The sequence below is a fragment of the Pleuronectes platessa genome, chromosome 6 (assembly GCF_947347685.1).
Source record: "Pleuronectes platessa chromosome 6, fPlePla1.1, whole genome shotgun sequence".
NCBI classification, from domain to species: domain Eukaryota; kingdom Metazoa; phylum Chordata; class Actinopteri; order Pleuronectiformes; family Pleuronectidae; genus Pleuronectes; species Pleuronectes platessa.
In genome coordinates this window covers 4126431-4187378 of record NC_070631.1, presented here as the reverse complement: position 1 = coordinate 4187378, position 60948 = coordinate 4126431, and the positions used below count along the sequence as shown (strand labels likewise).

The 60948-nt window shown below is 43.1% G+C and overlaps 7 protein-coding genes across 9 annotated transcripts; 5 read left to right on the top strand and 2 right to left on the bottom strand.

Annotated features, from left to right (window-relative positions):
- Positions 1-459: 459 nt before the first annotated feature.
- On the top strand, positions 460-9699 carry racgap1 (Rac GTPase activating protein 1). The gene is made up of 17 exons (XM_053425001.1): positions 460-584; positions 1527-1632; positions 1738-1940; positions 2053-2195; positions 2958-3027; positions 3137-3190; positions 3282-3359; positions 3587-3704; positions 4159-4301; positions 4634-4798; positions 4902-4997; positions 5720-5918; positions 6200-6305; positions 6658-6790; positions 7876-7999; positions 8098-8197; positions 8680-9699. The coding sequence occupies exons 2-17, from the start codon at positions 1548-1550 to the stop codon at positions 8753-8755; spliced, it is 1893 nt and encodes a 630-aa protein (XP_053280976.1). The 5' UTR covers positions 460-584; positions 1527-1547; the 3' UTR covers positions 8756-9699.
- Positions 9700-10669: 970 nt separating this feature from the next.
- Positions 10670-14401, bottom strand: si:ch211-210c8.6 (uncharacterized). The gene is made up of 6 exons (XM_053424799.1): positions 14285-14401; positions 13220-13515; positions 12027-12132; positions 11673-11779; positions 11176-11348; positions 10670-11107 (listed from the first exon to the last, which is right to left on the bottom strand). Exons 2-6 carry the CDS (start codon positions 13374-13376, stop codon positions 10829-10831), a joined length of 822 nt encoding a protein of 273 aa, XP_053280774.1. The 5' UTR covers positions 13377-13515; positions 14285-14401; the 3' UTR covers positions 10670-10828.
- bin2a (bridging integrator 2a) lies at positions 12164-17839 on the top strand. The gene is made up of 13 exons (XM_053424798.1): positions 12164-12387; positions 14419-14526; positions 14608-14688; positions 14851-14905; positions 14986-15080; positions 15219-15314; positions 15558-15665; positions 15772-15857; positions 15948-16023; positions 16121-16203; positions 16462-17116; positions 17224-17296; positions 17385-17839. The coding sequence occupies exons 2-12, from the start codon at positions 14443-14445 to the stop codon at positions 17275-17277; spliced, it is 1473 nt and encodes a 490-aa protein (XP_053280773.1). The 5' UTR covers positions 12164-12387; positions 14419-14442; the 3' UTR covers positions 17278-17296; positions 17385-17839.
- A 6102-nt stretch (positions 17840-23941) lies between these two features.
- dazap2 (DAZ associated protein 2) lies at positions 23942-29349 on the bottom strand. The gene is made up of 4 exons (XM_053424488.1): positions 29180-29349; positions 27624-27742; positions 27291-27539; positions 23942-26724 (listed from the first exon to the last, which is right to left on the bottom strand). Exons 1-4 carry the CDS (start codon positions 29190-29192, stop codon positions 26596-26598), a joined length of 510 nt encoding a protein of 169 aa, XP_053280463.1. The 5' UTR covers positions 29193-29349; the 3' UTR covers positions 23942-26595.
- Positions 29350-30009: 660 nt separating this feature from the next.
- Positions 30010-39852, top strand: pou6f1 (POU class 6 homeobox 1). The gene is made up of 11 exons (XM_053425612.1): positions 30010-30725; positions 32288-32380; positions 33134-33338; positions 33463-33599; positions 34335-34620; positions 34759-35012; positions 35111-35239; positions 35863-36099; positions 36520-36655; positions 36744-36912; positions 37695-39852. Exons 2-11 carry the CDS (start codon positions 32327-32329, stop codon positions 38038-38040), a joined length of 1953 nt encoding a protein of 650 aa, XP_053281587.1. The 5' UTR covers positions 30010-30725; positions 32288-32326; the 3' UTR covers positions 38041-39852.
- A 438-nt stretch (positions 39853-40290) lies between these two features.
- Positions 40291-49697, top strand: tfcp2 (transcription factor CP2). Of its 3 annotated transcripts, XM_053425412.1 has the most exons (16): positions 40291-40645; positions 40936-41145; positions 43244-43395; positions 43790-43866; positions 43997-44102; positions 44369-44475; positions 44761-44913; positions 45005-45115; positions 45776-45867; positions 46030-46099; positions 46741-46834; positions 47264-47354; positions 47466-47566; positions 47708-47850; positions 48311-48362; positions 48466-49697. In XM_053425412.1, the coding sequence occupies exons 2-16, from the start codon at positions 41024-41026 to the stop codon at positions 48501-48503; spliced, it is 1509 nt and encodes a 502-aa protein (XP_053281387.1). In that variant the 5' UTR covers positions 40291-40645; positions 40936-41023; the 3' UTR covers positions 48504-49697. The 3 variants fall into 3 exon arrangements, with proteins under 3 accessions (XP_053281387.1, XP_053281388.1, XP_053281386.1); XM_053425413.1 differs by lacking the exons at positions 40291-40645; positions 40936-41145 and adding an exon at positions 42458-42586; XM_053425411.1 differs by lacking the exons at positions 40291-40645; positions 40936-41145 and adding an exon at positions 42614-43135.
- Positions 49698-51426: 1729 nt separating this feature from the next.
- On the top strand, positions 51427-59347 carry csrnp2 (cysteine-serine-rich nuclear protein 2). The gene is made up of 5 exons (XM_053425586.1): positions 51427-52425; positions 54157-54329; positions 54501-54763; positions 55487-55783; positions 56361-59347. Exons 2-5 carry the CDS (start codon positions 54170-54172, stop codon positions 57306-57308), a joined length of 1668 nt encoding a protein of 555 aa, XP_053281561.1. The 5' UTR covers positions 51427-52425; positions 54157-54169; the 3' UTR covers positions 57309-59347.
- The last annotated feature ends 1601 nt before the right edge of the window (positions 59348-60948 follow it).

The following is a 60948-nucleotide window of genomic DNA, read 5'->3' as shown; positions in this document are numbered from 1 at the left end:
GTAAAGAGATTCCTTCCGTTAAGAGGTTTGGTGCAGAGTTATTTTTCAAATTCTTTATGATCTTTAAGTGTTTTTAACCTTAATTCACTCCAAGAAAAAACTAAACGTTATTTCGCGCGTACTTTCTTTACTTTGAAAGTTTTAGACCGGAAGTTTGTTGTTGCCTCTCTGGATTCTCCACGTTTCTGTTTCTTAAATGTCACAAACACATAATATCCGCGTCCCAGGAACATTATTACATCAGATATTTACCAAACGGACATTTTCCATGATCTCTGTCACTGGTTTCTGTCTGTTATTGATCTCAAAGACCGACCAGACGAAAATAACGGGTTCGGCTTTATTCTGAAACGTCCCAATCGGAAGTCGTCTCTCTTCCCCTTGACGTCGGCGCAACCCTCGTCGCTGATTGGCTGCCGGCTCCATTTGAATTAAAACGCGCTGGAGGAAGCGGCGGCGGCGGAAGGACGAAAGAGACTCAGCGAGTTTGTGTCTTAAAAAAAAAAAAGAAACAGAAAAAGGTGGAAACATCTTCACCGACACAACAGACACGGTTCCTGCGGTCCTGCGTCGCTCCACAGCGGGTAAGGTGGGGACATTAAGGCCGAATATTGTTTGCTAACGCGGGCTAACGGGGACCCGGGTCAGCGGCGGCGGCAGCAGCAGCTAACAACCGCCGCATTGTGTGTTTGTGGTTCTTTGAGTGAACGTGTTACACTGGAGCTTCAGGGCAGAAAGTGAAGAAACTGATGCAAACACATGTGAAGAATCAACGATATGTAAATAATTTGGTTTAACGGAGCTTTTTTATTCGCCATTGAACTTGACGATAATTTCTTAATATTTAATTAAGGGGAAGTCTTCAGTTTGAAAAACAACCACACACACACACACATACATACGTCATCTTCACTGTGCTCCAATACTACTTATACTTTAATAATCTAATTTAATTCAATGAAAGGTCAGTAAACTGAATTAATCAAATCAATACGTGTAAGCACTTGTCTCCAGATGCTGATTTAAACATGTTGGACAACTTAGATGTGGTCTCTGCCCCCATTAAGATCTGAATTACTTTACATTCTTTGGGTTAGGGTTAGGGTTCTTCTAATGGTCATAATCCTTTCTCAGTTATTGTTGATATTGGTTATTTTGTAGGGTTTTAATTAAATGCCTCTTTTTTGTGTGTGTGCGTTTTATAATGAGGAACTCTTCTAGTTTCGATGCCGGTCAGGATTCACAGCTGAAATGTTTTAATGCTGTTGTGTTTTCAGTTAAATCTTTAAATCTGTCTCAGATCTACGGATTTAGATTTTCAGTGTCCCGTGTCTCTTCGTGTAATCCCAGAGACGTCAGGGCTCTGCAGGGGTCAAACCAACTGCTGCACATGACTCCTTGATCCTTTTGACTGCTGAACATGTGTCTTTATAACTCCTGGTTTCTGATGCCTTAGATATGAACCTGTAAACTTGCCCAGGGCTTTGTTTTTCAATGTATTTATCTTCTAATGCGTCTGTTTCAAGGGTCCTGACTTTTTAGACATCATGGAGACTGCTGTGATGAGCCTGCAAAGCTTATACGATAACCTGAGGACGCAAGTGGACCTCCTCAATGACAACATTGAACCCAGTAAGTAGCCCGTGGTTGTTGGTTTTATCTTTTTAAAGTCGATCATTTGACACAACTGCGACAGATCACTGACACTTTACATTGTTCATCCCCCCACCAACCCAGACTTCATTCAGATGGCACAAAACTTTGATGACTGCCGTCGCAAATGGCAGAGGGCCGAGCAGGATCTGGGGTCCTGCAAAGAGGTTCTCACCAAAACCGAGACGGAACGGGGATCCCTGGAGGTCAAACTGAAACACGCCCGCAACCAGGTGGATGTGGAGATCCGGCGCAGACAAAAGGCTGAGGCCGACTGCGAGAAGCTGGTATGTGGAGTCAAAGTGGAACAGCTGTTTTAGTGATGTGTTCATCTGCCTGGTCCGTGTAGTTTCTTATATATATGTGTGTGTGGGCACTGCTTGTATTTCTATAACACAGGACCGTCAAATTCTGTTGATTCGCGACCTGCTGACCAGCGAAGGATCCAGCAACAGCATCCAGCTGAGTGCAGAGCAGCGCTCGGCTCTGGCCTTCCTGAACCCGAACTCTCAGGCATCCACCACTCTGAATACCAGCCGACGGTAAGAACTCACAGTTACCCAACGGCTGAGCTCAGCCACATAGCTGCAGTTGGACACAATGAGAAAGTTTGGGATGTGTTTTGTCGTTTGAGTCAACCCCTGATACTTGCATTTATAAGTGTGAGCATCAGACGCCATTTATCTCGTTGCCTTCAGTTTATCACCAAAGCACAATGCAACCTGGGATAGGTTAGCCTGAGAAGGATCCACATATTGGAGACCTAGTTGCTCTGGGATAGAAGGACACTTTCTTCAGCTGCTTTTCAAAGAGAACTGGGAATGTATAGTGGTTTCACTCTGACCCATTTCGTAGGATGTGGCTCCTGAATGGAGCCAACGCTAAAGTATTAGTTCCCACAGCATTCACTTCCTGTTTCTGGCCATGAAGCGAGTCCTTGTTAGTTTTATCATCACACCGCATTAGTGGTGTTTCGGCAAGTTTAGAAACATATAGGTTCCAGTATTCCCTGTGGTTTAGCCAGCGGGGGGGTTCATTTGCGTGTGAGACCATCTGACACTTAAGAGGCCGAGGCAGGACAGGGTTGTATTCACAAACTTACTTCAAAGTGGGAACGTTACTTCCTTCTATCATTTCCATCCGTCTATCACATGAATGTGGTCGGTCACACTTTAAGATCACTCTCGTCTTTCAGCTGCATTTCTGTTCAAGTAGCATAAGAGGATGTAGTTGTGTGTAATACAATTTGCAATGCATTTTTGTGTGTGAATCACTACTGAACACATTTGTGTTTCTTCTTACAGACTGAAAACGATAGACGAGTCCGCCTCCATCTTGTCAGATATCAGTTATGACAAAACGGATGATTCTCTTGTAAGTACTTTTCTTTTCAGCATCGTTTAGACTTAAAGTAAAATGGTGGACGGTTAATTAAACACCTGTGATTCTGGAGTCTGATTCGGATGTGCTTGATTTGTGACAGGACTGGGACTCGTCCAACGTGAGGACGGTGCGTCTCAAGAAACGAGAAAAAAGGGTAAGTTAGGTTTCAGGGTTTTCAAAGCACGACTTCCTGTTCGCTGCAGGTTTAGATTTAAAGATGTCGTGTCTGCTCCTTTTTATTTCAGCGCTCTTCCAGGAACCGAGTGGATGGTCCTCCACTTGCCTCCAAACGGAGTCGATCAACAGGCAGAACTTCAGAGAGGGTAGGCTTCCTGCTCCAGTCTGGACAGCATTCATTTTTTATAACTCAGAATATATGTGATGCTATTACAGATTAAACAAGCACTTAAAGACTATGGAGTTAACATATGGCAAATGCTCCAAACTTAAAGGTAATTGGATGCTCTTAAAATGCACATGTGGCTTTAATGTATAACATTTTGTATGTGGTTACGTTTGACAGTTTATGTATTTGTTTTATTTGTGACAGGGAAATGAGACTCTGGTTACAATGACCACAGTGACTGTCCCTGCTGATGGAGGACCTGTTGAGGCCATTTCTACCATTGAAACTCTTCCTTACTGGACTCGCAGCAGGGGAAGGACTGGTAAGATATCATTATGATGAAAAATGTTTCCTTGGTCCCTTCTTAATATATACATAACCAAACTAATGTTAGTTTGCTCAAATTATCATTAATCCAACTCTGTTCTTGAGGTGAAATTGAAAAAATCAATTATGGGCCTTTCATGTTGTACGTTTTTGAAGTTTAATTAAATTGTGAAATTCTTGCCCCACATTATATTGTTGATGTTAGATGTACTTCATTGAAAACATGCTTTTATTTTGAAGTAAAGTCAACATGATTTATTTTGGCGCTATTTTGAAAAGAACAGTTTAAGTCAAATTGGGCAAACTGTGCCTATTTGTGTATTATTTCTAAATGAATCTCATTTATTTCTATATATGTCTGAATACACAGCAGCAATGATTCAACTCAACTGCAGACTGGTGCTGGAATGTAACTCCCAGGTATTGTTTTGCCATCTCTTCCCGTTCAGCTGCCATGGAGTGGGCCTCTGAAGCTGTCCCGTCTGTGGATGTCTTCAAACAGCCGAGCGTCCCTGAGGTGGAGCAGAGACAAGCGCCCAGCACTCCTCAGAGCACCGGAGGTGTCCGTCTCCACGAGTTTGTCTCCAAAACTGTAAGAGTGCCAAGTGTGCGAGGAAACTGCAGATTGAATGAATCTGACTTTTAGGGTTTAATGATGGTTCTGCCAACAAGTTTGATCCAACCTGGCACTGGATTTAATGGGTTTGTCAATCATCTGTTTCCAGAATTTTAAACGATAGGTTGTTTGCCATAGTAGATCTATTGTTGTCTGTACAGAGCAGCTTTGGCAGCAGTATTTAACAATTTCTAACTGCTGCTGGTTCCAATGTGTGCAGCTCTGTTTATGCAGGGCTTTAGAAAAAGAGGTGTAATTTTAGGTGTTTGTCGACAATCTTTACCAGCCCCTCCCACCTCCTGTCTTAGGTCATTAAGCCCGAGTCCTGCGTGCCGTGTGGAAAGAGGATCAAGTTCGGCAAGATCTCACTGAAGTGCCGCGACTGCCGGGTCGTCTCTCACCCCGAGTGTCGCCAGCGTTGCCCTCTGCCATGCATCCCCACCATGGCTGGCACCCCGGTCAAGATCGGAGAGGTGTGTGAGAACTTTTGTTTTCCCCACCATGACCTATTTCTCTCTTGATGTGCACACATGTGAAAGTTCACAACACTTGACCCTGTTTCTGCTCCGTTCCCAGGGCGTGCTCGCAGACTACGTCCCCACCACATCACCCAGGATCCCTCCTCTCGTGGTCCACTGCATCAGTGAGATCGAGCAAAGAGGCCTGCATGAGGTTAGTGGTGTTTTCATGTCCCGGTGACACACAGAGGTCAGAAGGACGAGGAGGCTTCTCGTCCCAGTCGTTATTTTTTAACGTGTCCCCCATAAACGGAGACAGAGCTGTGACTGAGCTTTTACAATCTGTTCCAGGGAGATAAAATGTGTAATTGGGCTGTGGGAAGCCTCCTCCTGCTGCTAGTCTCGTCTTTCTGGTGTTTTATCTTCCCCCCCCGCCCACTGATTTCTCACTTTCACCCTGTGAATGGGCAACACTGCACATGTTGACTTACAAATGTTGTTGTTTGCACCATTTAGTGTTGTGGTAAATGGGCTTTAGCTCCACTGACAAGTCACTTAATAGAATGTGGAGACGAGTTGGTCTCAGAAAAATGTGATGCTTCAAAGCTCTTTTGCTAATCAGTGTTATTCTGGTGCCCTGATAGAATAAAACCACCAGATGAACCACGCATCGAAGGTTATGGGGACTTTGAGTTTTTTTTTTTCAGAATCAGAATTATAATAATTAATAATAAGCTATATATCCATAGCTTCTTGAGGGGTGATAGGAGAGAATTACCTTGGACTGTGGAAAACTATCACTGGTGTTTTTGTCAGTATTTCTCTCAGATTTAAGAATAACCAGCAGATTTATCCTGAGTTTTGCATCTCCATTAGTTCGGGGTTAAATTCAGTCAAGAAAATGAACAGTACATAATCATATTTCTTCCCTCTCAGGCTGGACTGTATCGTCTGTCCGGGGCCGATCGTACAGTGAAGGAGCTGAAGGAGAAGTTCCTCCGCAGCAGGACCGTTCCCGTGCTGAGCAAAGTGGACGACATCCACGCCGTCACCTGCCTCCTCAAGGACTTCCTGAGGAACCTGAAGGAGCCTCTCCTCACCTTCCGCTTGAACCGCACCTTCATGGAGGCAGCCGGTACGTGTTTGTGTGTGTGTGTGTGTTAGAAATGATGTTGATCCTCGGGCAAAAGCACTGGTGCACAAAGTAAAAGCTGTTTATAAATAACTGCACCTTTGTGTAACTCGTGAATGGACAACGGAACTGTACCCGACAGACCCTTTCAATTCAGGTTTCATAAGTGTTCCTACCCTGTTCAGAACGAATGGTCAAAAAACCCTTTTTTTTTCAAGTTGTTGAATCCACAACCTCCAGTTTCTTGTCCTCTGCTGACAGAACACTTCTCTTTTCTTCCTCAGAGGTTTCAGATGACGACAACAGCATCGCTCTGATGTACCAAACCATTAGCGACCTGCCAAAGCCCAACAGAGACACGCTGGCTTTCCTAGCCCTTCACCTTCAGAGGTTGGCAGCTACTCTCCTCTGAATAACACAAGAAAACAGTTAACAAGTCTACGAATGTCTCATTGCAGCCGGTTAGAAAACGTTCAGCCTGCTTTGAATTTGTCGCAGGTTTGGATTACCTGATTCATTTGAGGCTCTAGTCTCCCTGTCAACGCACTTTAATGTAGCTGAAACCCTTTAAGTAGATTTGTTTAACTGCTTTTGGCAAAAATTTGAGTTTTATTAACAGCTCACTTGTATCTAAATGGACGGAGCAACTAACATTTTCCTAGAGATTTATGTATCTGTATTAACCTTAAGTCGTTGTGGCCATTTGGTTTCATTTAATAGACATTTTAATAAAACCTTTCAGAGTCGCTGACAGTTTGGACACTAAGATGGACGTCAGCAACCTGGCTCGAGTTTTTGGACCAACTATCGTGGGTCATGCTGTTGCCAATCCAGATCCAATGACAATCCTGCAGGACACGAAGCGCCAGCCCAGGGTAAGTCACAACAACATGTCAAGTCTCGTGTACAGTGTATAATGTATAATGTTTCTTCAGGTGTTACTTGTACAAAATAGTATTTAGAAAATTGTAAAGGTTATAAATAGGATAGTCGCTGCCTTCAGCTCTAGCAGTAGTTTCTCAGACCCAAACAAATGCTTGGTTGGTTTCCCCGACCCTGTTTGTTCATGTTCTCATTATGTTGTTGCAAAGCCCATTTAAAATGGCTCCAAACACACAACCACAAGCACAAATGAATAAAGTCGCACTGTACATTAGAGACGACAATTAAAAGAACAAACCAGCTGCCTGCTGGGCTCGTCGGGTTTCCTGTTCGTGTCGGAGAATTCACTCGAGATTCTTCATTCGGAGAAAGGAAATGGGTTTTTTGAACTTGCAGCATGAAGCTCAGCACACTTAGCTGGACCTCATAGTGGCCAGCGGCTAGTTACCATGGCTGGCATCATTACCATTGCTTTGCCCTGTGTAGCCCATAATGACTGTATTCAAATGAGGATGAGCTTCTGGGTTCCTGATTTATTTCTCTGGCCTGTTTCAACACAGTAAAATCCAGCCAATCTTTTCCCAGCGATGTTTTCTCTTTATTTGAACAAACTAATGTAAACAGAGCGGCTGATATTAGATTTCAAGCAATAACACTTGATTGACTGATTCACTGACCGTTTCCTGAGCAGCTTGTGCTCGTGGAGTCGATCTGCATCCAAGCACAGGAATTAATTCAAACCAAAAGAGACGGATCGTAAACCGACAATCTAAGAAATTATATTTAATTTTCTTTTACTCCACAAGTATATAACTAGGCAAACAGGCCTAAAAAATAGATTTGCAGTTTTAATATTTAAAAAGCAGGTGTCGAGATCACAATAAGTAGCGGAAACATTAAGATTGAGACTGAACTCCCACATACCACCAAAAATCTGTAATCTATATAATTACAACACTTTTTTTCTTTTATGTGTAATTCCTCTTCGTCTTGCTCGAGGCCTCTTCCTCACCAGTGATGCACTTTTGCTAGAGGATGAGGCAACATGCTGAAATAACACCGATCTCTTCCCGTTCAGGTGGTGGAGCGGCTGCTGACTCTGCCGGTGGAATACTGGGCCCCCTTTGTGAACGTGGGAAACGAGCATCCGAACTTGGACCACCTGATCATCGAGAATGCAAACTGCTACACCCCCGAGAGAGGTAAACCTTTTTTGTGTGTTGTCCCTCAGCGTTGGTGCGAGTGTGGACACTGTTATTTGGAAGCTGTCCTCTCAACCTGGTGTATTTTTCGTTTGCAGTGAGCATGCTGGGACCTCTGACCACGCCGGAGCACCAGCTCAACAAAACCCCGTCCACCAGCTCCTTGTCTCAGCGCATGAAGTCCTCTCTGACTCCCAGGTAAACACACCAGCAGAGTCCCCCCCCCCACCCCCCTCTGCTCAGCTTCAACCCTGTTTCTACAATCAATGATCTAATGATTAACTGACTTAAGAATGACTGCCATGTACTACTGAGCAATAAGTAAATTAAGACATGGAGAACTCTGACCTTAGTCACATTGTCGTCATTTATACGTCTGAATCACAGTATGTAGTACTTTTGAGTTTTTCACAGCATTTTGTGACATACGACAGTTATGATGTGGATGAATTCCACCTTTGTAAACACGATGGAAAGATAAGAGGAGCTGTGGTTTATGGTAGCATTGTAAATTTAGCTGTTTCAGGTTGATATGAGGAGTCATATTCAAACTATGCCCTGTCACATGTAGACAGAAATATATTATTCTATTATACGGGTTCATAAAAAGGTTGGAATATTTCTGTCCTTGTAAATATAATCAATCATTAAATGTTGAAATGTTCTCTCCTCGTTTGCAGGTTTGGGAGCAAGAGCAAGTCGGCGGTTGCAATCGGCCGCCAAGGAAAGTTCTTCGCATCACCGCTCCTCAAATAGAGCGGCTACATAAAACTTTTTATTCATACAGCAATACTGAATAACTCGTAGCCAGGTACTGCTTTATTAACAGCTCCCATTGCCTCCATGTTAGTCTTCCTCTTTATACTTATAATCATTTTTAAAGGTTCACAATGTTAAGAGTATTTTCAGGATTTTACATGTATTTTTTTTTTACAAAATAGCAGCTTTTCCCATCTATGCACACTTTTGACTTTAGACAATGCTTTTGCAAAAAAGTTGAACGTGACTCATCTTAACGCATGTGGATGTTCTATCTATATATATATATAAATATTTGCTCTTTTTAAGAGGTGTGCTCATAGATGATGATGTGTACTGTACCTGCAGTTTTGTTTTGTGACGTGCTTCTCAAACCTAAATCATTTCTCTTGAGCTCTTCGGCCCATGTGTCACTCAGAGGTTGAAGAGCTCATTTGTAGGCATTTCATTCTAGGTTTGTCATTTTGATGTTTGTATTTTATTTCTGTTTCTATCAAGTTTTTGGTTGTCTTCACGCCCCCCCCCCCCAGTAATTTGTACTGTAAATAATCAGAATTTGAGTACAAGCACTAAAAGAGCTGAGTGGGAATATCTTGCTCGTCGTTTCCAGCTCTGGGAGAAAGAAAAAGAAGTTGCTGTTATTCAGTTTTACAGTGTATTATGCACTGCTGGTGAACATCAGGATTATTGTTCACTTGTTTATGTCTCGCGCTGTAAACTCTGTCGGGTCCTTTTAGCTCCTCTGATATTTCAAGCTCTGTGTGATGTTTGTACCATGGGAGGTTTCTTTTGAACTATTCAGTGCAAAAAGGCCATTACTTTGTAAGATTAGCCAGTTAAGTTACTGTGGCATTATTTGATTAACTACCAGCACAGATTTTGTACTCAAATAGACTCTTTAGAATTCATGTTTGCTTATAAAAATACATTTATAACATTTACACAAATGTCTACTGGTCTTTCTGTTGGAGTCTCTGTGTTGTTTCTGAACCTTTTTGAGTCTTTCTGCTCTGAGTTGGCAGGAGATTCACATGCTACACACAAACATCAAGGTTCTGTAGAGTGAGGCTCTACTCTGACCTCATCACAGCATGTTGATATAAATACTTCAATTGGCACTGTTGTAGATCGAGAGGTAAGTTGTCGAAGGAAACTAGATTTTTGTAAAAGTTTCAACTCACATCCAAGGCCTGATCAGACCTTATAAACACATGTCCTGATTGATCTGATCTCAAAGGGCATTTAAAGCTCTGTCTGTACTTCATCTGAGTTTAAACAGACCAAACAATCAATGTTTTATCCCAGTCGGTTTACAGATGTAAGAGATTTAACTTGTTTAAAAAATAAATGTGCTGGTCAGTTTTGATATTGTGGCAATGAGCACACAAAATCTCAGTGTATGGTCACTGAGACGTATAAAAATAGAAAGTAGTGGGTCAGAGACGTCAGCTGAGTGGATGGTCCTTCACAAAGTGTATGTTGCCCAGGAGGCATTTGCATTCACTAGGTGAAAAGGACGCGTCCCAGATCGGACGGCTGTTCCCTCCTGCAGCGGTGAGACAAAACAAACAGCACTGCCGCTGGTACTTTCACCAGTTATGGACTGTGCAATATAATATAACAGTTAATGTTCAATGCATTCCCTGAACATATCCTCACTGCATGGATTTCTTCCTGTCCTTACACTTTATACACTAGTTTATTAAATTCATACTTTTCTATATATTTCTTACACTTAAGTATTGCGTGTTTCTTATTACTTCATGTCTTTGAAACTAGCCAAGAAGCCTTCAAACCACATTTTAAGACCCATTCACACCTCGACTCGTAAAGTGTGATTCTAACCACAAAGATACTCAACTTGTAAATTTAGGGATTAAACCCCCGGCAATAAAAGTGACACCACAGAAGTTAATCATGGAATGACTCATTTATTTGACAGAATAACTATAAAGTGACAAATACTTTACAACAAAACTCAATTCAAAAATACTCTTAGTTTAGTTGGGGCACTTTAAGAAGTCGAGTGTGTTTAAGTGTTTGTGTGTGAGGCAGCTGTTGACATCTACATCAAAACTTCGGCCAGGGCCAGAGGACAGGAGTGTTCTGGACGTAGTTTATGAACACTGGGTCGGATCCCCACTTCCTCAGGGCCTGCTTCTCCAGGATGGGGATACCGCTGACGTGACGCAGCAGGAACCAGACGAAGAGAGGCGACACCACGCTCAGGTACTGCGGCCCCTTCATCACCGACGAGGCCGAGAGCCACAGACCCGACCACTGCAGGATCTCTCCAAAGTAGTTGGGGTGTCTGCTGTAGGCCCACAGTCCGCTCTGGATGAACTTCCCCTGGAGGCAGCACACGGGTCAGTGAATGAGACTTTTACAGCCGCACATCATGAGGTCTTTACACTTACTGCATTATCCGGGTCACGCTTGAAAAGCCACTTCTGCTGGTCGGCTATAGCCTCCGCAGCGAAGCCGAGGCCCCAGATCGACCAGCCGATGTAGTCGCGTGTTCCCAGAGGCTGGTCTCGCTTCTCGCTGTTCAGCATGAGGGTGGGCAGCAGGGTCATAAACACCCACAGGGCTGAAACAGGAACAAATCAATCATCTACCAGGAGCAGGCTTGACTCAATACTTTCAATAACGTCATTCATTTAATTCTGGCTACATCCACACGATTCTGGTTAATTTGCTCTGCAGCAGAGTTGATGTGTTTTTAAAATGAAACTACAGTAGAATGGATGAATCCGTACTGTGACCACCAGCTTCCACCTGGAATAAATGCATTTAGAAAGAGAAAGTGGACAGTGATTTATCCGAGGCACGCCGTCCTTCAGGCGGCTGCGGAGATGGTCAAGGACAATGGAAATGAAAGGGAGGATTTTTTTGTTACACCACTTCCAGGTACCTTGAATAGTCCAGTACACAAAGAAGGTCCCTGGGCTGTCTCTGACATTGTTGAATCTGCGATCGTTGCCGTCCTTCAAGATCCGCATGAAGAGGAATGTCCCCAGTCTGCAGGAGGAACACGGTTAACATCCATTCACATTAACCGAGCCATTATTCATTAACCTGACTTTAGACCTTCTCATTCATCGGCCCCTCCTCTGACCTTGCCAAGGACCCTCAGCGACTGAACTCGCACACAAAGCTCTGTGGGTTTTACTGCAGGAGGATACAACCTCGGTATTTCCTCCGTTGCAGTTTTATTGAGGTGTGCATGGGTGTCACTGTGATTAACACTGGGGTGGGTAACACCTACCTGAGTCCCCACGCTGTCACCAGTCCGGTCTGCACATTCTGACGGACGTGAGTGGCTCCGCCCCAGATACGACTCAGGTGGGCAAGGAGTATAAATGTCCCAGAGCCTGCAACAGAGACAAAAAAAGGAAAAAACGCCTCCGGCCTGTTAGGACATGGGCATGGCAGACAGTTCCTCTTGTCACAGAGCAAGGCGTGTTCGATAAATCTTTTACCCAGGATACTGCAGACAATTGGTTCCAAAGTTCAAGGGTAAGAAAAAACCAGGAGCACAGAGCGGAGGAGTGGAGCGCCAGAGGAGGACGAGTGTCAGGGTGATTCATTTGGGAAATTAGAAAGAATTCAGTCATTGGTGTCGACAGGTAAGCTACGCTGTTGGAATGATTTGATGAATGACTGCGTTTGACTCAGGTGGCACCTTGTCCATACTTTGAAAAATCTTTTCCTTCCTCATTGGTTCCTCGTCTAAGTCGCCGTGTGCGTCTGTGACCTGATTAAAACTCACAAGCTTCAAAAGGTTAAACAGTGAGAGCACAAGGGGGGGCTGCACCTCATCATTAGGTTTTCATTATCAATTAATCTGACAAGTATCTGCTCTAATAATTGATTCATCATTTAAATGTGCAAGAAATGGAGGGAAAAGTAATATGAAAGTAATTCAAATAAAAAGCTGAAAAATGACATTTAAGATAATGAAATAAACGGTAAATGCCTCAAGAATCAAATAAGAACATGCAACTACCAAAATTAGACTATTAGCTTATTAAATCTGGTTAATACAGAGTTTGAAATTGTTCTTCCCAAACGCGCAAATGAGAATTTCATTATGACTGGTGTTCTCCAGTTCTAGAATGGGCCCCCTCAGTGGTTCCCAGGACTGCTGTGCGCGGCCCTGCTGTGGTTAATCTGAAGGAGGAGCTCTGAGGCTGTTTCACAACAAACCCTCTTTAGATAACTCTGCTTTTGTAACGATGATAATTCAACAACCCGAGTGCGTCACAAACTTTCCCCCTTTTAAAACATCTGCTTCAGCCCCTCACATCTGGATCAGGCTTCCCTCCCCTGGGGGGGCTCTGGTTCTTTCAAAGTCCAGTTTAAACCGTTGGTTTCCAGTTAAATCCCAGTCTCAGCTGCACAGTCAGCACATGGCCGCACATCAGAATTAACAGAGGGGAGAAGCTCGTCGGGTTTTACCTGCCAGGTCATAGAACTTCTCGGTTCTGAAAGCTGCAGCCAGAGCCCAGCCGGTCCACTGGATGCCCAGGTCCGTCAGCCCACACTTCACCAGCGTGCTGCCCATGATCAGCTCCTGCAGCTCGGCCAGCAGCACAGGGAACTGTCGCTCTGTCATCAAACCACTCCTCCAGCACCCAGACACATAAAGACGAGGGTCAGGGTAAAGTTCACAGCTGCCATTGCTGCTGCTGGGCGGGGCGTCACCGCAGGGAACTCTGGGAGTTGTAGTTATCAGAGGGATCAGGTCTGGTGGTCTGCAGAGAGAGGAGCAAGTAGGGTCTCCATGAGTACAAATACTTTATCTGTAGTACTCTACCTCAGTATAATACACTGGTACTTTTCTACTGCTTTACATTCCCAAACATTTGCTGAGTAAATATTGATATTTAACTAAGTTGAAGTAAATGTAAAATCCTTGTTTAAAAACTTTATACGTCAGAAGTTAAAAAACATATTAAAGTGTTTCTATCATATTTATATGACCATTACTGTCTATCATGTACACTAATAGGAAGTGTATGTATATTTAAGATTAATTTATTTAGATTTTGCGTGTAAATCAAACTGAATTGTTGTGGATTTTATCTAAATTTGTGGGAAAGTCAGTTCTGTGATTGTGCTCAGAGAGAATACATCACTTTGGAAACATTTTGTTGTAGTTTCTCCTCTAAATGATTCTGAATGCTATGGCAAGTAATGAATGAGGGGACTTCAGTAGTAACACCATCTAATGAAGTTTGTAGTGATATATGTAATAGTAAAGAAAATAATAGTAAAACTTTATCTTTATAGCTCTAATCAAGGTTATAATCTTCTTTTCAAAACACAATAAAGAGCTAAACTAAAAATCCATAAGGGAGATAATATTTCCTTAAGGGTATATTCAATATAATACACACAATATATTGCCATAAATCAATACTATAAAATATCATTTGATTGATATTGAAAGGAATATCATGATACAGCACGGTATATACAAAATATAAGTGGTTATATTTAGTGATGTGAGTAATATTTCACCTTCATTTTGTTACGATAATCAAACCCAACGTTGAAATGTCTCTCAGGGAATTTGTTATCTCGATCTGTAAATTCCGGTGTCACGGGTCCGAGTTGAAATGTTTCCTGATTTCTCTGGTTCCCTTCATCATCAGGAATAAAGACAGTCAAGACAAAACATGGCCGACAGCACGAGTCCCAAAGGAAACTCTGGGGACTTTACAAAGAAAGTCCAGAGACGACTGAGCAGAGGCAAAGAGAAGGTAACGCAATCTGTCAGAGGAACAAGAGAAAGATAATTTTCAACTGTTAACTCATCTGTGACTCGTGGTTCTTTTCTGCAGGTTCTACAAAAGCTTGGAAAAGCTGAGGAGAGCAGAGATGATCAGTTTGAACATTATCACCAGTTGTTTATTGACCAGCAGGTAATCATCCCTCCTGCTTAATAAAATAAGATTTACAGGTTGGGACCAGTGCTGCCTCAACACGTTTGTCTGTAAACACTGGGATGATTTATCCTCCTTTAGTCAACACTGTAAAAGTAAAGCATCTGAAGACAGGCACTCAATCCTCTTGTCTATTTGTAGGCTGATGGGAACCGGATACACAAAGACCTGAGGAGCTACATCAACGCAGTCAGAGGTGAAACCTGCTGTTTGACTTGCAGACCTTTAGATTTGTGTCTCCTCCGGCTCTTACTTAAACTCCTCTGCTTCTCACAGACATGCGTGAAGCATCGAGGCGTCTTTCCCAGTCTCTGTTTGACGCCTATGAAAACGACTGGGCTGGAGAGGAGGACCTGGGCTCTATCGTAGAGGTCAGATAATACAGACTCTCCCCGTGTGCTCAGCAAGAACAAAAAAGATTCATACATGTACACGGGATCAAAACCTCCCATCCAGCCTCTCGCTTCACACATATTTAATGTGATATTTACGAAACATCTTTTAATAAGGGGGAGGATCTCCTGTGGAACGACTACGAGGTGAAGCTGCTGGACCAGGCCGTGCGCACCATGGAGTCCTACGCCGGCCAGTTCCCAGATGTCAAGGTAAGACAAGAGGAACTGAGTGAGCAGAGCAAACATGATTAAACACACAGACAGACTGAAGTGCTGAGAGCAGCCACACAAAAACCAACAGAGTGGTTCACACAGAGGACGTGCACAAAGACACACACACACACACACGCACACACACACACACACACACACACACACACACACACACACACACACACACACACAAACATACACACAATATGTCTGGATCATCTGTGTTTCTCAACCCTGCAGGAGAAAGTTGCCAAGAGGGGAAGAAAACTGGTCGACTACGACTCTTCCCGTCACCACCTGGAGGCGCTGCAGGCTGCAAAGAAGAGGGATGACGTCAAGATAAACAAGGTCAGGCAGAATGAGAAACATATGTGATTTTTTTTTTTTAACAGTGTAATTCAACCTGAGCCTGTTGAAAAACATACGATATGAGATTCAGCTTTTCGTCCTGCAGGCAGAGGAGGAGATGGTTTATGCCAAACGTGTCTATGAGAGCTTCAACAATGAGCTAAAGGAAGAGATGCCTGTGCTCTACGACAGGTCTGAGAGGATGTTCTTTTGTTAACATGTGATTTGTGTGGATCCATAAGTATTATTCATATAATCTGTCAATGTTTTTTTTGCCTTTAGCCGCGTCGGATGCTACGTGGCTGTCTTCTCTGCCGTGTCCAATTTACGAGACATCTTCTATAAGGAAATGAGCACGGTGCGTGGAGCTGGCTGGTGGAGCAGCTACACTCGGTGTGTGCATGTTATTTATTGATGTGAAGCCAGTGCTTGACTTTAAGTGTCTCCTCTTTCAGCTCAATATTGATCTGCAGAATGTGATAAAGGATCTGCAGGCTCAGCATCCAGAGAAAGTGTTTGCTGTGAAGGGGATACAGCGGTAAGTTGACCCTTTTGAATTCAGAAGTGATCAAAGGAAAATCTATTTACTCAAATGTACTTCAAAGATCACGAAACACTGTAAATTATCCCCCGGTGTCTAATCCAGATGTTTTGAGGTCAAACGGTCGAAGCTCCAACATTTCCTGTATTTTCTTTTTCTATGTTCCTCACTGACAATGACCTGATTTCTTTAGAATCCTTAACTTTCATTTGTAGAATATCTTTTATTCTGATATTATACGACTAAATGTTGCAGTTACGGCTCCTTGAGGAGACGAACCCTGATGTCCCCGAAGGCCTGGAAAGCCAGCTTCTCTGAGTTTCACAAGAGCTACACTCCGAAACCTGGGCAGAAGTTTGGTCTCAGGTCCCCAGACAAACCTCGCCGCAGCACTTTGACCAGAGAGGGCAGCACCCTGTCCAGAGAGGGCAGCACCCTGTCCAGAGAGGGCAGCACCCTGTCCAGAGAGAGCAGCACCCTCACTGTCAACCCACAACTACCATCTCTGGAAAGCCCTGACGCTGAGTCCGAGGACCTGGACCTGGAATCAAGCCTCAGTGAGAGCCAGACTTCTCCTGCAAAGGAACAGAAGTCAGGAGAAGACAGCAATCCAGAGGAGAAGGAGAAGGGAGAGAGAGAAGTCAAGTCTGAGCTGGAGCCTCCTGCAGAATCTGATGCTAAAGGAGATGGTGAGGAAGCTCCGGCGAGTGACAGCAGCTCAGAACTGAACAACTCCTGTGATTCTGAGAGCCTGGAGCTGCAGCTGTCGGCGGCTGACACCGGCCCGCTGCACATTGAAGAGAGAGAAGACAGCCCGGTGACCCTCAGCACTCTGAAATCAAATGGACTGGAGAACCGGGAAGTTTCTGGACTCAACTCGGACACCAAGGACCTGGGTTCTCCTCACAAGGTCTGACACATGATTAGCACACAGCTGCCTGGTGCTGCAGGCTTTTGTGAACTTACCATTGTTTTGTGTAATGACTCTCCTGTTTTCCATGTGTGTGTTGTATCCAGGACACTGCTGCAGATACACAGACGTCCCATGATCCCAAAAGCACAGAGGTCTAGAGTTTCCACACTTCATGAGGTTTGTGTGTTTTTCCCTCGAACAGTCTCTCATATTATTTGTTTTTCTGAGGTTTTTTTTCCTCATAAATCTGTGTTTGCCTGGACAGGAAAGCACAAAGGAGCTCAAAGTCAACAGCTGCACGAGAGGGAAAATGTGGAGGCAGCTGCACTGAAACGCCAACGAGCGAAACGACTGATGTTCTGTGCAGAACTTGTTGCTTTTAGTTTTTTTATTTATCTTTTATTGAAATCAGTTGTGAATACATTTGGTTTTACTGTAATTACCCTTAAGAGATTTATTGTATACGCACCCATTGCATTATATCCTGTGCTGACAGGTACAGGTAGTTTGTCTAATATTCCAAAGATAAATGTACTATTAGTTTTACATTGCTAGAATTTTCTGTTTCAGTTTGACTTAGAGGTTTGATTCTTTCTACTCACTCCCAATGGGAACCCATCAATTATCCAGTTTATTTAATTATTTTATGCACATTTTAAGCTAAGATATATGTGAATTAACTTGTTCTCAAAACTGAATAAAAGAACCTTTTGATTAGAACTTTGTCAAATTGTGGTTGCTTCCTTGAACTTGACCGGAAAATGTTAGAGATGAGACTTCCTGATTCAAGTGTCCTTTATTTGAAAGGGTTCAAGGTTTATTTGAATCAGATTATAAAAAATACATTGTTGAATCATTTGGCTTAAATATGTTTGTAATGGATACTGATTTTGCAATTGGAGTGATGAGATATCTGGAAATGTAGATGTGGTATCCATGTCCCGCTGATACATGTGGTCGACCAATCGCAAGTCGGCCTCAGCATCTTTTATTCCATCAAGCAACAATTAATAACTACACTTGAAAATACATCAGTGTGATCAGAACTACCCGAAAATAACAGAAACGATATTTGGAAGAAATTCATCTACTTTTACTTATGGTTTTTTTTCCAGGTCCAATCTGCTAACATGGAGGAGGTTTACAAGGGTGGGAAATTAAAACAGATGCAAGGAAAAGATATTCAAATCTAAATTACCTGATTGAAGTAAACTGCAGCCAGCCACCAGGGGGCGTCTGACATATTTTGGCTCTGCTTTCGGGGAGCTGTCATCTTCACAGTAGGTGGGGTGGAGGGGGGGGGGGGGGGACTGGTACATCATTTGCCCCGGGGCCCTTCTATCAAGTGAATCCGTCCGTGTCAAGCAGACAAGCGTCACAGCTCACAGCTCAGCAGTGACACCTCTCGCCAATAGACGATCTTGGAGGTGGCGATGGGGGAGGAAAGGGAGGGATCGGAAACGGAGAGCGTGGTGAGAAAGGGAGGAGGAGTGCGAGAGAAGCAGCTCTGACTTAATTTCTCAGACCTCCGCAGTTTACTCCCCCCCACCCTCCCCCTTCATCCCACCCAGTGAGCGCCGCTTCTCTCCCCGCCTCAGAGCCGCTCAGCCCGGGCACGAAGCTCCAGAGAGTCCAGGTGAGTCGAGATGAACCAGCGTGTTTGTTCAGCGTCGGACGGAATCATGGCGACTTCCCCTGGAAACTGTCCCCGCTGCTGCTTCGAGTCTCCGCGGCCGCTCGGAGGGAAAGTTCCCCCCGCGACACGAGGGGCAGGAAGTTTACTTTCTTTCTTTTTAAAGGTCAAACTCACCGAGGAGAAGAAGAACGAGAGTTAACACGTCTGTTGTGATGTCGGTTCTTTGCGACTGACGATTAGTTTCCATTGTCAATTAAATCTGCTGATTCGATTCGTGACTCGATTAATCAGAAACAGTCGATGTCACCGGTATCCTGTTTGATTTAAAGGTGTGTTTTATTTTGACGGTTGACAGGGATGTTTAAATCCTCATGTCTTTGTGTGTTATCTATAGATCTGGAGCGATTCTTCTATTAATTGATTTCTAGATTAAGGGAACAAATTGATCTGGAGCTACGTTGATAACCGTTGAAGAGTTTCTGTCGTTTTTCAGGTTCTTGCTCTTTACATTTTTGACTAATTGACGCTTTTCTTTGTCACGTGTGAGAGGAAACTGAACATTTTTAAGTTTTGGACTCTTGCTAGAATAAAACATTACGTGTATGGGACAACACCAGGGAACTTTGTAAGTGACGATTTATTTTATTAGTTATTTAGCTGCTTATTTGAGTCGTTCTCAATGAATCTTAGCAGTTAACTTATCGACCAGTTAGCCCAACGTTTTTTGATTGATATGTTTTATTCTATAAACTTAAAGATGTTCAAGTCACCATCACATGTGCAAAGAGCCAGAATCTGTAAATGTTTCTCCTGAGAGACGAGGCCCCACGAAGGAGACAAAGAAAAGTCAGCTGAGGATTTAAATGTGTCTGTGAACCGTCAAAATAAAACATGACATATATTGTGACATGGTTACTTTGCCAGTAAAGATTATTTTCACTGTCGATCGGAGATGTTTAAACCCTCAGCTGATTGTCTTTGTGTATTAATTTTCGAGGGCTGGAGCGATCGAGTGATTTATTCTGTTGATTGATTTGTCGATTGGGGGAAAAACTTAATTGGGACACACATTGAGAAACGTTGAAGAGTTTGTCATCTTTACAGTTTGACCAAATTTAGAATAAACGAAACATTTTGAAGTTTTGGACTTTTAAATGGACTAAAACATTAAGCTTATGGAACCACGTGACAAAGAAAAGCATCAACTTGTAAAGAGCTAGAATCTGAAATGTGTAATCTGAAATAACAGACTATCAATGTTGGTTTCACAATCGATTTATCAATTACTGAAAAGTGCTAGTTTGTCTTTGTGTTAGTTTTTTACAGTTGTGTGTGTTTCTTACAGGTTGGCCCTCAGTTGAAAAGCAGCCATGAATAGTAAGTTCACATTTATTGTCAGTGCTGATTTAGTGTCTTGTATTATTTATTTTTTTCTGCACATTTTGTACTTTGCAACACGTTTGATTCCCAAAATCTAGTTCATCATGTCCTGGGCCCCAAAGCCCAGAGTGCCCCCCCTTCTTAAGGGCCCCCCTAAAGCCCTGGGTTCATTCACCATGTGGTTCTGTAGTTTTTGAATTAAACGAAGACTGGTCCTTCAATACACAAAGCTCTGTTCCCAGTTTGTAGAGGACAAGTTTGTGGTTTATTTGTTTGTAGTGTGCAAATTAATCAGTTTGTTAAATTAGTCACTGCTCAGAAGGCCTTGGGCTAAGAGTTATTAATCTGCAAGTGTGAGGTGGAATTTCTAAGTATTTCATGAATTCATTCAGTGACTTCCCATGAAAGCAATAAAAAGAAAATGTCCGTCACATTACCCAGAGCCACAGGTGATGTCTGCTCTGAAAGAAACAACCCTGAAATATGAAGTGATTTTCAAAACGGTGAATTGAATCGTCCCTTCAGCTCTAAAGTGTTTGCTCCTGTGAGCCTGGGAATAATATTGAAGCTGCATATTGAGAGTGAAAAGAGGCTCAACAGCAGTTCTGCCTCCCAGGAGGTAAATCTGATTTAGATGCGAGTTCGATTCTGACCTCTATTGGAGTCATGCAGTGTTTTTCAAATGGTGGAAAGAAGGGAAAATCTTCTTTTACTCGAGTAAAACTGTACTTAGTCAGATTCATTCATGATGAACACAACTGTTGGTTGTGGTCCTATTAATCATGTGGTTGGTCAAAAAGCCAAAGATGATGTTTTCAACCAACAGTCAACCATTTTAGTTTTCAGTCATTTGAGCCTCAGAAAGCCGCAAACTGTCACTTTGGCCTTTTTTCATTTGTGCTCTTCTACTTTCCTCATATTTTAACTTCCAGACTTATTCAAAATACTGTTTTTTATCACTTCTGCCTTTACTCACATTAAATATCTCACTAGCTACTTTGTTTTGAGTCATTGCATCACAGAGGTCTCACTCTGTAATAATAGAGGCTGTTTCAGAGCTTATTAATCAGATTTACTGTGTCACAACTCCTGGGATCCGCCCCTCAGCCGGCAGCTCTGCACTCACACCAGCAGCCTCTTGCACATGGAGCTGATGATAGCGTCCTGTGACATTTCTAACATGCCTCTTTATCTCCCAGGCTCCGACATGACGCCTTTAACGACAGCCTCCACATACGTGACCGCAGCTGTGACTCAGAGTAAGTGCACCGTCTGGTGTGAATGCAGTGTCTTGTATTTCACTGTTTACTTCATATTATTTTCTGCTTTTCCATTATTATATTGATTGTTTCTTTATTTTTTTCTCCAACACCAGATCCTGTTGGGTCACTTTCCACACAAGCGGCCACCACAGTGTTCCAGGGTAACTCCCCCGTCTTCTTGTTTTCCTGGTTTCTTCACGAGCGTCCACACCTTGTCTGTCAACAGTGTGATTAAAACGGATCTACCTGTTTTGGTTCTCTTTCCTCAGTGGCAACAACAGCAGTTCCTGAAGGTTCCGACTCGGCAGTTATTGCAGGTAACAGCTCGTTGTTTGTTTTCAACCTCTTTGTTTATATTGCAAAGTTTTAAATCTCTCACCGCATAATTTTTCTTACCTCTGCCAAGGACGTCATGTTTTCACTAATCTATTCCCCCCCCCAAATATTGGCTGTGGCCCCCAGGCGCTAATTCTTAGTCAGATGATTAGATTTTCACCCGCGTTTATTTTGGATTACACAAAAACTACTTTAATGAAGTTTTGTGATGTTTTTCATTGACATCTCTCAGAAGGATTCATGGATCTTGATGTTTAGAGAACTGATATTTGTGAGTCTGTGCCGATGCCAATCAAAAGTCCAGCTCTTGGCCTTGTCAGAGTTACGCACTCTACCGATTCCAGCTTTTAAAATGTGTGTGTTATTCTCCCAGTGGTTGTTGTTCTCATGCTGCTGACGGTCGCTGCTCTGGCGTTCCTGCTCTATCGATACCTCTGCCACAACAAAGGCGACTACCGGACGACGGGGGAGCTGGCTCCAGGAGAGGACCCCGATGAGGAGCGCAGCAACCAGGCCGCCAGTGAAAAGAAGGAATACTTCATCTGAACGTGGAGGAGGAGGAGGAGGAGGAGGAGGAGAACTCGGGGCGTGAGTGGAGCTTAGGAAGGAAAAAAAGTTTATGAAGGCCTGAAGAGAAATAGGAATGTTTTGTTTTTGTTTAGTTTGTCTTCTTGCTGCACACTGGTTCAGAGGAATACCTTGTTCAAATATTTGCCTAAAGAGAAAAAAAAAATGCACAGGTGCACAAACCAAAGATGACATCACTGTAGGAGTGGATGTTGACGGATGTGGAGCAGGTGACAGACAGACAGACAGGCGTGTGCAGATTAGCCGAGCCGGGCTGGAAACAGGTGGTGGGATTCTGAGACGTCTGTGGTCCCAGTTACATGATCAGTAAATACTCAGCAACTGTTGTAGTGTAAGATTAGCTCGTATGTTGCACTATTCAGCAACTGTGTCTCGGTGCCTCTCTTCCATATCTGATATGTGTGGTGAGTGCTGGGGTGACAGAGAGAAAAAAATCTCCTGATAAATGTTTTCATATCGTCAATATTGATCATTATTACATTATATTTCTATATTTAAAAAAAAAAATGTTTTTGCTCCAGAGTGAAGGTTATTTAAAATTCTTCCATGTGCAAATCTGAGGTCAATCAACTCAGTGTTATACCTCCACACTGTGCTTATGTGATGCATACTGTGAGCACTATATCAATTTATATTGGACTTTTATTATACTGTTACCGATGAATTATATTCTCATAACTGTTGGTGTTGTTTTACTGCTCAGTCCTTTTGTGTTGTTTTATTCCGTTACACTGCTTTTTACCACACAAACGTACAGATGGAAATATTCTGGTGCCTTCGAGGGTCGTTACCTTTTACGTTGCTTTGCTTTTAAAATACTTGTTTTTTTTCTATGCAGCTCTTTTATAAGCTAAAGTCGGAAACAATGTCCTTATGTGTGTAAAAGGACGGCAAACTTTGTGTTGCATGTTTTACCCGCCTGTCTTTTTGTTCTTTTGTATAATTCTTTTCCAGACCTGGTGGCTTCCCTGTTTGAGATAAATATTGGAAGGCAATAAAACTTGTCTTCTGACCAGTGTCATCATCCAGCGTGTCGGCTCTGTCATGTTTTTTTTTTTTTTTTAATCTCTTAACTCATCAGCCCGGCTGCAAAAGATTCGACTTCGAATCAATGAACGATTCCCTGAAGAATTCAAATGACAACATCAAGCACATACAATGATTTATATCTGTTGTAATCTCATACAAAAGCCCAACACAAAATCCCACTAGTCTCTGTTGACGCCATGTTTGAGAGCTGATTCGGTGATAAAATAAAAGACAGCTCAGTTTAATGTTTTCAGAAGACAACCACAGCTTGAAAGAAATACAGCACATATGAATCTATATCTGCTGGTGCCCAAAGAAATGAATGATGATCTTAAAAGATGAGATTTATCACGTCAGCGTTCTGTGGATGATTTTACCATAAATACAGATCTGTTTCTGACTTATACCCTTTTTATATAAAAGTGAGAATAAGCTGTGACTGAAACTCAAGGGTTGATAATTATTTCGTCAAATAAATGGATCAAACTAGAAATTACATGAGATGCCGCCAGGCCACAACTATACAACCTAAATCACAAATAACTTCCTTTAAAATACATGAGGATAAAATGAAATGACAAACGTACAACATTTCAAATTTCCAAAATAACCTTTATTCTAAACTTACATTTTAAATTTTAAGTTTAGTATAAAAAAGTTAAGTGCACCTAAGATCTTTTTTTTTCTTTTTTCAAAGTATTCCATCTTTGACGCGTCTCAGCAAACTGTAGTGACACTCATCTCCTTTAGTAATCTTAAAAGATAGAATGTGTACCAAAGTCCATCACATCACTTTAGTACAAAATATTGTCAAGAGAATCCCTGAACTATAAATGTCCATAATCCTTCAACAGGGAGTGATCCATTTGCTGGCTGTGGTTGGCATAGCATCGACTGGTCAGCTGTAGTTTACAGTACTTCATATTGCTGGGACAAAAGCCACCAGTATGCTGCTTAGCAAACAATCAGAGCAGAGATGGAAAACGAGAAAACATTTGTTTGAATCATGTTTTTTTGTGTGTGAAGTTTTGAGAGCTGTGGCCTCGTCCTCAACAAAGCTGTGTGTGAAACGAGAGTTCATACACACGGAGACAGTTTCTGAAACACTTTGAGTGACACGTCGGTCACATGCGAGGCAGCAGCTTCGTGTGTGGGCTGCCCAGACGGGACGGTCAGTGGATGAATTTTTAGACAGCTGGTCGCACTGATCTTCAATAACACTGAAATCGCTAAATGTTGGTCAACAGCGAGTGTTTGTGTTACTGGAGGCCACAGCTGTTAAAACCTGACACGGTATGTCGGATACCCAGTGACACAACCAGACATCGAAATGAATATCTACAAACATCAGTTGATGGTATCCATACAGACTGAGCTAACTCCATATAGTTAAAGTTTTGTATGATAGGGAATTACGTAAACATTCTAAAGAAGGTTTTTAATTAGCAATACACAATTATGTCATGGGAATGATTTTATGCCGACCGTGGCAAAAGCCTTGTCGCGAAAAAGGGTTCGCGTACACTTTCAATTTACTGAACAACACGACACGTCTGGACATTAAGAAAGAAATGGAATAGACTCGATGAAGGAAAATCTCACAGCTTTCTTTAAAAAGGGACATGAAACCAGGAATTCAAAAAAAGACAGAGTAGCCTCATGTCTGCAACCTCTCCGATCTGCTTAGCAGTGCATCTCAGGTAAAAAGTATTTAATCAAATTTGTTCACAGCAAAAGGTGCAAAAGTATGCAACAACTTAAAAGATGCGACTGACTTACACAAAGTGACATTAACACACTAATGATTGCAGTCTTGTGACGACCGACGGTTCTAGGTGCCAACAATCTGCTCACTGCTTAGATCAATGATATGTTTGCTTTTAAATTGTGACGTTTCCTGAAAGTCACAACCAAACGTTAAGTGCATTGTCGACCAAATCCTTGGTACAACCAGCTCATCGGTCATACTCGTGATCCTTTTAAACCCTAACTACTCATGTAAAAATCACTCGAACGTGGAAAAGTCATGAAGGAAGAAACGCAAAACACGGAAATATTTAAGTCTCCTCAACCTTAGAAAAATGTCGACTAGAAACAAATGCGATCACAAAGGTGACGTTGTTCTACGGTGGAAAAGTTTATTAAATGGCACCAAATTATACTTCGTGGAGGAGAAACAAGAGGGTAGGTCTCCAAACCGGCACAATAAACATTTAGTGTATAAACTCTGGGTATCCGACTGTGAAATAGAAACAGGACACACAAAAAAAGCTAAAATGTTACACCAACCACCCCTTCCCGTTCCACCTACTATTTGGATTTACTTTAAATTTCTTTCCTTTAAGTGTACTGAAGTTAATTTGCTTTAAATGAGGGCTATCCCCAGTGCTCTTTGGCACTTTGACTATGTTCATCTACAAGTCGCCCAACAAGGTACAGTAATTCACTTTGGATGTTACATGGAATCTTTTTCTGGAATTATTCGCTGACGTCAAATCAATTTCATTTACACGTGATTGAGATGTAGCAATCTGTCAGGTGGGCAGTTCACTGTGCAACAGATTGGCTGTGGTATTTTAGATACTGTGCAAAAGACAAGACAATTCTAACTAAAAGCACCCAAGATGCAGATTTTTTTTTTTTTGTTGAGATGTCATTTCTCTTGATCATGGTTATACTGGTATTTACATGGAACTTTTACACATCTATTAATTTAACTACACTAAAAGTATTCAAAAAAGACATGTGGAGTATTTCTTTTTTTTTGCGCTTCAACTGCAACTTTGTAACTGCGTTTCACTTTCACCATAAAGCAGCTAAACTAAATAATGCAGGGCTGATATTTCAACATTTCATTTACGTAGCTTTACAGGTATACAAGTACATATTAATTGTAATTTGTGATCCATTCGATCAAAAGGAGACCTGGTCCGTTCAACAAACGCCTGGAAATTCAATCTGGATTAAGCCAATAAAGAATTGTGGCATGAATTCTACAACATTTAAATTTTTTTTTATCTAATCACTCCAGGCGGTGGCATTTATCTTTTCATCTCTATGTCACAAGTGGAGTACTGTACCTTTCACAAGGGCTCTAAAATATTACATTCCATTAGGTGATATCAGTATTGTGGCACGGCCAAGCAGCCTGAAGAGGGAGGCGTATGGGATGTGGGTAAAACTGGGGCATCAGTTTGGGACGAGGGACACGGTTTAGGCATGATGGAGGAGTTGAGGAGTTGCTGTTACCAGATGGTATAACCTCCAGTGGATCCGCCCAGGAAGAAGTTACTCTTGCGCTGTGACATTACAACATTGGCACCCTGCATGGCAGCCAGCTGAGCTGCGTTGGGGGGATGTCCAGGAGGTGGGGGCTGGGGGGAGAGGAGAAACAAGCACAGGATTATACAATAGATGAAGGATGAGATGACACTACATCTCCAGCCATCTGCGAATGATGTGGCTCCTCTACATCACGAGTGCAGCGCCTGTTCTGTTTGCTCGGCCTGGTGATGCTGGTTGAAGATTTATTTTCTGACCTACAGTTATTGCAATGAGGCCAGTGAAGACCTGCTGCTGCACAAAGAGCATTTCGCCTGTTTATTCAGAGTTAAGTGAAGCTCGACTCCATATGCAGAACTGTGACATGAAGAATCAGCCGTCAAACGCACCTATTGTCATCATTGACCTACGTCTAAGAGTTCCAGCCACTGTGGATAATCAGTCCCAGCTGTCACGTGTAAATTCAAAGTTTATCAACATTAAATGTATCGTGGGTCCAAATTGCACCTACTCTGACGCTGCACTACCTTGAACCCTTTGAAAAACACAAGCCAAGTGGGAAGCCGATGAGATCAACGGTTCTCGAGATGTGCGAGCCACAGACAGACAGAAGGACATCTGGAATTATCAGATATTAGCTCATTAGGTAGATACTCACTGGGATGGAAACGTTGCTGCCCTGTGTGAAGCGAGCACCAGCGTCAAAACCACTGTCCACCATCACTGTTGAACCATGGGGGTACATAGCTCCCATGGGATAGTAAGCCATGGGGACATTCTGACCCATCTGCCCTACAGCCATCTGTGGCTGCATGGGCATAAACATCTGAGCACCAGGGTAGTGAGAGGACATCTGCTGCATCTGACCAGGCACCTGAGGTGGAAGCACATATCTGGGCTGGTATATCTGCAGAGACAGAGAAGGACAGACAGGTTTAAAACGGTTCACAGAGGCTACTGGGATTATTACATAATACTATGTGATTCTTACCTCAGAATATGCAGGTGGTGTGTCTGTGTAGGGAGGTGCCTGAGGGGACATTTGCATAGCAGGAGGGTATACAGGGGCAGTGCTCTGCTGAGGATACACTGCCTGCTGTGGATAGGAACCTGCAAAACAAAACTTTACTTTAGAGCAAATCATTATCATCTCGTCTTTTTTAACCAGTGTTAGTTCGGGTTAATTTTATTATCGAGGCTGCGAGAGATTTTCTTTCTTGGGTGTCCATTACTAAGGTTGAAATGACAAAACTGCATCAAACAGTCGGGTTGGTGGGACGATGCGGCCAAAAATTACATAGAGATAAAAAAATGTATTTGTCCATGTTGCTTATTATCACGATAAATGTCTCATCATGTTTCTTTTAAGTTTAACGACAGATTTTTGCTCCAGAGGGAAAGTTGTGGTTCTAGAGAGAATGAGAAACATTTTATGGGTCTGAAGTAGATCAGCTTTTTATTATACCTCCTCACTGTGCTTATACAATTCATAAACATTAACCCGATATATACTGAACGTGGATCATGTTGCTATAGATAAAAGCTATACCTGGATAATTATTGATATTGTTTTATTGCTCCATGGGTCCAGTCCTGATAAAACCTAAGCTCAAATTAAACTATTCTGATACTTGTGCTCATTATATAACTAGAACATATACATATATCTAGATATATATTCTGGTTCCTTTGTCTTCTCTTTGAACAATAAGAGTCTTTAAAGCCTCACCATGGGATTAAGGAACTTTGGGTATTTCTATATAAAAAAAAAAAACGTGTAAAATTAGCTGCTGATCAATTTGACCAATAGATTCATGACCTAATTGTCTCAGCTGAATTTTGATGTATTAAATGTTGGTCTTTATGATTTTACACATGATTTACTCATGTTTTGCAGCCTGCTCTTGAACAAACAATGACTAAATTAAAATGCATTTAAATGGAAGAAAATACATTTTTACTACGCTTTTTAAGTAAACAACACTGGATTTAGATTCCGGTTTATTATTCCCATTTCTTTAGATTATTTAGCATTTTTGATGAAAAATTCGTGATAAAGATCAAAAATCAAAAAAAGTCATTTCCCTCGGACACAAATTTGCGATCAACTAAATGACAAATAGCGGAAGAAATAACGTATCCGGTGATATTCGTGTATATTCGTACATTTACATTCCCATGCTTCCGTCTTACAAAACAAGAGGAGGCATCATCTCTGCCTTTAAACCTCCGGAGTGTGTGTGTAAGCTAATGCTAAGCTAACAGATCATATGAGCCTCGGCCATTAAAGCTGCGGGATTGTGCGGTGACAGTGGATCCAGATGTTCGGCCTGTGTGCAGATGTGTTCGGTGAAGATAAACTCAGCGGCCGAGCCGAACGCGGATGCTGGCGGCGCCGAGCGGAGAAACGGCGGTTCGCCATGTCCGCAGCCGAACGTGAAGTCCGCCGCTGAGCCTCCTTCATCTGTGGCCATTACGGCTGCTCATCGCCGCTTTGTGCCGTCGGCGTCGTGCGGAGCCTCGGCCGCGCGGAGTCCGGACAAATACCTTTGTTGTTCATGGCGGCGGGAGCGGTGCGGCGGCTGCGGGAGATGTCTGCTTTCAACACGGGGACACTGTGCGTATCGAGTCGCGGCCTTTAGATCAGATTTGCTGCTGCTTCGCGATTCCTCCACTTCCTTGTTTTTCAGCTTCTTGTTGTTGTGGAAGTGCTGACGTCACTCGCTCTGTCCGTGCGCGCTCCGGGTTCTGTCGGACGCACGCAGGGCGACTCGCGCGCCCCCCACAGGCGGGCACGGGAGGGGCAGCGGAGGAGAGAGGAGAGAGATGGATGAAGAATAGATGGATAGAAAGATAGATAGATAGATAGATAGATAGATAGATAGATAGATAGATAGATAGATAGGTGGGTGTGTAGATCGATAGATGAAGAAAAGATAGATGAAGAATAGATAGATAGATAGGTAGATAGATAGATGAAGAATAGATAGATAAGTGGGTGGGTAGATAGATAGATAGATAGATAGATAGATGAAGAATAGATAGATAGATGAAGAATAGATAGATAGATAGATAGATAGATAGATAGATAGATAGATAGATAAGTGGGTGGGTGGCTAGATAGATAGATAGATAGATGAAGAATAGATAGATTGAGAGATATACAGGTAGATAGATGGATGGATGGATAGATGAAGAATGGATGGATAGAATGAATACAAAAATAGAAAATGCTGAATATGTACATTATATACACCTTTCCCAGGTACTTCTCGGTCAAATAAAAGTGCATTGAATGATACATATTAAAATCTACTCAATAAAGGTTTTTATGATATATATATATATATGATATGTTATTATATGTTATGTTATATAATGTTATATAATGTTACATAATGATATATTATGTTATGTTTTAATGTTATTATATGTTGTATTATGTTACATAATGGTATGTTATGGTATGTTATGTTATGATATGATATGATATGATATGTTATGATATGTTCTCTCCAGCTCTTTTCCTCGGGCACGTCCCCTTTAAGAGAACCATGGCTCCCGTGTTATTATATGTTATATCATTATGTAATATTATGCTATAGTATGTAACTATATGTTATATTATGTAATGTTATATGTTATGATATGTTATGATATGTTATGTAATCATATGTTCTCTCCAGCTCTTTTCCTCGGGCACGTCCCCTTTAAGAGAACCATGGCTCCTCTCAAGTCGAGGCAGACATTTTTCAATGCGAGCCTTTTTTTCTCCTTGCATAAATTATGTTCATGACGTAGTGCAAAAGGCCAATTTTCGGGCAATTTTGCGCGACTTTTCTGCCGGAATGGGATCGAACTGTGACACCTGAAGGATCCCGGCGGCGCGCGGGGCTGCCGAGGGGCCGTCGTCATTAAATATTAACAGCGAGCGCGGATCCGGAGCCTCCTTATCAATGCAAATGGCTCTTTTGTGCGCAGCCACAGATCCTGTCTGGGAGCTGAGATGAATTTTTAATTATGTGTGACTGAAACAAACTGTGACACGGAGCCGCTTGTGAGACAATCACGGGGAATAAGCTGCACGGACGCGGTAAGTTGGACATAATGAGACCGGGACCGTGTTCGAGCCCCGCGCCGCACGCGTGCAGCGGCGACACGGCGAGAGGAAATGAGTTTGGGTTAATATGCAATGTTCGTAATTAGCATAATTTATATATTTATGATAAAGAGAGGGGAATACATAATATTGTGTCTGCACACACGGGGTCGGGGAGGTTTCTGTCGCCGGGGCTCGGTGGTGGGTGCTCGGCTCCCAAAAGTGGCCGAGGAGGCGAGACTTTTCTCGGGCAGGATGGGGGTGGGGAGCCCAGGAAGAGCCGCTGAAGTTTCTGACAGATCCTCGGTCCTCCCGGGGCTGAGCAGCGGGAGACACAGCAACTTCCCTGCTGCTCCTCGAGCTGAGAGGAATCTGCAGCCGGATCTCTGCCTGTGATCCGCGGGGCTCGTTTCTCTGCAGCTTCACACCGTGGCCTGTTTATCAGGCCCCTCCAAATAGTCTGGTCCTGCAAGGACAGAAATAGCCATGAGAAAAATGACCCAACCCTCCGTGCATGTGGGTTTTGCTTTAACCAGCATTTGTCCCCTAACGTGTGGACACAGTTGCACAGTCACCTTCATGTGTTTTTACAAATCACATGAGAAGAAGCTTGTGAAGTTATGAAGAGTTTGTTGACAGATTCAGACAAAGTGTCTGGAGGACAGGTTCTGTTAGTAGCTGCTGTCAGACTGACAATATGTTCATTTAACACTAGAATAACCATTTAATATCCATGCAACTTCAATATCTTATAAGTGTGATGTAATTTTACTAGGTTACATTGAATATATTTCTATTTATTTGAATAGTTCCTTGTGTTTACAATGTGTTTTATACTTACTAGTGTAGATTCCTCTCTGCATGTGTGTTTGCTTTAACCAGCATTTGCCCCCTAATGTGTGATCACAGTTGTAAAGTCACCTTCATGTGTTTTGATTCAAAATCACATGAGAAGAAGCTGGTGAAGTTATGAAGAGTTTGTTGACAGATTCAGACAAAGTGTCTGGAGGACAGGTTCTGTTAGTTACTGCTGTCAGATAGACAATCTGTTCATTTAACACTAGAATAACCATTTAATATCCAGGCAACTTCAATATCCTATAAGTGTGATGCAGTTTTATTAGTTTACATTGAACATTTTTCTATTTATTTGAATAGTTCCTTATGTTTACAATGTGTTTTATACTTCCTAGGGTAGATTCCTCTCTGCATGTGTGTTTGCTTTAACCAGGATTTGACCCCTAAAGTGTGGACACAGTTGTAAAGTCACCTTCATGTGTTTTTAGTCCAAATCCCATTAGAAGGAGGTGGTGAAGTTATCAAGAGTTTGTTTACTGATGTTAAATGATTCACCCAAAGCATCTGTACATACAGTTATGGTTCAACTCATTTAACTGTGCCATAAACGTTTTCTATCTGTACAGATAAAAAAATTGGACCACAAGCTCTTTAGTATTTACTTATTAGAAAGATATTTTTTGGTCTAATCTGTGCAACAAGAGAAAAGGCCAGACTGCTAACAGCTGCTCTTCTCTCATCTCGGTGTGTCTGCTCAGGATGCCAGGACAGCAGTGACGGTGGTGGAGCAGTGAGCCATGAACTCCCAGGATCTCCCTGCCAGGGATGCCCCCCTCACTGTGAATGAGCAGGTAACACTCAGCTGTCTGAGTGGAGAGACGCCAAACCATTAGTTTACCGCTCCCGTCTTCCTCCCATGTGTCGACACCCCATCATAACCGAGTGATTAACCTCCACATGCCCAGCTCATTGAGATCACAACTTTTGTGTCTGAGCGCCTTGTAATAGCTGCTGCTCGTTGCTCGTGAGGGAAACCGGTTTCTGAACTGTCATGCTTAATAATTCATTGTTTATTTATCTTCTGTAGTAACATTGTGTGTGGACATAGTCAGCAAACAAAAGCAATGCTCTTCACTGCTGCACGAGGGGAGCTTGAAGGAGACATTGCTCGAGGAGCTTGTTGGCTGATGCTCATGTCATTGTTTGGATGTTCTCATGCTCTTCTCATTCGTGCCTGTTTCTCTTTCTCTTTCTTTTGGTCATTGTCTCCTAACATGTGCTCGGCTTCTCTGTTCTCTTCAGCCATTCACTGTCTGACAGCAGAAGTCTTTTTTCAGCCATTTAAATCCTGCACTTTGAAATTCCCTGCCAAAGACAACCAGGTATGCATCCTCCTCTCTCTCTCTCTCTCTCTCTCTCTCTCTCTCTCTCTTCCTGCATTGTGTCTCTGCACTTTGTCCTCCAGCCCAGGTTGTCTCGCTGCCGCTCCCCTTTCATTATTGCATACCACAAATTGATACATGTTTTTCCCCCATATTCATCTGTGTGCAATATGAGTTTTGCATTTCAGTCAAACCTAGCTTCAATTCCTTATCCCTGCGCAGGTCATTGTGATGTCCGGCGATGAGACCATCCGTGTGCTAGAGGTGGAGGTCGATGCACCGCTGCCATTGACAATAACCAATGTTAAGAGTGAAGGCAAAACTGTGGAGGGAGTGGTTCGGGCCACAGAAGAGCCAGCTGAGGGCAGCGGTGGCGGCGACGGCTCCCAGGACGAACCCCCGGCGCCCCAGAGCAGTGGGGGAATAGGTAAATCATGGATAGCAGATGACTTACTACTATTTTGTGAATGACACACTTCTGAAATGCTGCTGGAAACTGTGAAAACCACCTCGAATGTCACTAAGAACCCACCTGGTTGTTGATCCTGCAGTGCTCAGTGAGCAGCAGGTGGTGTCTGTCGAGGCTCCGACCCCCGCTGTCCAAACGCTGACTCCTGCTGTTCCCATCAGTGTGTCCCTGACGCAGCCACAGGCCGCCATGCCCATCACTGTACAAGGCTGTCCACAGGTATCAATATGAGTTTACACCTTTTCCATGTTCATCTTGAGTCAGAGACAGAATCCTGTCACCTGGTTTAGTTGACCTGAAACCAGAGCCTGAACCAAACAAGGGTTTGGATACAAATGAAAAGTGACGAGGAGAAAACCCCTCTGTGTATTTCAGCCTGTTTACATATTATGTCTTGTCCATTAATCACATGCCACAGGGATTAATGTCACTGGGTCCCCCACAGGCTCCTGTAGGTGATTTACTCACGACACTGATTTAAGCAGTTGTCTCTCGTGCACACTGCATGTAAAAAAAAATTGCTCAAGTTTAATTGCAAACACTTTAACACACGGCCTGAGGCTGCAGAAATCCTTGCCTCGACTTTTCACTGGTGAACAGCTCTACGTGCAGCTTCAGGGTTCAGCAGTAGATCTTTATTTGCTGCGGCTCAATTACTTCAGGTCACTTTAACAGTTTCAGAAAGAAAACTGCACCCAGCATCACCACAGACCAATAAAACCTGTCCTTTCCAAATAAGGCATGTGCTACTGCTCCAGTGAAAAAAAAGAAGAAGAAATTAAAAAGTGCAGCAGAGAAAGATGGGTTATTTGAGTGTAAAGGTAATGAATAATGTATCAGTACTCTTTAGTTAAAACTACTCCTGTAAATCACCAGAATTAAAGATCAGTGTACAGTGTAATTGCCCTTTAAAGATCATCGTCTCAGTTTCAATCTGTCTCTTCACGACATCAGGTGCTGACCCAGGAAACTCTGGCTGCTTTGATGACCGGCATGATGGCCCAGACGGGGTCGCTGGGGCAGCCCCTGCTCATCCCCCTGAGTATGGCCGGCTCCCTCGGTGGCCAGGGGAGCCTGGCTCTTCTCACCCTCCCCACCACCAGTTTAGCTGCTCTCCCTGGGCTCACTGCGGCCAACCAGGCGGCAAACCTCCTCAAGCTGCCCTTCGCCGGCCTTCAAGGTAAAATAACCAAACTGTCCGTGCAGGTGTGCTGTCCATTCGGCCTCTGTGGCTCAGATTGTATGGATGTGTAATTTGACTAAATCAGAGCTGATTAGTGTGACTGGTATTGTGGCTATAACCTTTTAATAATGTTTGTCACAATAAACAGAATTTCAGAAACAGTAACAGTTTCTATACCTTTGAATTTCCCTCCAGCTGCGACCGTCCTGAACTCCCTCCACCCTCAGCTACAAGCCAACACACAGACATTGTTCCAGCCTCAAGCCGCCTCCCTGCAGCCGCTCCAAGCAGCCGTGCAGCAGCTGACGTCTCATCCGACACAGGTGACCAGTGCCCAGGTCACTGCTGCCCAGGTGGCGGCCGCCCAGGCTACCTCGGCCAGCATCGCTCAGTCCAACATATCTTTGGCAGCTCTGCAGACCGCAGGACTCTCCATCAATCCGGCTATAGTAAGAGGGCCACTGCAGAGATCTACCTGTAGAGTCAGCTGTTCTGCAACATCTGGCTCCATCGTTAAATCTAATCTCATCTTCTTGTCAATGCTCAGATCAATGCTGCTTCTTTGGGTGGACAACACCAGTTCCTCAGTTCCCTCACCTCCACCCCCATCATCACCAGTGCCATGTCCAATATGGCGGGCATCACGAGCCAGATCATCACCAATGCCCAGGGACAGGTGGGTTACATAACACACTGCTTTCACAGCTGCTGCTCAGTTTCTCTTCTAAGTGCAGCCAGCTAAAGGGAAGATGCTTTAAATAGTATAAAGAACAATGTCCCCTCCTTTTGAGTTTTGTGTCATTCGCCCAAAACAATAAGAGACGGCTAGATTATAATTGCCTGGAGCACATCACAGTCTTCATAACAAAATGAGAACGGTATAAGAACGAGTCGTTTACAAGCAGTCAGCTTCACTTACAAGGTTTTGATTAATAATCTCTAAGGACAGTCAAGATGTTTACGTGTTGTGTTTCTGTTTTCAGTCATAAAGGAAGCCAGTCTCTGTTTAGCATCAATCAGCAATTCTATTTGAAGTCAGTGGAGCGAGAGACACTTTGAAAACTGATTTGTCCTCTCGAACTCTTCCATTACTCAATCTCACCATTATTGCAGCTCATTACAGTTCAGTGCTGTGTTTAATCTTGAAAGACGTGATTTTTATTCCAAGGACGTTCTCGTTTCCCTCAACACGCCTCACCGACAGCTTGTTGCACGTCTGCAAACTGAAAACCAGCACAGAGGGTTTGGTTCAATTATTCATACGCTTGTGTTTCTCCAACACTCAAACTGAATTGACAGGTTATAGGAACCATCCCGCTGCTGCTGAACCCAGCCTCTCTGGCTGGAGGGGCTGCGACCTCCACCCTCCCCCTCCACGGGCTCCAGCTCCAGACCGTCACCCCGCAGCTGCTTTTCAACACCCAGGGTCAGATCATTGCCACGTATGGGAACGGACCGGCCACAGCCGTCACCTCTTCAGCGGTGGTTCTGCCCAAAGCCGCCGCTCCTCCAACGCTCGCCAAACTTCACACGCAGGTTCGTGTTGAGTCCAGAAACACGGCACTTACACTTTAAAGCTGGAACAGACAACAACTAGACTGGCACTCAGAGGAGCTCACACATCGTTCCCTGAAGTTAAAACAGCACCAAATTACACACACTTATAGATCTGTTCCCTTTAATATCAAGATGCATTAATTATTCCCTGAGAAATTGGGGGAAATTCTGAAAAATACCCTCTCTAGCAATGTTCCTGGATCCGCCCCCTGAGCCATATCACATCCTCCCACCAAGTTTTTGTGTAACCTCGCCTAAAAACTAATAAACATACAAACTAACCCAACCAACAAACTATACAAATACTGCAGAACTCTTTTCCCCGGAGATTATCCCATTTTGCCAGTGTCGTCATTCCAGGTTACATCTAATCACATTCTGTGTTTCTTTTCCTCCCAGCCTTCGGTCACCACTGTCACTCAGTCTCCAGTTGTCATCGCCCCGCAGCCGTCTGTTCTGAAGACGGCCGCCACGCTGTCCCCCGCGGTCCCCATCACCTGTGGAGACATAGCGAAAGTGGGCCAGCTTGTCGGCAGTAGGTGCACCTCCTTCTCCTCTCCCTCCAAACATAGATCCGTTGGAAGTGGGTTGATATTTTTAACCCGACTCTTCACGCTTTGCAGAACCCCAGCAGGTAGTCAGCGGCGAGGAGGGCATTAATCTGGACGAGATTCGCGAGTTTGCCAAGAATTTCAAGATCCGGCGTCTGTCCCTGGGGCTCACGCAGACACAAGTAGGGCAGGCGCTGACCGCAACCGAAGGTCCGGCTTACAGCCAGTCGGCCATTTGCAGGTAAATGACTTCACGTTCCTCATTTACAAAGAACCTGATTTATTGCTCTTGATGACCCGGAAAACACGGTGCATTTTATATGAACATGAGTTAACCTCATTTACATGCACATAAATAACCATCCTGTATTTCCTGAGTGAGTTCTGTCATGCCTAGTGATGCAATTGTAACACAGTGACATGTTTGATATCTGGTAGATAGACTGTAGCATTAGAGCCACATTTTGCCACTAGATGTCACTCTAGAGCACCAGTATGTCCATATAACATCTAATTCTTTATGGACCACACCTCCGAGGCAGGTAGTCCACTCCGCTCCACATCCTGAAGCGCCCTTGGGCAAGGCACTGAACGTCATATGGCTCCTGATTGTGGCGAATGGCTTGTGGTAGAGAGAACACTGTTTATAGAAGCGTGTGAATGCATGTGTCTGTGTGAAACAGTTGATTGGTCGATAAGACTAGAAAAGCTAAGTCGATTTTCCATTTAGCTTAGCAATGGGAAAAGTCCAATATGGCCGATAAATTGTGTTACATAGTCGTGATATGTTACGATTACTCAGTGGACAACAACTCCCATGATCCCCCACTGCTTTGTTGACATCATCAAACTTTTGTTCTTGTTTTGATTGAGAGACCCCTAGTGGCCCGAAGATACATATTGTTAAAATATCTAATTTACTGTCCTGCAATCTGACCCATGTGAATTCATAGGGATCAAATTGAGATACAGTGCATGTTGTGTGTTTTCATTCAACACATTGAGCTCTGTTTTGCGCTGTAGGTTTGAAAAGCTGGACATCACCCCAAAGAGTGCTCAGAAGCTGAAGCCGGTGCTGGAGAAGTGGCTGGCGGAGGCCGAGCACTGGAACCAGAAGGGCCAGCAGAACCTGATGGAGTTCGTCGGCGGTGAACCTTCCAAAAAACGCAAGCGGCGCACGAGCTTCACACCGCAGGCGATAGAAGTCCTGAACTCGTACTTTGACAAGAACACCCTGCCGACGGGTCAGGAGATCACGGAGATTGCGCGAGAGCTGAACTACGACCGAGAGGTTGTGAGGGTTTGGTTCTGCAACCGGCGACAGACGCTGAAAAACACGAGCAAGATCAACGTCTTCCAGGTTCAGTAGAGACCTCGTCCCCGGAGAGAGTTCACCTCGGATCTTTAGTCCTTTTTATGAAAAGCGGAGCATTTGATATGAAGACACAGATGTAAATAGTTCTGTAAATATGATTTAAACTCTGAAAAAGCTGAGAGAATATGAACTTTTTTTGAGAAAAATATGGAAATACACGATGGAAGGTTTATGAAAGATTAACAGAAATAAGTTCCTGTTGTGTTTGAAGTCAAAGTGCATGGTCCGCTCATCATATTTAAAAACATTTTATGAACTTTTGTACAAGTGGTTTTATAGGCTGCCCTTCTGACTTCTTTCAAGTGGGCGAACACTTATTAATATTGAGTTTAATCACATTTTGACATGACTGACATTCTGCTGATCTCTGTGTGATGTGCTTTTACCACCACGGATGTTTTCAAATGTTTATCTCCTCGTTCACTTTATATTCACAGAAGATTCAGACAGAGATGAGACTGTAGACTGTATCCTGCAAGCTGTCTAAGAAATGCCAAAAATAACATTGTCCTCTATTGACTCTGGATTCTTTGGGACAATCGTCATTTTGATATTTGTTGTTGATAATCACAGAGATTGATTCAAAATCTGTCGTCGTTTCCTGTAGTTTAGCTTCGATCGTTTCATTCAGCAGAACGACAGACGGTTGTTTCTGATGTTCCACAGACAACAAACAGGTTCCTATCACAATGATACTGTGGCTCAGGCTCTGGACCTTGATGCCGGCGTATTTCCTATAAAGTGTTGTTTCATTTGCGAGTTACCGACTGTGGAAAAATACACATACTGTATGTGGGTGACACACGTGTGTGAATTTATCACTGTCTGACTTTATGCTTTCTGTTTAATGCGCTTATCGTACTCTGAGAGTATTTTGTATTTTCATCCGTTCACTGTTGTTCCTTCGATGCTTTGACATTTTTTCATTGACATTTTTCTTCTCAAGTTATCTAATATTTTCAAAACAGCTTAATTTAAACGTTTATTAAATTAAATTAACTTTTTTCAGCCTCTTCCCTCATATTAAACCTAATTTAGGTCAAATAGATTTACTGTGTTAAAAGAAGAAGAAAGAACTGTTTACTAAGAAGACTTTGTGTGTTCTGACTTTCAATCTGAATGAGTGTGAAGATGGTTTCTCATGTGCAGTTATAAAATGTAGGAACGAGATTGTAGCATTTATTTTTCATTATTTTTGCCAATTCTTTAAGAATTATTTGCACTTTAGTGGAAGTTGGCGTGTTATGGATTGTTTGTCTGTGCAGTGCAAGTTTTCAGTTATGCTTTGTGAAAGAATTTCATTTCTGTGTTTAAAGAGTTCTTGAAAAGCAAGACGCTTTTCTTAATGTGTCAATACAGGCAAAACTGCAATCAACTTGACAAATAACATCTTTTATTAAGTTTAGTGTTCCTCTTATGCAGATGAGATGTAAAATACTGCAGTTTAACTATAACTTTAATTTTTATTTTGTTTGTGAATGATACGTTGAATGGTGCATTTTATGTTCCACCATATGTTTGCCTTTTTAACAACGTTACATCTACAAATGGTTTGATTTACAATGGAAACAATTAATATAACAAAGAACTTTAACAGGTTTTAACTTCATGTTCAATATGGGAAGACAACATATACAACATGGTTTAATATACTAAGATACCAATAGAGAAAAAATTAGCTTAATTAAATCAAAAAGATATCAGCTTTCAGTTTTTTGACTGCAAAGCACATAAGAAGTTAAGGTTCATGCTTTTCTTTGTCCTTTTCTGTCAAATGAATCAAATAAAACTGGTCTTTATGAATCACTTTGCGTGTATTGATGTACAAATCTATTTTATTGATATCTATCTATCTATCTATCTATCTGTCTGTCTGTCTATCTATCTATCTGTCTATCTGTCTGTCTGTCTATCTGTCTATCTCTCTATCTATCTATCCATCTATCTGTCTTTCTGTCGTCTGTCTGCCTATCTGTCTGTCTATCTGTCTAGCTATCTATCTATCTATCTATCTATCCATCTATCTATCTGTCTTTCTGTCTGTCTGTCTGTCTGTGGGTCTATCTATCGATCCATCCATCTATCCATCTATCCATCTATCTGTCTATCTGTCTGTCTGTCATCTGTCTGTCTGTCTGTCTATCTGTCTATCTGTCGTCTGTCTGTCTGTCCAACCTCATGTGTTATTAGCGATGAGCGGTGTGGGGCGATAACGAGCTACTCTCGATCTACCGCAGAAGAAAATAGCCACACGAAGAAGAACAACAACCGGAAGTTACGTGAGCTCCTTTTCCCTGACGGCGCTAGATAAACAAAACAAAAGCAACACATCAATTCACATTTATTTAAGACGCTGAGTGAATTCCGATGGATCCCAGTTCATAGACATGTCCACCAGGAACCATCGATCCCAGTGAAGCCCCCTGTCCACTGAGGCCGGGAGGGGTTAGCGTCCTCCGGGCTGGGTTCGCAGGCAGTGCTGCTTCGCTAGCTTAGCGGTTAGCTCGACATGTTTATCTTCGTGTTGGGGAGAAGCAGCGCGACGTGATGACACGGAACTGTCGCGGTGTCGGCGAGTAGCTGCACGTTTCACCCGGAGGTAACTTGTTTACACCTTTTAACGCGAGGGTGTGATTTAAAAAACAACAACAACAACAAATAAGAGTGCAGTTTTGGAAGTGTGGCAGCTTCCCACCGCCGGGTGTCTGGATCCCAGCAGCGGGGCACGGTTACGTAAAGTGCGGCTGTGGTTGACTGACGTCGCCTCATCCTCACCCGCTCTGTTCAGGAGGATGTTCCGCTGCTGACATGGACCCTGCGATGATCTGATGTGTTTAGAGATGGAGACAAACTACATGATAACAAACTCCTTGTGTCACTTTCCTCCAGAGATCGGAAGGTTGTGGGGACGCAGGTGTAAACCTCAAAGTTGTTACCCAGAGCTGCACAAGCCCCCCCCACCCACCCTCCATCCATCATGGCGTGGGCTCTGAAGCTGCCTCTCACGGATGAGGTGATCGAGTCCGGACTGGTCCAGGACTTCGACGCCAGTTTGTCGGGCATCGGACAGGAGCTCGGTGCTGGGGCGTACAGCATGAGGTACAGGATGAGTCTGCTGTTATCGTGGTTACCTACATGTCTGTCCCATGACTTTATTCTGTACGAATGGACCATATGGACTATTACTGTTTTTATTATGTTGATAGTCATCTCAAAGTTCCCCTCTGGGTTTCCAATCGCTAAAGGTGGATATTGTCCAGTGAGTTAGATTTAGGTGAAAGGGATGCATCGGTAGAAACTGAGTTTAAAAATAATTCTGGTGATGTTTTCACTTGTGTGTTTGATATAAATTGTACTAGTTGTTGTTTTCTCTATCCTTGAATGGTTCTTTATATTTAAATACTTGATATTTACATCTCTACGGAGGCAGACCATTTTTTTTTTTTTACAGTATCCCAAACTGGACAAACTTAGTTTCCATGACAACTGAAGGTTACCTCGGGTTCTCTCTCCTGTGTTTGGGGGGGGGGGGGGGCAGTGTTCAGCTGCAACATGCAACGTCACCACTAGATGTCACTAAATTCTACACACTGAACCTTTAAATGTTAGTACTCTGTGCACTGGCATCCGCCTGTTAACAGTGTGATTATAATTACAAAATTATTTGAAGACCATATCGATGCTTTATAGTTTTAAAAGAATCACTGGTTTCAGTGGCTCAAATTTGAAATTATTATTATAACTAGAATGTTAATTGAATTTGCACAAAAATGTACCGGGATCGTCATTGGGGCTTGACCCAACTCTCCACAAGACTTCATGGAAATTAGTCAAGAAGTTTTTATATAATCCTGCAAACTAACAAACAAGCGCAGATGGAAACGTTGCCTCCTTGGCAGTGGGAGGTTTAACTCTTTCTCTCTTAATAGTATAGTAAACTGTTTGTCTTTGGTTTTGAAGGCTTCATCAGTTCAGATAATTCCTCAAAAGAAACTTTGATGGGAATTATAACATCTGTGAAGGAGGTTCTGTTCAGACCCTTTAGTGTTTTTTTTTTAATTTATCAGCAGGGTTATGTAAAAATACTGACCTGATTTGCACCATGACCCAAGTCTTCGTTTGGCTTGAGCCAGGGAGTATCCCATTAAAGTTTGGTGCTGATTTGGGGAAAAGGACAGAACAAGGACATTGTTTATCTCTTTCCTCAGAGTGGGGAGATAAGGCATTTTGTCAGGGTTAGGGTAAAGCAAAGCCCCCACTGAGTATAAATATCTGTGGTGTTTAGTCTGGTGAGTTTTAATTCTTGAATTTAAAGTCCAGTTAGATATTTATGATGCATCTGCTCAGTTTTTCATGATTTAAATTATATAAACTCCATTTAGATTTTGCTGACTCAAGCACTTTGCTCTACAGGAAAAAGATTACTCCTTCGTGTCCCCTTCTGGCTCATTTAATGATGCGGTGCAGGCTTCAGAGTACCTGCATTTCCCTGGAAATTCTTGTATCGAGAGGAGAAATGAGACACTCACTGGATACCCTGGTATTTAGTGATGTAACCCAAATTGCCTTGATGCTATTCAATGAACTGGAAAGCTAATGTAATGGAAAAATTAACTAAGTATGGTTGAAACCTATGTTGTAGTTGAAAAGTAAGTTGTATGACCTATATCTACATACATATACAACATGTCCAAATACATAATGACCTGAGCTGTTTAATGGTCTGAACTGTGTATGCCCTGGAAACTTTCAGACCCTTTTTATCACTTATTTACTCTCCAAAGAACTGAATGATTGTCTGCTTATCTCCAAAGGAAACACATGTAAATCAGTTGTCTGTGTTTAGATTCCTCTCTCAAACTGCACCGACAGAACCAGTCTGAACTGGTTCTGAGAGACAACCTTAGTTCTCCTATATAAGACCCTTGAATTTGACTTTCATGCGTCTTCACTCTGATTTTCCCTGTGACTCTCTGTGTGGATTCTTTCTGCAGAAAGCCCCGTATCACACCAACAAACTCAGTAACCTGCCTTTCAGCCGCATGTGTTGTCTGGTGATGGTGGTGTCAGACATTATTTTTAACATCAGGTTGATAATAATTCGTTCTAACATTTTAATATCAATGTTTACTTCATGTAGACTCATGTTTGTTGGCGGCTAAATGACAGCTTTGTACCATCTGTCTTTGTTTTCCAGTGATGTCCTTGCCCTCCCCATCTTCAAGCAGGAGGAGTCCAACCTTCCTCCAGACAACGAAAACAAGATCCTTCCCTTTCAGTATGTTCTGTGTGCAGCTACCTCGCCAGCCATTAAACTGCACGATGAAACACTCACCTACCTCAACCAAGGTTAGCACCGGGAGTTCTGTTTCATCTCTTAACACGAGAGTCAAGAGCTACTGAAAGCCAAATCACTTCCCCTGTTTTATTACCCGTAGGACTGTAAATCTTTATAGAGCAATTTGATAGTGGGCAGTAGAGTTGGAGAAAAACAATCGGTATAAAATTATATTGCAATAAAGTTCGAGAGGGTTTGTTGCAGTGATATAGTGAAACGATCTTTTCTGACTTCTTGGTCTGTTTTATCTTTTCTCCTTTGCTACACAGATATTATGAATCTGTCTCATAATGTATGTTGCATTGCTTTATTGTCATGCAACTGTTACCATGTGAAACACAGTGTATCTTAAGCATCTTTTAGTGAGATCCATTTATTTACTGTGAGGGACCTTTTCCATTACAGGACAGTCCTATGAAATTAGAATGCTTGACAATCGGAAAATTGGGGAACTTCCGGAAATCACGGATAAAATGGTGAAGGTAAGAATCTGATATGCCGTCACAAGTGGTTACAGGTCAGTGTCTGCCAAGTGAAACCAGAGTCAAAGTGTTTGAAGAGCATTTGCATCTCCTTGGAATCTCTCGTTAACTGAATCTCTCTGGATTTCAGAGCATTATTCGTGTAGTGTTTCATGACCGACGGCTTCAGTACACAGAGCACCAGCAGCTGGAAGGCTGGCGCTGGAACAGGCCCGGGGATCGCATCCTCGACCTCGGTGAGCACAGACGGACAAATGTCTGTTCCCGGCAGTTCATCCTCATCTTCTCTATTCAACTTGTTTTGTATGTGGAAAGAATGTTGCTGTGCAGCCTTGTTTGTTTAATAACCTCCGAGATTTTCTAGGTAAATCTTCCATAAATTCATCATCTGGACTGTTAAACTGAACGTGAAGCACAAGATGGCGGTGGAGACATTTTGGAGAAGACGGTGTCCATTAGGAGTTCTTCTGATAACGGCCTGTTTTGCATTGATCCGTTGCAGATATCCCCATGTCTGTCGGCATAATCGACCCCAGGGCTAACCCTACTCAGCTTAACACTGTGGAGTTCCTTTGGGACCCATCAAAAAGAACCTCAGTTTTTATCCAGGTAGAGCGACGAAACAACACTGTGGTTTCCCTGAATCACTTTCATTCATGAAAAGCAGTGGCAGTTATCTCAAGCATTTCATAGCCCTAAGCTTGTTAACATTTAGTCTACTCACCTATTCTGTTTGGCAAAATGTAAAGTGAATGTTATTCTGAAAGCAGTAATTACTAAAACACTGAATTTGTAAATATTTGTTTTTTCTAGTATTGATTTCTCAGATTTAATTGTTATTTTATAACTAATTGCCCTTAATAGATTAAAATTTAATATTCTTTTCTTTTTTAGGTTCACTGCATTAGCACAGAATTCACTATGCGCAAGCACGGGGGCGAAAAGGGCGTCCCCTTCCGCATCCAGATCGACACTTTTAAAGAGAATGAGAGTGGAGAGTACACAGAACACCTCCACTCTGCCTCCTGTCAGGTCAAAGTCTTTAAGGTGGGGGGACTGAGAGAAACAGAGAAGAATAGTTCATGTGCTAAGATGCAAACGCTTGTTGATTTAATGACCCACACGTGACGTGTTTCAGCCTAAAGGTGCAGACAGAAAGCAGAAGACCGACCGGGAGAAGATGGAGAAGAGGGCACCACAGGAAAAGGAAAAGTACCAGCCGTCCTACGAAACCACAATACTGACAGAGGTTAGTATGTGAGCTGCCCATTGACATCAGGAGAGAAGAAGGTCCACACATCTTCTGCTGCAGGCTAAAAAAACACATCTCTTCCGACACCTTGGTTAGATGGATGATGGTCTAATAACCATCGTCAACTCTGATGTTTGGATAAAAGCATCAGCTAAATGAGATGTAATGTGAAAAGTGAAGTAATTATTCTTACTTCCATAAACTAACAGTTTGTGTGATGTGCTGTTGAAATGTTTACAATCCGTTTTAACTAGAGCTGCAACCAAGATAATATTCATCTAATAGTTATCAATCTTTTGTGAAGCCTTCAAATTCATCATTTTGTCTGGAAAACCGTCCAAAACCCAAAAGGTTATTCTCTCAGTGATATAACACAATAAATCCTCACAGAGAGGAAGCCGTAGAAAGTCTTTAAGGACAAAAATGATAGTTGCCAATTACTGATCTTTCTGTCGCCTAATTGATTAATCAGCTCATCAATTTAGCTCAACTTCCTGCAAACTTTGTAAAGCTATAAAAATAAAGTTGTGGCTGGTACACAAACTGGCTGAAGCAGAACCTGTGAGCAGGAGCTGAATGTAAATGAAGAAGCTGCAGCAGAAGTGTTGACTGAATTTACTCAGATGCCACAATAACAAAAGTGTTTGTCTTTGGCAGTGCTCTCCCTGGCCCGAGGTCACGTACGTCAGCAACTCACCATCTCCCGGCTTCATCAGCAGCACACACAACAGCTTCCCGGTTCCAGAAGGGTAAACACATCCTACAAATACTTTGTGTCTAACGCTGTAAGTTTAATTTACCACAGAGAAGTGGCTGTGTGGTGAGGGATGTGTAGATTCCTCTTGATGCAGATGATCATGAGACATTCACAATCACAGAATCCAACATGGTAACGTTTTCATCCTTTGTAGGAACGGATCACCAACCCACCAGCCGGAGCCGGTGGTTCCGGTACCAGAGGTAATCGCACTGGTCTCTGATGTAAGTACCTTATTTATTTTTTACATTCACATGACTGCGTGATTTCCTTCTGCTTCACTGTGTATTAATGTTCACAAATACAAATCTGACATCTTAGTGTTTAACTGGAATCTGTGTTGTGGTGTGAATGATAGTGTTTGATGATAACAAATCAAAAACACCAGTTCCACTCCCAGTTAAGGCATTATGCTGAAACTAGTTTCTGTCCATTACACAAGACAAGCCAATGATTGAATACTTCTATCAAAACCTTAGAACACGATTTTCAGAATATTCAGCTGTGCTCACGCTGTATCTTCAGGCGGCTGTCGAGCTGATCTGTCTCAGTGATAAACACACATGGAGAAAAGGAGGCAGACACAAGCAGATTGTTTCTGCTGCATCACTTTACTCACTGATACATTAACTCAAGGTTAAATATGTAGATTCAGGCTAATCTAGGTTGAGAGCACCCTAACCCCTACATTTTCATTTCTGTCTTTAAAATGGATGTTTGGAAATGTTTAATTGAATATAATGACTGTCGATTAAATCTTGACATCTTAAAGTTAAGGATAAATATGCTGCAGTAGCCTTTTAACACAAGGTTGGGGTGGTTCTGTGTTTTCAGCTGCGTTCCGTCTTGTTTTTTTCCATCCCAGAATTTGTTACCTGTGGCAACACCGCAGGACGCACAACAGTGGCTTCACAGAAACCGCTTCTCCCCCTTCTGCCGGCTCTTCACCAACTTCTCAGGTAAAATGGCCCCCAGATCGGGAATGAACGCAAATGATACAGAGATTTGAGATTAGTGTCCCCTCACATCTGCCGCTGCTGCTAAAGGTGATGGCAGAGAGAAGGGAGAAATGAATCTGGTTTTATATAGTGACGAGAACAAGTGTAAAGACCTTATGTAAGAAAAGAAGAGACGTCCATTTCAAAAGAACCTGTCTTTTACGGTGTCTGTCTCGCTTACCTAACCCTAACCATTGACTACACTGCCCCTCCCATGATCTCCAGTGGCACTGCTCTGTTTTATCCATATCCGTAAACTCTTGAAATGAACGTAGAGTATGGACAGAAGGCTCCGTCCATTTATTTGACTGTTGGATTCCCCAAAACCCACTAGCGTTTGCATGTGGAGGGTTTCCTGCTCTTAACCGAGGTCTTGTCTCCGTGCACCAGGGGCAGACATGTTGAAACTGACCCGGGACGATGTCATTCAGATCTGTGGACCAGCAGATGGTATTAGACTCTTCAATGCACTGAAGGGACGGTGGGTCTTTTTAATAAACTACCTGAGAACATGTCATTTATCTCGTATATGTGCAGAAGTGCTTCACAAGTTTCTGAACATGTTCTTCTTCTGTGTGGATGCTGCTCACAGTGTGGTACGTCCGAGGCTGACCATCTACGTTTGCCAGGAGTCTCCGGAGGCACGAGATCAGAAACACGAAAACGGAGACGCTGCCACCAACACATTCTTTAGTTAGTTTGTTGTCCATCTTTGTTTGTGCAGAAATCGTTCCTGAAACTAATACTTACACATTAAGCCTAATTTTACTGTGTAGTAACGACGGAGAGGAAGTGAATCGTGTTGATCATACCTGCTCTTCTGTCTGGCCACAGTTTATCACGCCATCTACTTGGAGGAGCTCACAGCGTCCGAGCTGACGGAGAAGATCGCTCAGCTCTTCAACATCTCACCCAGACAGATCAATCAGATCTTTAAACAGGGTCCTACTGGCATCCATGTGCTTGTTAGTGATGAGGTGAGACCATGTTTTTTGTCCCCTGTAATCTCCTGCTCTCACTCAACCAAAATGGCGTGTTAAACCACAGATGTTGTATAAAGATGGACTTCCTGACGCTTTAATTATTTGATGCTCTAAAAACGGAGTAAAACATCATGATTGACAGCTAAGACTGACTCCTGATTGGTCGAGGGCAGGTAATGGTGGGACTACAATACAACATCTCACCCCCAAAGTCGCAAATGTGTAGACTCTGGCTTCAAATTACGTCATTGGTGCAAAATGGCCGCCTTCGTATCCAGGATATTTTGGCTTCATTTCCAGGAGATGTGTTGTTCATCTTTTTTTACCATCTATGCTTCAAAGTCACACGTATATGAACTGACTTCAGTCGACTAGTTGTCGTTGCACGTGTCAGTAAACTGCTTTAACGAGTTCTCCTCAAACATTAAACCATTAACTCTTATTTTTTTTACAGATGATCCAGAACTTCCAGGATGAAGTGTGTTTTATTCTTGACACAATGAAAGGTTTGTGAGCACAACAGCAATCCGTCATAATGACTAATATCTGTATTTGAGCACAGAACCTTAACCTTCCCCTGCTCTGTTGTCCTTTTCCTTTTCTCTCCAGATGACTCAAACGAAGGCTACCACATCATCTTGAAGTGAATGCTGAGCAGGAGCTTTTCTTCAGACCCGATCCACTCACTCCCTGTAGAGCCTCGTACTCCTCGCTGTTCTCGGAATATGCCGCGAATGCCCCAAAAAAACTCTTGAGGCTGCTGAGAGGAGCCTGCGACTCAATCCCTTTGCCCTCTCCTCACTAAACCTTACTGTACTTCTGAGGGAGTGACTCTGATACCACAGTGATGTAATGCTCTCCTTCGCACCCTGCCGTTGCACCCCAGCCTCGTACGTGGTTGCATTTTCCTCTGTCGCTTATGTCTCATGCAAGGGGTTAGTGGCACTACAGCTGCTATCGCTATTCCTCTGTTCGTTGAGCGTCTGGTGTGTTAACGCTCTGTGCTTCAGAATCCAATGTGTGTTTCTTTTTTAAAACCGTCAACCAAAAACCAGAAGGAAAGAAATCAAAGCTAGAAAGGTAGAGAAACCGTTACATCGACAGGACTTGACTTTCAGATTGATGCAGTATGAATTCTCATCTTCATGCTAGGAAACATTATACAAGCTGTCACATCACACTAGAGGCATCAAAAACTAGCAATCAGGACATGAAGGGAAACTGCTGGAGTTCAGTTCTGCTTCTGCAATTCCTCGGACAGATAACAACCTCCACTCATTTGTATTTGAGTAAAAAATAAGGTTTTCCAGGCTCTCAAACACTGTTGGATCCTTGGAGTTAGTGGAGAGCGCCCGAAGTTATTTCTTACAAATCTAGAAAGATGATGAATCACCGTCTACGTTCGTGATCACACAGCAAACTGTCTCTGTGCTTCAGAGCTATCAGCTTGTTAAGCACCTTTTTATTTTGTATTTTATATTTAATGTTATTTTCTAGTAGATCATTGTTTTAAGATGCTTTCCCAATGAAGCATGCGTCACGTCCGCCATTATTTTAATGCTCTACTTTTTTTTAACCTTTCTTACGTCTCTTCATCAATGTCTTTGCATGTCACCACTTCCAAACCCGAACTCATGTCCCGGCACACCAGAGCTGCATGTCGCATGATGTGGTTAGTCCATGTTCATGTACTGCTTATGGAAAGCCATAGCTTGACATTGTAGATCTCCACCGCAGCCTCCACCTCCTCGACCTTATTAAGACTCTCACCCATGTTCTGACTCCCGTCTGCTTCTCTCCTCGTGATCTTTGAAAAAATAAAAATGTTTTTTTTAAATCAAGTCCCCAACAAAGTAGTTAAATGAGACATGATTATTTTAATACTATTTAATACACAGCTTTCACAGATGAGGAGGCTTAGTATAAACAATGACACCCATTATGTTGCCATAGTAACTCGATTTTGACAAGCTAATTATTATCATGTCATGCACAGAAAATCAGATCGAGCCGAGCTGCAGGTTCTTGTTTCATGTGCTTGATGTAATGGTTCTATTAAAAATGTTTACATGAACAAAGAAGTCCCCCCCCCACGAAAAAAATCTCTGTTACCCAGCATGCTCTTGTGCAGGACATATTTTAAACGGCTAATTATGATAATGATAATTGCAAAACACAATACAAAGTGCTTTACAGAATTGAGATCATGGCCTGCAGTCAATATACAAACCATGTAAAAACAACATGAAAGGTAAAACCAAACTAAAAAGCAAGGCATGGAAAACATGGCATGTGACATATGAATAATACCATTTAATACACATCCATGTACATGTTAACCAGATTTTGACAAGAAAATAATACTACATGCTCATAAACAGGTTGGTTTTCAATTACATCTGTTTCTGGTAACCATCAAAACATTTTCAAATCTGTTTCTGCTCAATATGCCCAAAACAAGACTCAATACAAATGCATGAACAAACTGTATATTTCCCAACATGCTTTGGGGCATGGCTTGCCTCTGATGTCACAATAAAAGTAACTGCTTAACTAAATCAAATCAAATGTAGCACAAAGGAATATGAAAACAACCCAACATGAAAAATAGAACATGTAGTCAAAACCAACATGGAAGATAAGACCTAAAATACATACAGATGAAAAATAAACACACGACATATGAATAATACTATTTATTACACAGCTTCCACAGATAAGTACAAACATGGACACTCAATGTGCTGCCATGGTAAATACATTCTGACCAGGCCATAATAATAATGTTGTAAAGAGGTAATTCAGATTGAGCTGAGGTCTTTGATGTCATCTTGAATTGTCAAAGAAATTCACATCTTTTTCTGCTCAAAATGAACAAAAATCACTCCAGTGTGATGTCACCAGTATATTCTACTACTACTAATAATAATATCACAACTTTTAAATTGTCATGTACACAAACCATGTTATGACATCATGGAAGATAAGACCTAAATAAAACACAGAGTATGTGATGACTCTGGTGAAATCCAAAACATTTGACATGTGATGAACACGGACTCATCTTGTTGGAGACTTACTACATACACGTTGCCATGGTAACTAGATGTTCACAGGCCACATACAGTAAATCAGAAGTCGCTGCAGTGTTTAATATCATCTGCGTCATGGAAACCATATAAACAATTGAATAACATCACATGTTTCTGCTCAATATGAACGAAGAAGCAACAAAAAGAAGAAGAAAGGTCACTAAATTTCCCAGCAGGCATCTGGTTCCAGGCATGCCTGTGATTTCACAATAAGTATAGTACTACTACTAACACTACTATTACTACTCCTCCTGCTAATGGTCATTATTATGTTAATATTATTACGTGTGCAGCAGTGCAATGAATGCACATATATTATTATTCCCCATACATCTTTTATTCTGAGTTCTTCTGCCGTCCCACTACTCCTCAAAGATGTTGTTGCACCTGCACAAGAACATCCACCAAAACGTGTAATGATGTGATCTGAATATTCTGAGACTTTCGCCAAACGATTGGCTCAAAGATCTAAGGGATCAGAGGATCTACGATGTATTTGACACTTGCAAAAGTGAAGATGTCGCCTCTCCAAGCGGGCCGGCTCAGTATCTCTTTCTGTCTCTTTAACCAGCCAGTCAATATACTCCTCTACTACTTCTACTAATAATAATAATATCATCTTTATCATTGTTATTATAAAAGCTCTAGTGTTTAATATCAGCAACCATCATCCCAAAAAAATCCCATCTGTTTCTGGTCAATTTGAACAAAGAAGCGGAGAAAAAAAAGAAGGAAAGTCACTATATTTCCCAGCATGCCTTGGTGCAGGGTATGCCTGTGATGTCACAATAAGTATATATACGGCTGCGGGGAAGAATCGGTGCCTCCATTGTTACACTGTAACAACCGGGCCGGGGCGGAGCGGGGAGGAACAGGCGGCTTCTCCTCAAGATCAAAGGCAAAACGGCAACATTGTAACGAATCGGGCCAAAAAAGAAACAGAAACACACAACAAAGAAAACGCGTAAAACCGAGAGGACGAAGAGAAGCCGAGCCCGGAACCATCGATCCCCGCCCCGGTGAGAAGCACACACAGACACCCGGAGGATAAACGAACACAGATGTCAGCGGATTTCTCCAAAATTGAAGATTGTCAGTGTCTGGGAATAAATCTGATCATTTGACGCTTCCTCCTCCTCCTCCACCTCCTCCTCCTCCTCCTGCTCCTCCCGCTGTGGCCTTTAAACCGAGGAACTTGCAGAGCTCCTGATTTCTGCCTGATCCCCCAGAACAATGAGCCTGGAGGAGCCTCACATCAGATCCTAGATCCGTGCTGCACTTTGACAATCATTCAGGCTTTGAGGCAAATCAAGTTGGGTTTGCATCGCAGACTGGTTCCCCCCCCACACCTCCCCAGAAAACCATCATCTCACTACGCGTTATTAGAGGATTGATGCGCTGCTGCTGCTGCTGGTGCTGCTGGGAGGAGAAACCACCGACGAGCTGGTCGGAATAAGGGTCTTTGATTCTGCCCCAGGTAAGACTGGTGTGTGTGTGTGTGTGTGTGTGTGTGTGTGTGTGTGTGTGTGTGTGTGTGTGTGTGTGTGTGTGTGTGTGTGTGTGTGTGTGTGTGTGTGTGTGTGTGTGTGTGTGTGTGTGTGTCTACGTGTGGTTCTGTGTATTTGCATTGGAGAGAGAGGAAAATGTGCACGTCAGACTGAGAACATCCAACCTTCCCCCAACACAACACAACACAACAATCTGGTCGGCTTTCTGCAAGTTTAACAAACACCTCCTTCACACTGCATGTTCCCCTGAAGGTAAATACACCAGGAAGTCACAATTGTCCTCAAACACACACACACAGACTCACACACACACTCAGACACACAGTCTGAGGGTGACTGGTTTTCATTCACATCAAAATGCAGCCTCTACTCTATTTCTACGCGAGTCCCAGTTGGAAAATGGGTTCACGTCGATGCTTTTTGAATTCCACTGGTATCTTCTATCGATTACTTACTGAGTCATGTGGATTTTCAATGATTTCTCCCTCTGCAACATGACATTCAGTCGTCACAGCTTCTCCCTGAGCTCAGAGGTCGGTGTCACAGTTGCACCTACAATTTTTCCTTCTCGGTTTTATCAGAAGGCGTTTTTAAATCCCAGTGGAACCAGCACGTCTGCAGCTCCAGGGTCTGTCTCTATCAGGCCCTGTGTGTCCACGCAGCTCCAGGGCAAACTGAGGTGTTGGGTGTTATAGGAATGAGTAAATATTGTCCCTGTCTGCGGCTGTGTGCTCCGTGTGAGGGGCTTTAAAACCTGCTGTAGCTGCCTCCTTTCAGATGGAGAGTCTAACATGTTAAACCCCCTGACACACACACATGTGGAGTTGCAGGTTAAACCAGTAATCAGCTGTGTTAGGATTGATGCATGTGTCATGTTGTATGTTTGTCGTCATGCTGCATCGCTCAGATTTTCAACACACGATCCACATAAACGAATATACGTCATGATTTTCAATATTTCGCACCTTGTACTGTAGTAAAATCTGCAGTGTGAGGAATGATGATTGAATGTGTTGCACCAGGCCTTACACAGGACACACAGTTGTGTGATAAACCAGTTATTACCTGCTGTGTCAGTGTGTATTCCCCCTGCAGGGACTCATCACATCATGAGCTTAAGGTACCACTTGTATTTAGTTATTTAAAGATATATTTAAAAATGTATTGATGTGGATTGTGCGGTGGAAATCAAAAACTTTGTGTGATGCGGCGTGACGACACACTTATAACATCACACACAGACACACACACACACACACACACACACATCCAGCTGTTTCCATCCGCTCACCTTGTCTGACCTCTCCTGCCGATATGATCGATCTCACACACACACACACACACACACACACACACACACACACACACACACACACTCACGCCTCCCTGCTCTCTTTACAACTGTATTAAGAGAGGAGAATGAAGAGATAAAGAGAGTAAAGCCGATCAGATCATTTGCCTCAGAGCCGTTTGTGTAGCCCATGCTTGCCTAGTTGCTATGGTCACGTTTCTAGACTTGATTACATGTGAGAAAGGTTTTCGGGAGGGGCGGGGGGGGGCGGGGGGTGCAGAGAGAGAGAGAGAGAGGAAATTATGGAGCTGGAATACAGATGAAAGGAGACAGGACCAAACAGCTGAAGTCACCTGGTCTTGTGCCTGTGTTGAGAGTCATTCACCTGCATCTGTCTCTCTCCCCTCAGACACCGAGTTTCCATGGAGGCAGCCCCGGCCCTCAGCCTCAAACGACGATATGACGAGGTGGACCACGGCTCCCCGTTCTCCACGCCGAAGGACTCAGACGATGACATCTCCAGCAGCGACAGTGCCGACAGCTGCGACAGCCTCAACCCCCCCACCAGCACCGCCTTTACCCGTAAGGAACCACCGGGGACACACATTAGAGGCAGTACTCTCTGAAACCCAGCAGAGCAGTTCATTAGGCAGAAGTACTCTCAGGCTTTACTCATGTGTAACGATACGTCTCCTCCTCCTCCTCCTCCTCCTCCTCCTCCTCCTCCTCCTCCTCCTCTTCCTCTTCCTCCAGCGACCTCCATCCTCAGACAGCACAAGCCGTCACCGGGGGGGAAGCGGGTGCGTTTCGACGTGGTGACGGTGTACTACTTCCCCCGGCGGCAGGGCTTCACCAGCGTGCCCAGCCAGGGGGGCAGCTCGCTGGGCATGGCCCGCCACCACTCCTCCATCAGAAACTACACACTGGGCGAGTTCGCACGTGAACAGGAAACCAGTCACAGGACCACGCTGCTCCAGCACCTGCGCCAAGAGAAGCTCAACGCCCGCAAGATGAAGGTAAATCCGCTGGTTGAGGGAACGAGGGTTTGATTTCCACAGGTTAGTCAGAGAGTGTTGATTGTAGGAGTCATGTTTTCATCATGTAGTTATAAACACAGAGTAGATTACAGGTGGAAATAACTTTTATGTGTTTATTACACTGTATTAACAAGGGAAGGTGAGCTACATCAAATTGTAAGGGCAACTTAAAAGTAGACTGACTTGACAGTAAATATGGAGAATGAAAAAAGACTAACAAACAAATAAAAATAAAGAAGTAACAGTGCTTTGTTAGAGAGATATTAATTATTTGATTTAATAAACGATCCTGGCAAACAGGGAAGTGTTTGGCACTGATTTTAAAGTGTTGCAGCGAACCTGCATCCAGGAGCTCGTTCCAAATATGTGGAGCATAAAAACTAACGATATTTTATTCATATTTAATGTACTTTGCTTTTACTCTACTACAGGAAATTGTTGTCTTTTTTACTCAATAAGACATTTATACACTCTTCAATTTAAGATTTTTACTAAATCCTAATTGTTTTGTCTTGGGACTCAAATAGGATTATGAATTTACTTAGAATGGAAAACTTTTTACGTTAAAACAATGATATGTCCCCCACTTTAGATATAACATCCGTCATTTTTCACCTATATTCAATTCTAAAGATCTATAAGTTGAAATAAGGAATCACTCGAGTCACGTCCTCACAGCTGTACACTGACTGTTGTCCACAGATGACGAGGAACGGCACGGTGGAGTGCGCCCAGGCCGACCTGCTGACTCTGGAGGACGTGTCGGACGAGGACCTGGACGTGGACGCGGTGGAGGTGGACGACTGTTTCTTCCTCCAGCCGCTGCCCACGAAGCGCCGCCGGGTCCTCCTGCGAGCGTCTGGCATCGCCCGCATAGACGCCAGGGAGAAGGCCGAGCTCAGAGCCATCCGCCTCTCCAGGGAGGAGTGTGGCTGCGACTGCCGTCTGTACTGCGACCCCCGACACTGCGGCTGCAGCCAGGCCGGTATCAAGTGCCAGGTAATGACTGTGTGTGTTTTTGTGTGTGTGTTGTGTGTTGTGTGTGTGTGTGTGTGTGTGCAGAAGGAAGAGAAGCAGTCTGCTGAGGCTCGGATGAGTCCGAACGCTCAGCTCGATAAAATCTGCGCCTGGTTTTCCACACTTCAATCATTTTTTGATTTAATGTCATCTTTGTAGAAGCTTTTATTTTCCCTCTGAAGATTCTTCATAGAGGTGAAGGTGAAAATAATGATAAATAGATAAGAAATGATTTATGACTGAATTCTGTGTAGCTGCTTGTTGGGACATTAATGACACTTTTTCCTACTTTGACAATCATGAAAAAAGGCCTGTTCATCAATGTAAGCTAATATATAAGATATGATTTAATTATAAAGCACAATTTGGTTAATTTCAATATAAAAGAAGGATCCTGCTGCAGAGGTATACTTAAGTGTATTTGATCAATATCTAATGTTTATTTAAAACCAGAACAGAAGAAGTCTGTGTGTGTTTTTCTCTTTTCTCACCGTGACCTGTTATAGTTCAAACCTAATGAGAGAGAAAGTGAAACCACTTCCTCTGCTTCCTTCCTCAGGTGGATCGAATGTCCTTCCCGTGCGGCTGCTCTCGTGACGGCTGTGGAAACGGAGCCGGACGCATCGAGTTCAACCCGCTGCGTGTTCGAACCCACTACCTGCACACCGTCATGAAGCTGGACCTGGAGAAGAGGAGGCTGCTCATCCAGGGGCCCGGGGACCAATATGCTGAATCCGACCCAATATCCTCCCGCGGCTCCACTTGCTCTACTCCCCCGGACCTGTCCTCCGAGCTGGAGGAGAGGGAGCTGCAGGCGGTCCGACAGGTTCAGGACCTCCTGGCCGAGGAGGACATCCTGGAGCGGGAGAACGAGACGGCTGTGCTGCACCTGCAGAGCGCGGAGGAGCAGGAGAGGAGGGAGCGGGAGGAGGCCGAAGGGGAGGCGCTGCAGCAGGAGCTGGGGGCTGGAGGTCTCTCCGAGCCTTTCCGTCTTCTGCCTGGTGCTCTGGGAGGGGAGCTGACGGAGCAGGCGGAGGTGCCGGGTGTGGAGCAGGTCCTCCTGCAGGGGCCGTTCCCCACCGGGGCCACAGTGCTGTGCATCTCTGACCACCAGGAGGAGAACCCCTCCGACCTCCTCCGAGACTCCACGTCTCTGCTCTACTATCAACTCAGTCCCATCGAGCCTGGAGCCTTTGAGACGCTGCCCAGGGCGGAGGAGGCCGAGCAGGAGGAGTGCTTGGTGAAAGAACAACAAGCGGGAGGAGGCGACCCTGTGAAGGGGAAACACGGAGGAGGTGGAGAGGAGTCGAAGGATGATTCGCCTGGAAAAATCTTCTGCAGGCCGAGTTTGGGCAAGTGCCTGAGCGACGTGATGCTTTGCTCAGAGGAACGTGCGGCAGTGGAGGAGGAGAAGACGTCGAGTTGTCAGCGCAGCCTCCTGGAGGAGCAGCGCCGAGGGGCCTCCTGCTCCGAGGGGGAGCTGGATCCACTGCCTCCTGAAGTCTAATTCCAGCTTCTCCGCAGATATTTGCACAATAGCTTCATCAAAGATGAATAAATTACATATTTACACATTTATTACAGCTATCATCGAGAGTGATCCCAGGTTTCAATCTCTCGGATTGACCGTCACTAAAATACATGGAGGATGAGCTCGAGTATAACGATACATGCGGGGGGGGGGAGATGGTGAAAGCACATACACATCACTCCTCACAAGTCAAACGGATGCAGTTACAAGCGGTGAACGTAATTCTGTCGGGGGGGGGATGAGTGCGGCCTTAATGGAAAAACATTAAAACACTTTTGTGTGTGTAGGAGTCATTTGTCGATGAGAAGTACATCGAGTAGTGTTTTGATAATTTCCTACACAGCAGACAGAGCAGTGTGACGTGAATGCTGACGTCAGCCTTTTGTGTGTGTTGGTATTTAAAGCCGTTCAACACAAATAGTTGTTGTCGTGCTTAAGGAGCTGGTGTGGTCAGATACTCACCGGCGTAGTTTCCATTCCACTCGTCGTTCTGTGGTCGAGCCAAAGGACGGCCTCTGATAGTTTCCTCCGCTGAAAAGAAACCTAATAATCCTGGAAATACTTGTTTTCTTGTGTACTGTACATGCATTTGCAAAAGTGCAAGAGAGCGAGAGAGAGCCGAGGTTGCTGCTTTTTTTTTCAAAATAGGTGTGAACGTGGTGAACTGAGGGCGGTGAGTGTCTGTGGCTCCGCTGCATCGGGACTCAGAGGTCCGGCCTCGGTCGCTGCTCGGGCAAAAATGTGTTTCGATTCATCGGGAAGTAAAAGAAAAAGAGAAAAAAAACACTAAAAAACCTAGTTGACCTGTAGTTGCAATGCCTATGATATTATTTGTTGTGTATTTGGTGAATTTAGATGATGTTGGTCATTGTTTATGTTTGAGTGAAAGGAAATGTTGCTCTCCTGATGCAGCACCGCGTCACGAGGGAAACGCCTCGCTCCTCTCTCTGTGTCCACCCGTTAAAGATTTGATTCTGAATCAAGTTGAATATCAAAATGAAGAAATCTGAATTTTTTTAAGAGACAACGAAAAAACCACAGCCTGTTCTATTGAAGGTAGATCTATGAAATGATGTGAGGTCACTAATTTATGGAACAGATTGACCACAAACCTGAATTTGTGTCTATTATTTTCACTCTTTGTGTGTGTGTGTGTATGTGTGTGTGTGTGTGTATGTGTGTGTGTGTGTGTCTGTGAGTGTGAGTGAGGGGGTGGGGGGGTATATTAGTGAGGATATGTACTTTATTCCTGAAAGGTGCTGACGTTACAGATCTGCGATTCTCTCCTCTCCTCCCGGCCATCATGAGAAATATGATTTCTTTTTTCTTCATGGAGCTGTTTCTCAATGACTGACGTTAAAGTGAAGTGTGGGAGCGCCCCCTGTAGGAACGCAATAGCTACTGCACTGCAAAGAACATCATTACCGGGGCCTTTGTGGAATGAGGTTGTTCTAGTCATCCAGTATGTCAATGAAAACGTGTAACTGTTTCAGTCTTTAAACGTCTCTTTTGTCTGATTGATGCTGATCTGCATAAGTGTGCCGACTCTTCTGACACTAAACCGATCCTTTGTCTTGTTGCCTGAAGTGACGCCAAACACAGGATGTGCTGCCGTGTAGGAGACGTCTGATGTTTTTACTTTATTGCCTTTTTAATGTTTTTTTTATTTTTTAAACTGTCTTAATATAAATCTACTTAAGAGTTTGCACCAAAGCTGTTGTTTCAAGCCGGATGAGACGACGCTCACGTCCATTTGGAGTTATTGTTGTGTTCTCATGTGACAATAGACTTGGGTTTGAAACCACCGCATCAAATCAACTCGGGTGCACCACGTGGTTGTGTGTCTGTCAGGCGTGAATGAGGAGAGAGTGTGAGTGTGTTGGAAAGACTGATATGATTTGACTTCATCCAAGGAGCGGTGAGAACGACTGTCATGCTAACTGTTGCCTAAAGTGGACAAAAAGTTTTTTTATACAAAAGTGAAAACAATAAAATACTAATTTCAAAAAGGAAAACGTTTTGTGTGTGTGTTTTTTGTTAGAATAACAATGATACATTTATTTGTAAGGAGCCTTTCTACTCTTTAACAAAACATAAATAAAATCATACAATAGCATTTGAGATCAAAGACAGCAAATGATGTCATACAAAATCTAAAATCAAAGACAATAAATAATATATATATATTTTTTTTTTAATTATTGCAATAGAAAATGATGTAAGAAAATTAAGCAATAACTAAATTGACATAAGTGATTATAATCCAGATTTCAATATGAAACATAATAGAAACAAAAAAAGATAAACACCAACAATGCATTACTTCAATATTAGGGGAAGCTTTGAATCTTATTTATTTTTTCTACTTATTTGAAGAGACATGAATTCCAGTGCAAGTTTGCATTTTGTGCCGATATCTCCTTGTTTGAAATTGAAAAGAAAATGGACACAAGATATCACACAATTCTTTATATATAATCATCACAATCACCCACCGCAAACTGATTAATCTTTAGATTATTTCCTTTGAATTATAGAAAATTTGAAAATAAGCAGCCCTCCCATTCAGCAGCTCCTGACAGTGACTGGCTGCAGTATGGTTTCTCACCACTGGGCGGCAGCATTATCTCAGTTCCCTGTGAACACGTCCTGATCATTTACATGAAGCATCTGTGTCACACAGAGTTCAGTCCCTGCAGTAGTTTCTCTGCATGTTATCCATCCTCCTTTCTAGAGTCTCTTCTAGACACAACGTCCTCTCTCACTGACCTCAGAACAGTCAGAAGCAGAAAGAAAACACACAATCTTCAGTGTTTCCCTCCCAGCTGAACACTGAGGCATCTTGTGTTTCACCGGCTACAACGACTGATTGTAGAAGTCAAAATATTTGCTCTTCTGTCCCCTTCAATGGCAGGAAGTAGTGAGCTGGATGAAGTGACACATTGCCCCCCCCCCCCCCTCCCCTCTGGCCTGTTTCAGAAGTGGTGTCTTGTGAACAGAGACTCGATGCTGTGACACTTACATCCTTTCAACTGTCTCAGCAAACCAAAGTTCAGAAAACAAAATAACAGCCACATCAGCGTTTGTGTGACTCGGAGGTCGATCACGTTGTGATGATAACACAGAAATCTGTTGTGTAATGTTTTTCAGTGGCTCTGAGTCTGAAGGATGTTTTATCAGGTCAGAGAGATTAATCAGGCTCTTATCATACTAGTAAATCACTAAAATACTTTGTATAAGCATGGTGAACATAGTATTTACAAAAATACTTTAAGAAAACATGACATATTCGTGTTTTCTCCCCTGAGCTCATATGGACATTCTCCAGATGGAGGCAGGAATAACTCTGATGAAAGTCTGGAGGAAATCACAAACAGCTTCTCATGATAATTTCAGGAGAACATCCAGAGTTCAGTGGATTTGAAAGCAGCATTTTTGTCTGTTGTCAGGCCTTTGCAGTTTTGTTGTATGAATCAAGTAGGCTACCAATAAAATACTAGATGAATACTGGTGGTTAAATGTAGGTTAACAAAGAAAATATCTTTACTGCTTCAGTTTCACCCAGTTTGCAACAATTCATTAAAACTCATTCCTGCCAGTCACCTTGTCTGTGTGT

Coding starts and splice junctions, on each gene's coding strand:
- csrnp2 (XM_053425586.1), top strand. CDS start 54,170: ATGGAGGCAGCCCCGGCCCTCAGCCTCAAACGACGATATGACGAGGTG. Junction 54,330..54,500: donor CACCAGCACCGCCTTTACCC/GTAAGGAACCAC, acceptor CTCTTCCTCCAG/CGACCTCCATCCTCAGACAG. Junction 55,784..56,360: donor AGGCCGGTATCAAGTGCCAG/GTAATGACTGTG, acceptor TTCCTTCCTCAG/GTGGATCGAATGTCCTTCCC.
- pou6f1 (XM_053425612.1), top strand. CDS start 32,327: ATGAACTCCCAGGATCTCCCTGCCAGGGATGCCCCCCTCACTGTGAAT. Junction 35,013..35,110: donor TCTCCATCAATCCGGCTATA/GTAAGAGGGCCA, acceptor GTCAATGCTCAG/ATCAATGCTGCTTCTTTGGG. Junction 36,100..36,519: donor TCGCCAAACTTCACACGCAG/GTTCGTGTTGAG, acceptor TTTTCCTCCCAG/CCTTCGGTCACCACTGTCAC.
- si:ch211-210c8.6 (XM_053424799.1), bottom strand. CDS start 13,376: ATGACAGAGCGACAGTTCCCTGTGCTGCTGGCCGAGCTGCAGGAGCTG. Junction 11,349..11,672: donor TGTGTACTGGACTATTCAAG/GTACCTGGAAGT, acceptor TTCCTGTTTCAG/CCCTGTGGGTGTTTATGACC. Junction 11,108..11,175: donor AGCGTGACCCGGATAATGCA/GTAAGTGTAAAG, acceptor TGCTGCCTCCAG/GGGAAGTTCATCCAGAGCGG.
- bin2a (XM_053424798.1), top strand. CDS start 14,443: ATGGCCGACAGCACGAGTCCCAAAGGAAACTCTGGGGACTTTACAAAG. Junction 14,689..14,850: donor AGTTGTTTATTGACCAGCAG/GTAATCATCCCT, acceptor GTCTATTTGTAG/GCTGATGGGAACCGGATACA. Junction 16,204..16,461: donor GCTGTGAAGGGGATACAGCG/GTAAGTTGACCC, acceptor TAAATGTTGCAG/TTACGGCTCCTTGAGGAGAC.
- dazap2 (XM_053424488.1), bottom strand. Junction 27,540..27,623: donor CACCACCTGCATATTCTGAG/GTAAGAATCACA, acceptor CTGTCTCTGCAG/ATATACCAGCCCAGATATGT. Junction 26,725..27,290: donor GCAGCAACGTTTCCATCCCA/GTGAGTATCTAC, acceptor CTCTCCCCCCAG/CCCCCACCTCCTGGACATCC.
- tfcp2 (XM_053425411.1), top strand. CDS start 42,987: ATGCGTCTTCACTCTGATTTTCCCTGTGACTCTCTGTGTGGATTCTTT. Junction 44,914..45,004: donor GTCAGGTCAAAGTCTTTAAG/GTGGGGGGACTG, acceptor GACGTGTTTCAG/CCTAAAGGTGCAGACAGAAA. Junction 47,851..48,310: donor ATGTGCTTGTTAGTGATGAG/GTGAGACCATGT, acceptor TTTTTTTTACAG/ATGATCCAGAACTTCCAGGA.
- racgap1 (XM_053425001.1), top strand. CDS start 1,548: ATGGAGACTGCTGTGATGAGCCTGCAAAGCTTATACGATAACCTGAGG. Junction 3,360..3,586: donor CAGGCAGAACTTCAGAGAGG/GTAGGCTTCCTG, acceptor TATTTGTGACAG/GGAAATGAGACTCTGGTTAC. Junction 4,998..5,719: donor AGCAAAGAGGCCTGCATGAG/GTTAGTGGTGTT, acceptor CTTCCCTCTCAG/GCTGGACTGTATCGTCTGTC.